Source organism: Manis javanica, chromosome 2 (genome assembly GCF_040802235.1).
Source record: "Manis javanica isolate MJ-LG chromosome 2, MJ_LKY, whole genome shotgun sequence".
NCBI classification, from domain to species: domain Eukaryota; kingdom Metazoa; phylum Chordata; class Mammalia; order Pholidota; family Manidae; genus Manis; species Manis javanica.
Genome location: NC_133157.1, coordinates 113,588,742 through 113,660,830, shown reverse-complemented (window position 1 = coordinate 113,660,830; position 72,089 = coordinate 113,588,742). Strand labels below are relative to the sequence as shown.

General features: G+C 38.8%; 2 protein-coding genes across 2 annotated transcripts in view; one reads left to right on the top strand and one right to left on the bottom strand.

The window, feature by feature from the left end:
* The window catches only part of LOC140847805 (neuroepithelial cell-transforming gene 1 protein-like), a 20,390-nt gene extending 15,504 nt beyond the window's left edge, over positions 1-4,886 (top strand). Inside the window, exons 4-10 of the mRNA XM_073229161.1 lie at positions 1-28; positions 357-453; positions 594-670; positions 1,376-1,633; positions 2,076-2,246; positions 3,193-3,379; positions 4,508-4,886. The exon at positions 1-28 is cut by the window's left edge and continues 35 nt beyond it. Of these exons, the coding sequence (XP_073085262.1) occupies positions 1-28; positions 357-453; positions 594-670; positions 1,376-1,633; positions 2,076-2,246; positions 3,193-3,379; positions 4,508-4,785 (1,096 nt within the window). The 3' untranslated portion in view covers positions 4,786-4,886. The remainder of the gene's footprint in view (positions 29-356; positions 454-593; positions 671-1,375; positions 1,634-2,075; positions 2,247-3,192; positions 3,380-4,507) is intronic.
* Positions 4,887-14,865: 9,979 nt separating this feature from the next.
* On the bottom strand, positions 14,866-69,976 carry LOC140845598 (protein TASOR 2-like; the record flags this gene model as incomplete). Its single annotated transcript, XM_073220187.1, is given in 32 exon segments — positions 14,866-15,200; positions 17,645-17,865; positions 17,868-18,895; positions 18,897-19,014; positions 19,017-19,589; positions 19,592-19,871; positions 19,873-20,454; positions 20,456-20,746; positions 20,748-20,938; positions 20,941-21,115; positions 21,117-21,226; positions 21,229-21,451; positions 24,617-24,972; positions 24,975-25,019; positions 25,022-25,038; positions 25,703-26,576; positions 39,124-39,658; positions 39,660-39,889; positions 42,485-42,547; positions 42,645-42,717; positions 45,763-45,868; positions 46,486-46,584; positions 47,801-47,897; positions 47,988-48,007; positions 48,088-48,214; positions 50,426-50,515; positions 61,662-61,734; positions 62,563-62,630; positions 62,633-62,657; positions 62,945-63,090; positions 69,846-69,948; positions 69,950-69,976. Coding segments are annotated over 32 exon segments (7,242 nt in total), but the record flags the coding sequence as incomplete, so codon positions are not given.
* Between the last annotated feature and the right edge of the window lie 2,113 nt (positions 69,977-72,089).

The window sequence follows — 72,089 nt, the reverse complement described above, 5'->3', positions numbered from 1 at the left end:
AATTGAAGATCTCAAACTTGCAAGAAAGGTCAGTGTATAACTTTTTATCATACACTCTGGTTTTTAGAAATCATATTTAACGAATTCTAACATAGTTTTCTTTTTAGAAGCAGAAAATATCTACTAGTGAATACTTTTTTTTTACATGAGCTTTGTTAGACACATCTTCAAATATGAATGTTAGTGAGAGAGTCTTTTAGGGGGATTAGCAAACATATACTTTAATTTCTTCTGTTTTACAGTAGAATCCACAGTAGCTTTTGAACAGTTACTCAAACTTGCATTCAAGTACAGATGTCTCATAATGTCTTCTTTGCTTGATCTCTCTTAATGATGCATTTCTCCCCCTCTGGTAGGCCTACCATGACCCCATGTTAAAGTTGTCTATCATATCAGAAGAGGAACTCACACATATATTTGGTGACGTGGATGCTCACATACCTTTGCATGAAGGTGAGATATGCTACTTAATTTTCTTTAGAATCTTGAACAGCAGGAATAGAAGTGTAAGTTTAAATCTAAACTTGTAATTTAGTGCTGCATTATATTAAAAATAAACCTCTTCTCGGTATTTCTGCTTTCTTATGCTTCAGATTTGTTGGCAAGAATAGGAGAAGCAACCAAGCCTGATGGGATAGTGGAGCAGATTGGTCACATTCTTGTGAACTGGGTATGTAGTATTTTACTCCAGATAGTTTTTCACAAGTACATGCCACACTTGTCATTGTGGTGAATATCAGAACCACTGGATCCAGGAACTGGATTATAGAAACAGATCAACAACACATTAGAATTGAACAAATTTTTGTAGCTATTAAGAACTTACAGTCTATGTTTAAAAACGTACTTGATGAATGATAGAGTTTTGTTTTAAAAATGTTCTTCCTTGCACAGAGTTTTTACATTATATGCCATTAATTTTCTGTTTCATTCTTTCAGTTAATATTTGAGTGCCTGCCAGATGCTTGGCACTGTTGTGGGAGGGATCACTGGGAATTGAGAGATAAAAGGCAGTCTCTCCATGACTAATCTAGTGAGGGATAGTCAACTTAAAAAACAATCTGAAGGTTGGTGATGAAGGTGATACAGGAAGGCTATGGTGTCCTGGGACTAGAGAAGACTAGCATCTAACTAGTTGGGGAAAGTAAAAGTCATGAGTGTTTGGTTGAATTAGGTAAATTAGGGAAACTAGAAAAGGGTGTTTGGTGTTGGCCCAGAATACTCTACTCCCCCTAATATCACCTGCAGGACAATGCTCACAGCTTGTCAGCTTTCCAGAACAGCTGTGAGCTTTACGTTTCACGTTCACAAGCTTACTAATGGACTGACCATAGCAGGAACTTACCGTACTTTGTTTTCTCGTGTCACTCTTCAGTTGCCAGGCTTGAATGCCTACGAAGGCTACTGTAGTAACCAGCTGGCAGCCAAAGCTCTTCTTGACCGAAAGAAACAGGATCCAGGAGTCCAGGACTTTCTCCAGCGATGTTTTGAGTCTCCCTTCAGCAGAAAACTAGATCTGTGGAGCTTCCTCGATAATCCCCGATGTCGCCTAGTCAAATACCCTTTACTGTTAAAAGAAATTCTTAGACATACTCCAGAGGACCACCCTGATGTTCAGCTTTTGCAGGAAGCTGTAAGTACTCCAACTAATGATTCTTGTGTTTTTCAAATTTGTACATTAGCTTGTCTTAGAAAGTTATGCAATGCTACTCCCAATTATGCATAGTGACTCAGCATCGGGAGGTGTTTGGTGGATGTTTTAAGCACCCCATATGCTCGTGCACCACACACTGAGTAATAAAGAGGCAGGACACAATCTGTATTTATATTCTAATCAAAAGACTGGATTCTGGTCTTACCACTTCCACTAGCTAACTGGAGAACTTTGGGCAAATTACCTATTTAGGCTGAAACTGTTTCTTCATCTGTAAAATGAAGGGACTGACTGAATTAACTAATTTCAAGAGTCCCTTCAAGCTTTAAAATTCTATCATTTTGATGTGGTGTTTTAGCCCTGTAGGGACACTGACTACATTACTCTGAAAAGACTCCATCAGTTTTTTGATAATTTTTAGATATTGATAATACAAGGAGTTCTCTCCGAAATCAACTTGAAGATAGGAGAGTCAGAATGTCAGTATTACATCGACAGACTGGAGTATCTGAATAAAAGGCAGAAGGATCCTCGAATTGAAGCAAGCAAAGTATTGCTTTGCCACGGGGAGCTGAAGAATAAAAATGGACGTGTAAGTGTATCTTAGAACTAATAGGAAATGAGCCATTGCTTCCCTTTCCCACCCAGTTTGTTTCCAAATAGATTATGAAGCAGGTTGTAAAATGGACTCATCAAATAGTGAAAGGTTACTGGTTTTTGTTTTTTGTTACCAGCTTTCATAACGCACACATTTGGTTTCTGTCTTTACAGAATAACTTAAACGTCTCTGGATAATCAATAATATTTTATTTTTTAGCTTTGCAGCATAAATCAATTAGGCTCACAGTTTTTCTGAATAAATTATTAGCTCCATGTTTCATAAAAAAATGATCTGTTAGAAGATTTTTCTGAAGAGTTGATAGTGATGGAAGTAGTTTTAGCATTACTAACCAGACTTCTGCAGCAGACTAACTGGAAGCAAACTTACTTTTAGAATTTTAATTGAAAAAGTACCTGCCAGACCTGAGTATAAGCATGAGTGGTATTTTTATTTTCATTATTTGCTTTTCAGAAGCATGATTAATAAGTTGAGGTTCTTTTTGGAAAAAGATGAAATCTGACGTCTCTGATTTATATTGTGAGTCCCTGCTGTTCTTTAAAAGAGTGAAATTTGTGTGGGATAAAGTAGAACCATTAACATTTTTAGCCGCTTGCATACTTTAAATCCTTACTTTGTTAGAAAACTTTGGTATACAATCCTGGTCTTTCCACGCATGTTCCTACTGATAGGTCTTTGTGGGGTGCAGTGATTACTCTGCTGCTACCTCATCTAATGTTATAAGCCAATTAAAAGTTTTTACACTCTGAGATTAGACAGGCTATCCAAGCAGAACATGCATAGCGTTAGAATCCTCTTTCTGAGGTCATCTATAAGGGGAATCTCAAATAAACGTGATGAAATCAGTCATGTCTAAATTCCAATCACTTAAAATCACAGGGTTACACACATAGGAAGTATTTGTTTCTCATTTCTGCAGAAATTTTACATTTTCCTCTTTCAAGAAATCTTGGTTTTGACTCGGCCTGTTACACAAAATGAGCGTCACTCTTACCAAGTTTACCGACGACCAATCCCCGTCCAAGAGCTGGTCTGGGAAGACCTGCAGGATGGAGATGTGAGAGTGGGAGGGTCCTTTCGAGGGGCTTTCAGGAGCTCACATAAAGGTAAAAATACAAATTGTAAAATCGTTTCAATTAACAAACTCAGAAACTAAGTGAATTTAGTTGTAATCTTTAAAATTCTGTCTCAGATTAATATATAAGAAACATTTAAATATTCAAACAATTAAACCCCCCCCAAAAAAAATCTGATTTAAGAAATGAGAACCTGAATGGAAATTTTCTGAAGATGTACAGATGGCCAACAGACACATGAAAAGATGTTCAGCATCATTAATCATCAGGATGTGCAACTCAGAACCGCAATGAGATATCACTTTACACAAGTCAGACTAGCTAGTATTAAAAAATGAGTAACAAATATGGGCAAGATTGTGGTGCACTGCTGGTGAGAGTGTAAATTGGTGCAGCCTCTGTGGAAACAGCGTGGAGGCTCCTCAAACAGTTAGAGAGGAATACCATATTACCCAGTAACTCCACCTCTGAATATTTACCTGAAGAAAACAAAAACACTAATTCAAAAAGATATGTGTACCCCTATGTTAACTGCAGCACTATTTACAATAGCCAAGATATGTGTCCATCAATAGATGAATGAATGAGGAAGATGTGGATACATGTGCAATAACTCAGCCATAGAAAAGAATTAAATCTTGCCATTTGTGACAGCATGGATGGACCCAGAGGATACTGTACTAAGTGAAAAAAGAGAAAAACAAATACCATATGATTTCACTTCCATCATACAGCGTCTGAAAAACCGACAAAACAGAAATAGGCTCATTCAGACAAAGAATAGGTGGTTGCCATGGGGGGGTGGGGTATTAGGCAAAATAGGTGAAGGGGATAAAGAGGTGCAAACTTCCAGTTACAAATTAGTCACAAACTGAAGGTACAGCATAGGGAAAATAAAAAAGAATTCTGTCTCCACACAAAAAATTACAAATGAAAGGATTCCATTGTCCTATAGCTGCTGCTGTCATCAAGTTGTGCTCTGACACCAGTAGGTGCATCTAATAAATAATGTCCCAAGGCTTTATTTAATGCATCCATCTAACAAGTGTACATGTATAGAAATTCCAGCACCCACGCCAAGATTATATGATCACTTTATCTACACAAACTGTTTTTAAGTCTGATTTCCTTTCTTTTTTCCAATTTTTCTTTTCCTAGCTAAAAATATCTTTAGAGTTGGCTTTCAAGACCCCTCTCCAGGCCAGTCTCACACTCTGCAAGCCAATAATGTGTTCCACAAGCAGCAGTGGATCAACTGTATTCGAGCCGCCATAGCCCCTTTCCAGCAGGCCACCAGTCCAGCCGAGCTGCAGGATTTGCCCGAGCTCCATGAGGAGTGCGAGGAGAACAACCCCTCTGCTGGGAATGTCGAAACCCATAGAAGGGCATCTACAGCATCCAGTGTGACCCAGGTCGAATTTGATGGGGACGCTTGAGCGTGTGTCTCCCCTGCGTGCACCACAGACGACATGAAGAGTGTCAGAGTGCACTGAGCACAGCCTGGCTTCCCAAAGCCAAGGGACAAATCTCCATTGGGTATTGAACGGAAAGAGACTTCAGTATAAAGGAAGTTCTGTGTATTACTGGCGCAGAGCCTGTTTATTTATAAATGTATACAGTTTGGGTTTTCTTGTAATGTGAGCATGGGAGTGTTGCAGGGTTACTTAATACTAGTCTTCACATTTTCTGTTTTTGGTTTTTTTTTTTTTAATGGCAGCTAAAGATATAGATACAGATTACTGTTAAAACTGCAACCTTCTTTTTTAAGATATATTCTCATAATTTACAGCATGCAAGCCTGGTGGGTTTTTTTTTCTCTCCTTTACTATTTTTTTTTAATCATCACACTTTTGTTTTCTTTGAGAGGGCATCTCTCATATTTATTGATCAAATGGTAGTTAACAACAATAAAATTCTGTATAGGGGACTCAATGCACAATTAATAATCAACCCCAAGCCTAATTCTCAACAGTCTCCAATCTTCTGAAGCATAACGAACAAGTTCTTACATGGTGAAGAAGTTCTTACATAGTGAATAAGTTCTTACATGGTGAACAGTGCAAGGGCAGTCATATCACAGAAACTTTCAGTTTTGATCACGCATCATGAACTATAAACAATCAAGTCAGATATGATTATTCATTTGATTTTTATACTTGATTTATATGTGAATCCCACATTTCTCCCTTATTATTATTATTTTTTTAAATAAAGTGCTGAAGTGGAAGGTAGATGCAAGATAAAGGTAGAAAACATAATTTAGTGCTGTAAGAGGGCAAATGTAGATGATCAAGTCTGTGCCTATAGACTAAGTATTAATCCAAGCTAGACAAGGGCAACAAAACATCCACGGATGCAGATTTCTCTCAAAATGGGGGGTGAGATTCTAAGCCTCACCTCTGTTGATCCCCAATTTCTCACCTGATGGCCCCCCTGCGACTGTGCCTGTCTTAGGTTGTTCCTCCCTTGAGGAATCTTACCCGTCTCTGGCTAACCAGTCATCTTCCGGGGGCATACAGGGAAATGTAAAGTTGGTAAGTGAGAGAGAACAATATTGCTTGAAAAGGTTAGCTTTTTACTTCTTTGCAGATTTATTCCCTGTGGCTTCTATGCCCAGCATTTGTCTTGAGGTATCTTTACCACTTGGAAGAATTATAATACTTGTTAATTTTCAATATGAGGGATGAATTCTACTAAAGGGTTGTAATTAGGAAGGAAGAAGAAAAGCTATAGAAGTAGCAGATGGAAGAAAACATGGGAAGATTGATTATTTCTTTGACATATCTTCTTGTAGAGTAACATAAGCATGTATAGGTTTTAACAAACTACTAATTAAATTGCGTACACACATTAACATAATAGGAATACGGCTACATAACAAAAGCAGACCTACAATTACCAGCAAGCCTGGTATTTTTAATCAAATGAAATATTTATGGAATGGGTTTCTTCTTCATTATAAATTCATTAGGACTTTCCAATACCTACCTACTGTGATATTTACAATATCTACCAAACCTTAAAATTTTCCAAATACTGGGATTTTACCAGTGTTTCTTTGATAAACTGCATGTGCAGAATTTGAAATTTTAACATTGGCTCCTAAATTATACAAAGAATACAGGTGTGTAGTACATTAGAATTTATACTGAAACATAAGTTCCTCTTGAAACAAGGTATAAAACTTTATACAGATTTTCCATTTTATGAACTGGAATACTTTATATTAGTTTTTCTCACTACACCTTCCTCATTTTCGTTCACTTAACCTGCCAACTATTTTATTTTTTCTTCTTATGAAGTAGTTTTTAGTATTTGCTTTATTTATTTTTTACTTTGACACCTTTACAGATTGGTAGCCTTTATTTTTCCACCTTGATAAAAATGTGTACATATGTGCATATATATATATATATATATTTTTTTAAATCATATTACCTTTATCAATGGAAACCAAGCTATACTGTTTTTGAGCCAATTAAAAAAACTGCGATTTTTCCAGTGTAGCTTTGCAAGGTGGTGAACACACATGAACTGATGCAGTGTATTCTGGACTACTGAAAGAAAACCACCATAAGGGTTTTGTTGAGAGCCTTAGTGTTGTCTGAAAAGCAAGAAGGGAGGCAGTTGGCTGCTAATACATAAAAAAGAGGGAAAAAGAGTAGTTTAGTCTTAAGGTAAAAATATCTGGTTGTCCTAGAACATGCAAGAACATAGTAAAAGCTAAACTTGAGGGTGTATAGTAAGGTATACAAGGCTTGGGGAAAGTGAATTTCATTTGTTGGTTTATAATACCTGCAAATAATGAGTTAGAAAAGAAGCAGGTGTGTTGAAATTCTGACCATATTTTATCACTTTTAGTGGATTTATTCATAAGAGGTAAAAAGTAATGAATCTTCTACTCTAAAATATTTCTGTTCAAATGCGATCAGTCTTTAAGTGGAGGACTAAATGCTCTGTCACAGCAGACTTATAATATTGATCATTCAAGGAAATGTTGACTATTCTGTGAACTATATTTGGCCAGCACAAGTGAAAATAGAGAAAGATTGTAAATAGATCAATCCAAATGACTTATTTTATTTTTTTATATTTTTGCTATCATTAATCTACAATTACATGAAGAACACTATGTTTACCAGGCTACCCCCTCAGCAAGTCCCCGACAGACCCCACTACAGTCACTGTCCATCAGCACAGCAAGTTGCTGTATAAACACCACCTGTCTTCTCTGTGTCGTATAGCCCTCCCTGTACCCCGGACAATACTGTACATGCTAATCGTAATGTCCCCTTTCTTTTTCCCTGCCCTTATCCCTCCCTTCCTATCCGCAGTCCCTTTCCCTTTGGAAACTGTTAGTCCATTCTTGGGTTCTGTCATTCTGCTGCTGTTTTGTTCCTTCAGTTTTTCTTTGTTCTTATACTCCACATATGAGTGAAATCATTTGGTACTTGTCTTTCCCTGCATGGCTTATTTCACTGAGCATAATAACATCTAGCTCCATCCATGTTGTTGCAAATGGTAGGATTTCTTTTCTTAGGGCTGAATAATATTCCATTGTGTATATGTACCACCTCTTCTTTACCCATTCATCTACTCATGGACACTTAGCCAACCTATTGTAAATAGTGCTGTGATAAACATAGGGGTGAATCTGTCTTTTTCAAACGTGGCTGCTGCATTCTTAGGGTAAATTCCTAGAAGTGGAAGAATTCTCTTCTTTTTTAAGGCTGAGTAATAGTTTCTTTCTCTGTCTCTATGTCTGTGTGTGTATGTGTGTATGTGTATATATAAAACATTTTCTTCATCCATTTGTCTGTCAGTGGACACACACAGAAGTTCCTTCCATGTCTTGACTCTTGTGAATAATGTTGCAATGCACATGGGATGCAAAGACCTCTTTGCATACTGATTTTACTTACTTTGGGTATATATCCATAGCAGAAATTGCTAGATCATATAGTAGCTCTATTTTTAATTTTTAAGGAACTTCTACACTTTTTCTTTTCTTTCTTTTTTTTCTTTTGCCACACTGTTTTTCTAATAGCTATACCATGCCAGTTAACTTTTTGTATCTTACTTTTTTTCCCTCGTAGGAATGTGTCGAGCTTGTTGTACTTCGTAGAATTCCACATTTTCCCTCTTAGCATCATGCACATAATAAACATCAGTTCCTATTTGTGGAAAGAATGGTATTTTACTCTATTAGACCTAGAGATTTACATCAAATGGTGAGCACTGGGTGGAAAAGTAGAAACCCTGAGCTTCTCCCCCAGAGCTCTAGATGTATCTCCTGGTCCTTATGAGTGACTGCTGCTCAGTCTTTTCTCCTATTGTCTGTGTGTTTGGTATGCAAAATGTTTCTTTGTTAAATGCATACAAAAAGTGACAAAGACCAAGGCTCTGAAATTTTACCTTTAAACCAATTTCCAGATATTTATCTTATATTAATATAGTCCAACATTTGTACACACAGCCATTACCATAGTTCTTTAGTGTGTGCAGTTGCCATCTCCTATATCTGGCCTTTGGGGTTACCTGGCAGCTACATTTCCATCAGTAACTATGAAAAACAATTTGTGTGTGTGGATAAAGTGAAGAATCCTATGGCCAGGTTTCTCACCTGCCCCCGGTTGGCTAGCTCACTACACATGTGTGGGCAATACATGGTTATTGAGTCTATATAAAAAGCCCAGCCCCGTGCTCTGCGCAACATGGTATTGCTGCAACGCTGCCGGTTAGCAGAGACGAGGGTGGGGGTGGTGGTACTACTGAGGACAAGAGACTGAGATGGCTGCATGGGTATAGACAGGCCCAGAGGCACAAACTAGCTTGCTGCATGCAGACTCACTCTGAGTGGATGGGATTCTAGTGATTGACCTGCCACTGTGAAAATAAAGTTGGGTATAACCCTTTCACCCCAAGAACATTCTACTGTAATTTCTTTGGTCACATGGAATCCATAGTGAACTTGCCCAAGGCTGAAACTCATTGGCAAGACACTAATTTGAGACAGTTTTCAGGTCAGGGACAGGCAGGCAGCATCCAGGTAAGGGCAGCAGATTTCCTGAGGTGCAGATGGAGCTGAGTGTCCAGGGAGACCGACACAGTCAGAGTTGGCCCAGAAGACAGAGTAAAGGCAACACCGAGAGATACTCCAGAGGTCTGAAGGTTGTGGAAAGACCACTTAAGGGTCCTTCATTTCTGCAGAATATTAGTCATCAAATGGGTGTGAAGAAACAGCTGAAGGCCAAGAAAACAGCCACTTTAAAGGATGAGAGAGAATAACACTCAGCTGGCAGGGACCAAGATTAATGCCTGTTCCCACCAGCCAGCCAGAAGCACCTTTAAGTCTGTGATTCATGGGGCATCAGGTAGGGTGCCCTGAAGAGCCATGCCTCACTGGTGGGAAATAATCATCCCTAGACTAAAAGCTGTTTGAATCCTGCCTAAGGCACCTTAAAAGCAAGACTCAAAAGCATCGAAGTGTACCCCAGTGATTAACTGCATCCCAAAACAAAGCCCCAGAACGTTTACAGGAATAGGAAACAATCCAGCAACCAACCAGGTAAAATTACAATCCATCAAGGTCATCCGTCATGCAAATAAGCAAGAAAATATGACTCAGAATGTGTACGAGTCAATCCATCGAAACTGAAGGAGAACTGACACAGATGTTAGAATTAGCAGGCAAGTACAGTAAAAGGGTAATGATGACTTTATTCCATTTATTTAAAAAGCAGAGGAAAGACTGTACATGTTAAGTAGAGATCCAAATCACACTTTTATACATGAAACTACGATGTCTCGGATTAAAAATACACTGGATGGCATTAATTACAGCTTAGATATTACCGAAGAAAAGATTAAACTTGAAGACATAGCAATAGAAACCACCCAAAATAAACAGAGAAAAACACTTAAAAATACTAAGATTGGTAAGCTATAAGAGAACTTCAAAAGAAACCTTTCAAAATTAAATGCAGAGGGAAAAAAGACTGAAAAACAAAAGCACAGCACAAGGTAATGGGTTCAATAACACTAATCCTTAGGGAAATGTAGTGCAATCAGCACTACAATAATGCATTACCTTCAGCAAAAAAGAAAGAGAAAAAAGAAAATAACAAGTGTTGGCAAAGATGTGGAGAAACTGGAACCCTTGAGCCCTATTGGAGGGAATGCGAAATGCTGCAGCCGCTATGGAAAACAGTATGGTGGTTCCTCAAATATCTAAAATAGAATTACCCAATTATTCAGCAATTCTACTTCTGGGTATGTACCCAAAAGAGCTGAAAGCAGGGTCTTGAAGAGATTGCTATAGCAGCATTATCCATCATAACTTAAATGTGGAAAAAACCTAAGTGTCCACCAACAAATAAACAGATAAGCAAGGTGTGGTCCATATAAACAATGGGATATTATTTATTCTTAAAAAGGAAGGAAATTCTGTAATATGTTACAACATAGAGGAACCTTGACATTATGCTAATGAAATAAGCCAGCCACAAAAAAACACAAATACCATGCGATTCCCTTACATGAGGTCCCTAAAGGATTAGCCTACCTTGGAAATCTATAAGAGAGAAACCTCCCCATCTGTAACTCATAAAACCCTTGCCATCAGAAACATGTACAAATCCTCAATCTCAAAATGAGCTGGATCTCCTTCCCCAAATCATTGACATGATTTGAAAAAAGCCAGGGAACCTTCCTCCTTGTCAGGCTGTGGTGCAACGTTAGGAGAGGTGACCGCAGCTATTACAGGGCACCTCTGGAAAACTAACAGGCAGAGACCTTCGGTGGGAAAGGGAAACTTCAGAGGAATATTCAAAAACTGGTAAAACAGCTCCTCTGATATGGATCTCTGCAAAAGTTATAAAGTGTTTTTTTAAATAATTTTTTGGTAAATTGGGAAATACCAGCAGATTGACCACTTGCAGAACTCGTCTTGGCAGACTGGCTTCCGAAGTGGCTTTCAGAGAAGTGAGTTTCCCTGGAGTGACCTCAAGCCAAGTTGGCTCCTGACACTGCTCACACACTGTCCAGTTCTCAGTGTCCTACGTTGAGGCCAGGCCACATTGGGACCCGGGGGGAATGTAACCTCAAAGGTCTGCAAGGAGTTGTGAGTCAACACGGAAGCCATCTCTCTATCTCCTGAAGAGGGTCAGGGGCAAGGAGGACTTCGTGACAACTCAGGGCTGCTGGCTTCCAGAAGACATTCCACCCTGTGGGTCCCGACCAACAGGCCCCCCAGGAGAGGTAGCCCAGCAACCTCCACCTGAAACCAGCCCCACACGTGACAGGAGGCACCACTGGAGCAGCAGCATCCTGAGCCCTCAAAGTCCATTCCAGGCCCTCTCTCCTCCCAGAGCCAAAGTGAGTCATTTTCTCTCCCAGACCCTCAGACTCATTTTTTGTTCTCCTGGGCCAATAAGTAGAGAACTTTCTGTGGCTTTCTTCTTGCCCTGTGGCCTCGGGAAGGACTCTTCAGTGATAGCCTCAAATGGCCCACCTCTAATAGCAGCCAGAACACCTGCCTCCCTGGGCTGTTCATGCCTACATTTCTCTGGCCCTCCGTGAGCTCTAATGGTCCACATATTGCATGCATAATTTTAAGTCTAACATATTTTAGACATACGAAGATATGGAGAATCAAATAGCTAGATCTGTGCAGCTCTTCAACAGATTAAGAAACCCGTTATGAAGGTGTCGGTTGAGAGCATCTTGTCCCTCCCCAATCCCTTCCTATCCTCCAGAGGAGACATCAGTCCTAAACTTGGAGTTTACTCTTCCCATTTATGAGCCACATATTTTTCCAGAGTCACCAAAAAAAAAAAAAGTATTTTTATAAAGAAAAGAAAATTGATTTTACACTCCACAGACAGGAGCAGTGGCTCTCAGACATTTGGGCCTCATGGGACAGTTAGCTGTCAAAATCAATTTAGGGCACTGGTAGGACTGTCCATTTTTCAGAGTAAGAACATGAAAAAAGGAAACCCAGAAAACTATCATCTGCCATCACAGTAGCTTCATGAAAGAAACGCCATTTGTCATAGAAAATATAGTAAGAACATTCTCTCAAAATTTAAAAAAGGGAATACATTTAGATAAAAAGTCTTAGTTTTTCTCATTTCCACACAAAGCCTAGAAAAACTTCATTTTGCGTCACCTCAGCATTTACAACTCACTAATTTAGAAACCCAGACTTCTGTGACCTGTGTCTCTAAGACGTGGGGACCTTCCAGAGGGAAACCCACCATCCTGGATGCAGAGGGAGCGTTTGTCACTCCATGCCCCTCAGATGCCCAACTCGGGGTCTGGTAGTTGCCTGGGTCCATTTTCTTATCTGATCCCACACCTCGCCAGCCCATCCCCATCTCAGCTCAGACCTGTAGGACTCACATGATACCTTCCCTTCTTCTCCAGTGTCCCCAGTACACTGGCCACCACCCAGGACCTCCCCTCAATGTGTCCGGCACTGCTTGTGCTCAGAGACACTTGGCCAGTCCCTGAGGCAGCAGTGTGCAAGGGTCACGGGGGACCAGAGTGACTTGCTGAAATGTCAAAGGGGAGAAAGGTAAGAAAATCCATCCATACAGCAGCCCCACCTCAGTGACCTAGCCCTGCTCCCCCCACTGGGCACAAACCAATGTGCTTTCTCACTCACCCACCACCCATGCTGGGATAAAGGGCAGGGAAGGAGCCGGTATTTTGCAATAACCCCCAGGTAAGCCAGCTCTGCCTCTCCACCCTGAGCTGAGAACCACTGACTTGGCACAAGCTAGTACAAGATACAAAAGCACCATCACCAAAAGCAAAAATATCCCTAAAAGCAAGAAAAACCCATTTCATGAAGGAGGAAGCAGAAGTCCACCATTAAGTGACACCCAGAGCATGGGGCTGGTTACAGACCATGCTGAAAAATGATGTGTTTCTGAATCCTGAGTCCAGGTGTCCCTTCAACTCCCCGGCTGCCCCCATGTCAGTCTGGCACCACTGACGAGTCAGCTTCTTATTCCAAGACCGACTGTTCCCTTACCCAGCCTGGGCCTCCATTTCCAGGGAGCTGCATGGGCCCGTGGAGCAGATGATCTCTCAGAATCAGGACAAGGGAGCCTGGAAACTCAGAGCTGAGACAGGGTGCCTCAAATGGGTCTAATGTTTTACAGGCACACAGCAGTGTCCCAAACTCAATTCAAAGGACAGCTCTGCTTGACCTCAGAATGGGTGGAGCAACCACTGACAGGTCCAGTCTCCTAGCTCCTCCAAGGTGGGGCACGCCCGCCCTCAGTCTGGGGAACAACTTCAGAGCCTCCAGCTCACAGAGGGGCCATGAGGGGCTGCAGCCAAGAAGGTCTGGGCAGCAGTAGGGGGCTGGCTCCTGGGGGCAGCAGGGGAGGAAACCTCTCACAGGTGACCTGCTATGCTCCTCAGCCTGTCCCCCAGGGTCTGGCTGCAGCCCCCACCTCAAGCCAGCCCACCTGCCCCCTCACCCACCATGCACTGCTCCTCATTCCATTCCCCAACTGTCCAGCGAGGCGGCCCCATCTTCAGTGCTCCCACCTCTGTGTGTTTGTTTCAGTCTTTAAGATCCTGTATCTCAAAGGCGAGATGAGTGTGCATGCACTCACATACATACACACACACACACACACACACACACACACACACACACACACACACACTTGTTTTTTAATTAGAGCCTGAAGAACAGTTAGCTATATGCAAGGATGATAAACCTTATTGTTTGTGGCATAGGCAGTGTTCTTGTCCTGTGGTCCAGGATCCGGGCCCTGGTCCTGACTCAGCTGAGGCAGACCCCTGAGCCTCTTCCATCCCCCTTCCAATTCCGATGATCCCACACACTCCTCTGTTACAAGTATCAGAGAAGCAAACTCACGTTGGTTCTCCAACCAGGGCTGAGGAAAAGAGACACTCAAAGGAACCCCAGACACCAGTGTTTGGGGGACCCGTGACCTAACACTCCCCAGTCAAACATTCAAACACCAGTGCACATGCCCCTGGAATTCACATTCCTTTTATTTTGACAACCACATGGCTTTGGGATTCCTCACAGCAACCCTGTGAGGTTGGGAGCACCCCCATTTCCCTGCAGGGTATAGCAGCAGGAACTGGCCTAGGGTTACAGGGCAGAGGGGCTCCCTCCCAAGGAGTGCCAGGGGCTCAGGACCCAGGTTCAAGTGTGGCAAGGCTTTCCCACCAGGTAGGCAATTCCCACCACCCAGAACCTCCCTTCATACCCCACCATAAAAACAGGGGCCCCAAAAAAAGCATGAGAACCAGCAACAGGTGGAAGGAGGTTAGTTTTGGAGGAAAAGACTGAAGGCCGTTTAATGCTCTCCCATTCAACAACACAGCTTACAGAGAGGGCATGGAAACTAGAACAAAGACAACTGGGGCTGGGGGTTGGGGAGACAAATCTGGCAACCATTTTGGAAGAACCTTGGAGAACCAAAAGGATCTTTGACAGGAAAAATAATCAGCTACACAAAAGATAAGATTGCTTAAGTTTGGAAAACTTTAATCATTTTTAAAAGATACAAAATAGGAGCCCTCAACCATCATGGACAGACTTGTTTCTTGACAGTAAATGCTGTGCCCCAGGCACACTGCCCTGCTCGGAAACCTCCGCAGACCCCTTCTGCTTCACTCGCAGCGCTGAGCTCCTGTCACGGCAGACTTGCAGCCAGCAGGGTGGCATCTGAGCAGTGTTCTGTCGGCTTCCCCAACTGAGAACTGCCTGCAAGCCAGCCTCCCAGTGGATCGGCATTCCGCAGAACCCAGTGCTCCTTGAGGCGCTCACAGCAGAGGCACAGGCATCTTCCACGGCCTTTGGGGATTACGGACATGTCAGTGACAGGCACTCTGGCCCTAACACTGGCCTTACGCAAGCATCAACTAAGTGTGTGGAGAGCAGCCACGTGACTCAAGAGCAAAGGCTTCTCAGGTAGCTGTCCACACCTCACGTATGAGATTGGTGTCACTTCATCAAAGAAAAGGTCCTTGGCCTCCCTTGAAGCCGTTTGGCCTATTGCCCTCGAACCAGTGTGGAAGCCCTGCACAATGAAACTAACGACAGCGTGAATCTCACATTTATTTGTGTACTTCTTTATCAGTGTTTTTCCTGTCCCATTAGAATGCAAGGACCAGGTCATAAAGGCCACATTTCTGCTGACCTGCGCATACTGGGGATGGAAAACAGGTACCAAAAAGAGGAGGAGGAAGAGGGCAGGTGTTGTGGGAGGGCTTCCCTCCCTGTGAGAGAGCGGGGCTGTGGGCTGCGCACTGTACCTAGAGTGGAGTTACACATGGGGTGGGGGAGCAAGCCAAGCAGCAGGCACATCTGGCGTCATGGTAGCCACTTTCTGACTGTTGGAGAAGGCAAAGTAGGCTATGACCTGATGGCGAAGGGCTGGAATTGGGGATGTGTGCACCTGCTTGTTTTTTAAACATAAACACAGATAGATACATATGCACGTGTGCACCCATACAGATATACAAACATTTCCTAGCTCTGCTTGCTGGGAGGACCTAGACCAGTGACAGAGAGTGGCACTGAGTTCACCCACTGCCCAGATCTCTATTCCAAGTGCTAGTCTTCTCTGAAAGGACCACGGCTCCCCAGTGAAACACTGCCTTTAAGACTGGGGCCAGGAGGGAGATGTACCTGTGGTACTGTGCTGCACCACAGAGGAAGGAGGCAGCCAAAGAACTCTGGGGACTTGTGGAAAGGACACAGAGCCAGCCGAAAGGGGCATCCCCTAGCTGGGTCTGGTACAATCTGAGCATTAAAATAGTAAAGGATCAGGTGGTAAGTGAGTAAAATAATATGGAACATGGGTTGTCACCGATGTAAGTAAGTAAATGGGAGGGAAGGGAAAGCTCTACCCTACCAGCTAATAAAATGCACAAGGAATGATGGAATTAGAATGTCATCGTTCGGCAATCATCACTGTCATAACTGACTCAGGCAAGAACAACCAATGGATGTTAAATCTGGTGGGTCAAAGTCTGATGAGGAACAGTATATTCACATGTCCTGTTGTACCTTCTTCCCACTTGTGGGTAACTAAACATGCTTACAAATTAACTTTACATTGGAGGAACTTGGCAGAAACAATCTTAACCAAGTGAAAAAGGCTAATAATACACCAGGATTGGGACAAATCAACATAGTGTGCCTCCCAATAGAATGCACCGAGCGAGATCATTCTATCTGGGTATTCTCACCTAAAATGCAGAAATCCCAAGGAAGTCACAGATGAACACAAACTGAAGGAAATCCTCTCAAATAATTAGCTTACAGTCTTCAAAACTGGCAAAGTCACAAATGATAAGAAATGACAGAAGAACCATCCCAAACTGATGGGAACTGAGAGACAATGGAAAGGACAAGCCAGGAGAATATGTGAAACGCAGAAAGACGGTGGTGCCTGGAACCTGATGAGCACCCTGCCTGCGTGCTCAGTCCTGGCTTCAGGAAAGCTAGCTCACAGGGCTGTGGCCATACAGAAGTGCCCCTTCCCCCTCAGGTAAGACACACATCACCACCTTGGCACAGTAGCCTCAGTCTCATAGCCTGAAGGTGACATGTTTTAAGGGGTGGTGGGATGCCATGAATACCACCATTTTCAAATGGCTCAGGAAAGTGAACAGTGGGGGTATATGGGCAAAGGGTGCCATTTCTGCAGCCTTTATATAAACCTGAAATTCTATCTTAAAAGTGCAAAGAGAGAGAGAATGCTGTCTTTCCCCAAAATAGAGGATAAAATAAGGAAGCTAATGAAGAAATGAAGACAGATTCTGACTCCCACCAAATTAGAATTTTACCATGGTTAAATCATTTATATATAACACTGTGTTCTCACCAGAACATCAGTGATCCTAATATTCAAATTAAAAAGTACATCCCAAACCAAAAGAGGCCCCTCTCAACTGTCCATACTAATGGGGGAACACAGGTAATAAATTTTTAAAAATCTGAATTTTACCTTTGGAAGGCTTTGTTCACATTTGAGTAAGAGTTTGTCTACACTGGTAACTTCATGAAAATTAGTCACCATAGTAACTCTGGAACACCATACACATCTTCAGATATAGTACAAATATAGCATAATATTTTGTATGCAGATAAAGACAGCTGTGAAATTCAAATGCCACTTGGTATCATGATTCTTTCTGAGGCCAAAAATGCCACAGTTATTACTTCTAAAGTAAACTAAAATTAGATGGCAATCAAAAGAATATGAAGTATAAGAAAATACGGCACTTTACCTTTGTTCTTACTAAGAATGACTTGTCTTCTGTCTCCACGAGGTAGAACAGGAAGGTCCGTTTACAAGCCTCTCTGACCACACTCTTCAGCTTGGCATGCAGACTGGTGCACAAGTCTGTAATCATGTCTTTATAGGAGGCTGGCCTTCTTGGCAAAGATGAATACATCTCTTGAGGCGTGGCTTCTCCAGAAAACATACTGGACTCTTTATCTTGGAAATGACTTGGCTGCGATTCATTACCACCTTATTAAGTTCAGCATATTTGCTGTGAATAAGTGAAATATTGCTCTGGGATTCTTTCAAAGGGCTCTTATATTTCACCTTGGGGAGACAGAATGAAACAGCCTGATTTCTTTCAGAATTTGAAAGATGCTGTGTACTGTGACCACACCTCTCTTTCCAAAAGGAAGGATTGTCCAAATTGCTGGATGTGAGGTCTCTCATGTGCTGACCCTGCTGTCCAGCATCTGAGTGTGTGACTGTTACTATAAGGGGACTCCAGTTCCGGGATGCAGGATGTAGAACAGGGGTCTCAGGTGGTTTTGTTAAAGGAAAAGCTCCAGCAGTGATCTGGAGGGGCGACTCTTCTGGAAAGACGTTACTGGAAAAGTCAGAATGCTGAGGATCTCCTCTCTTCACCATTTGTTTTAGTTTATGTGCAAAATGCAGATATTCCAGATCTAAAGTACTCTGGGTGAGGTTATCTGCCACCTGACAAGTATTTGTCCAGAACCTGAGCAACTCATACTTTGCAGTGAAACTGGAGTGCCTCCTCGAGCTGTGCAATGTTCTCGTGGTATCTTTGAGCTCTTTAGTTACTGTGAAGTTAGCGTAAGTCCTGTGGATGCCATGGAGATCTCGGATTTGGATGTAACATGGCACACATTAATCTTCTTTCTTTAATCCAATTGACCAGTTTCTGGGAGGAAGGCTTGTCTCTAACCCTGGAACTTGATTTGAGCAGCCCCAATCCTTGTTATCATTAGTGGTTAGGCTTGGAAAAGAGTCATAAGCATCTTCTGAAGCATCTTCTTTTTTCTTGGTGCGAATACATTGCAAAGTACAGGGGTTATCCTCGTCCACTTTGGGATTTCTGCGGTCACTGCAAGGGTCTTGATCAGAGTCTCCAGAAAGTGGTTCATAATGAATGTCAGGATTCACACTGACATCCATGTCTCCACTCAGGACTTCTGAGTGCTCCTTGGTCCTGAGCTGCTCACCAGTGCTTTTATTTCCCATCTGCTCTAAAAATTCCACAAACAAGAGAGGAACGAGGCCAGGGAACAAAAGGAGCAAGAGGCTCCATACTGGTATTGTCACTGGTGACTGCTGTATGTAGATAAGAATCAGCAGCTACACACATGGAAAAAGCCCACCATTTAACAGATTTATTGTGCCACATGGTGACAGATCCTGCAGCATTGTTTCTTGTTCCCCTTTTGGAGATGCAGTGTTTGACTGAGAGCCAGCACCTCCCAGATCTCTGTGTTTTTCATGTAACTCAGCTTTAGTTTCACTGTTCTTAAGCAAACTGCCCACTCTGCCTACTGGTATTTCCTGTGTTTGGAACCCTAGCTCTATGTTTATGGGTCTTGTAAAATGGGCTAACGGAGTGCTACCTGAGGACCAATCAAGTCTGGGGGTCTCTGAACACAAGTGTGCCTGTAGAACATCTGCTCCATCAACAGAGTCAAAGCTCAAGGACTGAGTTTGCATGTAACTGCCTTCATTTGTTTTCAAATCACTGCAAAGGAGTCTTTTCTTAATACTTTTAGGGCTAGTCTCCTGTTCGAAGGACACATTCTCTATATCATCTGGGACAGTTGTGGAACTAAATGTGTCAGCCACAGACTTATTTTCAATAATCTTTCTAGGACTCGATGGAGGCTCACTGGTCGCCAAGACAAGATGATTTAAGACCAAGTTTCTATTTTCTACACTGACTGCAGTGGATTTCCTGATGTTACCCATTTCTCTAGAGAAGGCCTGAACTCATGTGTGGAACTGGCTGCCAAGGCAGGCTGGTCGAACTCTCTATCACAGCATGGTGCCTTGTCTGAGGGGAAGAAGCCCTCGTCACACTCACTGGGGATAATGTCCTCAGTTACCTTACTAGGAGGGGTTGAGCATCTATCTTCCCTTCCATGATGACGATTCAGTATGAGAGGCATTTCAGCACAAAGTTGCATTTGCTGAATCCAAGGTAAGTGACCTTGGCCCCCCCCCCGGGTGGGGAGGACTCACAAAAGAATTATCTTCTTCTGTTATGGCCAAATCTCCTGCCTCTATCTGGGAGAATTTGTCCCAATTCTAATACTGTGTATCAGGAAGTTTTAAGCAAAATGGAGACACAGCCTGAGATGGTACTTGGCGTACTTCAACTGGTACCTGGGGGTCAGGACTAGAAGCTGGTGGCACTTCTTCAATTAAGGAGCCAAAGGGAAAATCTGAGGTAACATTAACTTCCTCTGTAATCTGAAGGGCAGAAGTGTCTTTAGAAAGTACTAGAGTAACAGTTTGTAAGTTACCACTTTCTCTCTCATTTTCTACTGCTTTCTCTGACACTGTAGGATGCACTGATGTATAACTAGTGGAATTCCCTTCTCTGTTTGCTCTTAAAGTCACCTCTTCTGACTCAATTATTTCTTCAGTCATTTCCTGAAGTTCTAAGTTTAAAAGTGGGGCCTCCTGATGTTGCTCTATTTCACCTGCTGGCATTTCTTCCCTGGGACTTGTCAGTGGTGATATTGTGAGAGTTAGATTGATGTCCGAATCTTCCTCTGACAGCTATAAAGCTGACCTCCTCTGTGTTCAAACACAGGCTGGTTTGTTTGCTAAATGAACTGCATGATTCAAAATTCCTCTTTTCACTGCTGAGGCCAACCTCATCCTTGAGTTCTGAAGCACCATGGGGTGTAGCACTTATTGGAGGAATGCGAGTAAGTGCGTAGTTTTTTTCCAAGGACACAGAGGCTGATGAGACTACCTCTTCAATTGGTGATGGCTCTGTAACCCCTTCTGGAGATACGCTGAAGAGACTCTGAGTCTGAAGGGAAAATTCCTGAGAAAGTTTCACTTCTTCTAGGGGTGATGAATAACTTAGAACTTTTGCCTAATGACAGTGCCTCATTCACCACTGAATTACCAGATGGCGATGATGAGCCTGGATCAGGAGTCTCCTTCTGTAAGGAACACAATTCCTCAGCAGGGGCCACTCTGCTCACTGAGGAGGAACAAAGGCACTTAGGGTCTTTCTGTCCTGACATCGCTAGAGACGGCATGTCCCTAAGGGTCTTGCCTTTTCAAAAGTGGATCCAGGATGTCAAAGACTCATAGCAGGGGCTACTTGCTTCATCAACTCTGTCGGTATTGGGACATAGGTATTTTTCCCAAAAGTCAGGGTAACTGGATCCAGATTAATCATTACATACCCTGTATCATCCTTTCCTTCGAGGGAAGGCTGGGACTCTGTTGTTTATGAGGCCGCTATGCTGGATTAGGCCTTGTGAAGCACCTGGTTTTGTTTGCATTGTTGCTTGGAAAACACCAACTTTGCTTTCAAGGGTGCTGTACACAGACTCTGACAAATCACTGGCTGACTGCTGATCCCATCATGAGTCTTGGTGAATGTGACTTGTGGGACACCATTGTAAGAAGTCACTCTTGTGCTATCAAGTGGCTCTAAGGCTGTATCTTCACCGGGAAGAGATGGTTCATTAGTTTGGGTACTTCCAATACCAAAAGGCACAAGGCTAGGAGTCTCCAGTTTATCTGATGATTCTTGTTTGGCTTTCCCCCCAATTACCTAAAATAACGAATGTGGAAAAAAAAAATCAAGAGTTATGTAAACTAACATTTACATATGTGAAGAACAGTTATAGCCAAGGGTTGATTTTAGTTTGTTCTTTTGAATCTTCTTATCTATAAGAATATCACAGGGTGGAGATCAAGCAGATCCTTTTGGATAGGCTAAGAATACCTCCCTAAATAATCTGTTTTCTTTAAATATACAAACGATGAAAGCTCCAAAACTCTCTTACTTGCACAGCTTTTTTTTTTTTTTAAATGGACCTTTGGGAAGAAAAGTGGCTAGACCACTGACAATTTAAAGACTTGAAAAAGGAGCCTGTTTGCTAAACAACACTGCTTAAGTCAGAAATGCTACACTGGAGGAAAAGTACTCATTTTTTATTGTTTTTAGTAAGATTAAAAGATGATTTTAAAAGCAAAGTGTAACTTATTTTAAACACCAGCTTTCATTTAGACTATACACACTGTCATCTAGAACTTTCCCATGAGAAAATAGTAAATTAATCACTATTTCTTGTACTCAGAAGACACAGATAAGCAGTTTCCCAGTGTTAATATCCACTCTGGTAAATAAAGGTTCCTCCCCCCTTAGCTATTTTCTTTGCTTATAAGTAGAGATAATCACTTTCTCTCATTATAATGCCTCCTATCAACAGGGCAATAGAAATAGTAGTGCAGTGCAGTCTTCATTAGAGACTAAACCAGAGGGGCTGATTTAACCACTAACAGGAAGGATTCAGTTTCAACGTTAACAAAAACACTCCTGACAATTTTGATAAGATGCTCTGGCATGGTCTCGTCCAGAGCATGGTGAAATGGACTGATCATACAATTAACCACACATCTGTAAGTTCTGGTTGGTTATTATGGGTAGTTATCATGCACGTTTTGGGGCAATCATATTAGAGGTTAGGACCTGTTTTTCAAATCTCATTAAAACATTTCTGTCTTAACCAAAGAAACACACCGACCCAAGGAACTGTCAGGGCAGAACTGAGACTCAGAGTTTTAAGAGGATATGACTGGCCAGACATAAAGCATAGCAAAGTCTTGATGGCAAGAGTCTTTGTGAAAACTTTCCTGTCACTCTCCTTACCACACTGTGGCTCCAATGTTTGGTCATAGTACTGAATCTCACCATGCTTGTGGTCTTTGGGAAATACAAATTGTGATCACATTGGTATGTTTATATTGATATGTTTTCGTATAGGTGAAGTGAAATGTTTCTAAAATAAAGTCTGATCATTTAAAAGAATTGCTAAAGTAAACATACAACTAAAGCAACCTGCCTTTGGTTTCTAGTGCCTATCATATGGCATTCTCTTCATATCTGAGTCTGCCCCTGGGAGGCAGGGGGTGGCACATGTGTGCACTCACCTTCAAAGTGCAGGCACAATATCCAAGACAACAGAAAGGTCTTTGTAAGTCTATGCTAAGATATCATTAGGGAGCATGGATTTTAATACTCTTTCTACTTTTTTTTTTTTAACTGTATTTTTTATTTTTTGTTTTGATATCATTAATGTACAACTACTTGAACAACATTATGGTTACTAGACTCCCCCTATTATCAAGTCCCCCTCACATACCCCTTTACACTCACCGTCCATCAGCGTAGTAAGATGCTACAGAATCATTACTTGTCTTCTCTGTGTTATACTGTGTTCCCCGTGCCCTCCCCACCACATTATGTGTGCTAATCATAATGCCCCTTTTTCCCCCTTATACCTCCTTTCCCACATCCTCCCCAACCCCTTGCCCTTTGGTAACTGTTAGTTCATTCTTGGGTTCTGTGAGTTTGCTGCTGTTTTGTTCCTTACTTTCTACTTCTTAATACTTTATTTCACATTTGCAAAAACTATTTCTGAAATTAGACTTGGTGATAGCTAATTATATATCACAAAAAAAATATAAGAAACTAGTATACATACAGATAGTAACTGAAGTCTGCCTAACTACTAAATATTTTCTTATTCTGAGGCAGTGATTCTTACCTAGGTTTTAATGTACCTTTTTTAAAATCAAAAGAAATTTATGAACACATCCTCACAAAAAATAACCACACGTACATATGTGTATACATATGTACACACAAACACTTACATGTGCATATACATACAGACACAGGATTTGATTCTAGATCTGAATCTTGGCTAGACAAGTTGACTGACTACACAACCTCAGGCAATTTTCATGCTTCTCTGTGCTGCAGTCACTCATCTAGGAGATGGACAAGAATGGCCCTTGCCTCCTTGAGTTGTGGGAACTGATGGAGCTGAGGTAAACGGAGGGTTCCAGCCACTCTCAGCTTGCAGCACTGTATTATCTGCTTCTGGAGGGGGTCAAAGACCCTCCCCACCCACCGGGGCTCACACAGACCTGCAAATCCCCATGTAACGCCAGGTATAGACACACTGTCTATTCAACATAAGAACACGCACTGTAGATGTCCAAACCCGTGGAAAATTATCGTGGAACAATGCTAGGCCAAATGCTTAACAAGGTGGCTATTCTGTCAATTCTTGTACTTAGAATTTTGATACAACTTTTTTATTTGCTCCAGCTAAAATCTGATTATCTGTCCTGGCTGAACATAAGCTGAGAACAACGGAAAGGAGCAAAGCATATTTTCCATATTTACAAATATTTAACTACAGATCTATAAGAGACCTGGCATTTTATTTACTGTTCCAGTATGTTTTCAAAAATAATTCTAACATATTCAATTTTAAGATCCATCAAAGATTTCTAATATATATTATTATCACAGTTGATTCTTAAAAACTACTCTAGGTAAGACATAACAGATATTATTCACTTCTTTTAAAAGATAAGAATATAAGCTCAGAGGAAACAAATAACTTGTCCCAAATTATACACTGAGTGACACTATGGTCGCCTCTCAGATTACCTGTCCCCCACAGTATTTTTCTACTTCTGCTTCTTCGATCAGGATGAAAGACAAGTTCCACCTGCAGACAATCCAGTGCAACACTTAAGGAAATTAAGTTTTTAGCATTATAATCCTTTACATTAATAGGGAATCCACTTTCCTAAAAGAAACCAATGTCTTGTTTTGAATGTGATTTTTATACACAAAAATCAAATGAAAATTTCTTCACAAATAACATCAGCATTTACAGTATTCAGATTTACTTACCTCGTTACTACAGGAATAGATGAAATTCTGGCTTTCCGGGGTATCTGAGTGACCCTCTCCTGCAAAACCTTCTTTTGGCTCATTGTGCACCCACAGTTCCAAGCCTCTCGCAGGTGGTGGTTTAATGAAAGGAAGCAAAGAGTGAGTGTCAGGGAAGGACACTATGGCAGTGTGACCTCTGGGAGTCTCGTCAGTCTCCAACAGTGGGTTACACCTCTCCGCACCAGGGAGTTCCTCCAACACACCGACTTCCAAAGAGTCTAATGTGCTATTTATAGAGACAAACTTCGTGGGGCTTCTGTGCTCCATCACTTTTCTAGATGACTCTATGAGTTTGCTCTGACTGCTGTAAAACGAGCCATCCACCTTTGAAGTATGAGCTTCACTTCTTCTACATTATCAGTAAATCAGTGTTCCAGGGCCTGTGGTTTTAAAGAAAGAACATACAATGATCACTGACAATGACTGGTTAGTCAAGTATCTTAAGCCAAGTCCCTTTTTTGTTAACCTTGATTTTAAATGTTTTTATTTTAAAAATAATACAACTATGCAACAATAAGGTAAAAAGAAGTTGACTTAACAGTTACAATAAACCAAATCCACCCATTTTTCAGAGACAGAAAAGAGCACTGAGAATCGGAGTTCTGACTCCTTTTTCATCACAGGACTTGTAAGTGGTAGAACTGTGACTGGTACAGATTGCAAAGGTTTACAGAGGGGCATCTCAAAATGGAAAGCCACTCACAAGGCTGAAGTTACCTTGCAGAAGTTCTCCATGCTATCACAGACGATGGCTGACGGTAAATCAAACAACTTGATATTAATACAAGTTACTGGACTTACACACGCTTTCTGCTTCTCCAAAGCTCAGCACAAGTAACCCCCAACACAACATTTACTCAGCACGGTTATATCCACTTGCACCTCTACTTAATGCATGTAATGCTCTACCGCCTCACCTGCACCACTGTCCACCCACGTGACACTCTGACTGCCGCCTCATTCACATCACCACTCACCCACGTGATGACTAGTCTTACCCGCACTACCACCCACCTACGTACCCATGTACGCACCACCACTTACCCATGTAATGCTCTGACCACCGCCTTCCCCAGTGGGTTGTTGGTGTACTTGCTGTCTAAACTGAATACATATTCTGCTTCACATGTAAAAGTGACCTTAAAGGAGCCATCACAGCTGAACACAGTATGACAGCAGTAAAAATCTCTCAGGCTGGAGGACAGCAATCTGCTCTTGCGCTGGAGTAATGGGTCCTCAGAAAGCTTTTGCAGAGTGGAGGTGTTCTGCTGGTGACGAAAGAGCATTACTTTTCCCACTGGGGTTCCTGCTTCAGGGCCTTTTGTGCCATTCTTAACAAAGGCAGGGCCTGCTACTCTCTGCTGTAGATGCTTCTTTGAATGTTTTGCAAGAAGTAGGGCATAGGAATGTTCCACAGCAACAAAAGAGCTCTGGCTTGCATCAGGCCTTTTCAGTGTTTCCTCAGGAAGAGCCACGTGGGTGCCAACAGGGGCCTGAGTGCTAGGAACCAAGCTCCCTTCTTCCTGGTCGACAGTGGAGTCCGACGGTGGATTACTCTTATCAGCAGAGGGCTTAGGTAACGGCCCACCTTTTTGACTTTTGGCTCCTCTGTGATATTCATGGTCAGATGTACCATGCGAAGAATATTCTTTAGAAGGCAAAACCTCACTTGGGGGCAGTCCAGAGGGGCAGGGAAGGTTTCTGGGCTCAGATGATGGTGTGGGGGAGGCAGCAGCACTCAATGCTAGATCAGCTAACATATTCAGGGCCTGGGAGTCACAGCTGACAAGGGAGTTTTTAGGTGGATCTCCGGGAGCCACTATAATGCTTTCTGGCTGAGCTGTATTTATGCTAATAGCATTTTCTTGACCATCTGATGAAATTTCTGACTGAAGCTGTGAAGAAGTTTCTCCTTTGGCTTCAGTGTAAAAGAAAAAGACATATAACATTTGATTTCATGAATTAATTCTCTGCCATATCACTATGGCTTAGTGAAAATCAATGGTTAAGTCAATATATTCAAGAAACACCCCTTGATATACTGCATAGATTGTATATTAAAATTTTACTATCAGATTGAGGTTTTTTTCAACTTTCAGATCTATTTATATTGTATTCACCAGAGGAATAATTCTTAAGGAATGTGCAACTAACTCAAAAAGAAATCTCCTTTCAAAAATACAAGTACTAAACTACATACAAGGCATACAGCTCAGCTAAACATACAGAGGAAAACAAAACCAGAGTCCTGCCCTCAGAGAGCTTAGAATCTAGTGGGAATTTAAGAATTTCTAAGTTTGAAGTGTACATTATAGTATATTAATGTATTTTCTTAAAAATTTCTCTTATCAAATGATTAGAGAACTCACCTAAGTTCAAAATTGATGATTTTAACCATATTGATGTTTAATTATATGTGATATGAGTAAAAAAATTAGAAAAGTTCTTAAAAGTATTCACAATCACATTAATTTCATCACCTTGTTAAACTTCAATTTCTGTACTGAAAACATTATTTTGGTACCCTATCCATAAAATAGCAGATCTCCCTATCTACTGGTAATTCTCTGTTCTGCAGATAATCAAATCAACCCATATGCCTTTTATCAGAAAATTGACATTCTGAAATGGCTTACTTGGATTCTCAGGACCTTAATTCAGCCTTCTTTAACTAAAGTTACCCTGAAGGACAAATTTTACAACAGTAAGCAACAATTTCCTATAGTGGGTAGATATTCAGAAAAGCCAACTGCACTCTTTGTAATAGCAGGAGGCCTGAAAGTAATAACTAACCTGCATAAAACCCAATGACTACCACATTTACAGAGAAAAAGAAAACTCTGGCCTACAAGGTCATCAAATAGAATAAGAAAGGTGTGTGTGAATGGTGAGAGGGTAAAATTTATCAACCACTGTCCAGTCTTGATTAAAATAACAAAACCTAAGGGGCCAAGTAGAAGAAACTGACCAAAAGCAGAGAATCGTTACATTAGCTCCATGGGTATATTGGAAACATGAAACTCATTTTATGATCTGATGTGTTTATTGATATTAATTTCACTCTGTCTTTGTTAATATTATGGCTCTTAAACAGAACATTACTCTTGAGTAAGGTCTAATATAAAGAATCCTCTATTGAAGTCACTCTATCTTTGTTAATATTATGGTTCTTAAACAGAACATCACTCTTGAGTAAGGTCTAATATAAAGAGTCCTCTATAATCAAGAAAAGTAGTTGAGTTTAATTAAGTATGTGCAGTCTCAAGCCCATCATTTAATGACTGTTATAAGCCCTCTGTCAAAAAAACACAGTATCAATAATCTAGCATTTTTTAAGTACAGATAAGACAATGCCAAGTGAATTATATATGAAAAAGAGTTCAGTACATAAAAGCCACATTAAAAACTTTCAGGATAGAAAATCATTTATTTCAGTAACAAAATGACCGAACCTTTGCTTCTTTAACTCTGATATCTCAAGTACAGAAAATGAAAGATTAGTATAGTTGATTAATAAAAGAAAAATTAAGAGATTATTTAAAAGGTGCTAATCTCAAAACTGTATGTGGCTGCACAATATATACAAACATTTGTAGTACAAATCAGCCAATTTCTGAATACACATTCTGAAAACTTTTCATTTTCTGGGATCACTTTTCTGCCAATACCCACCTCATACCTCCTCCCATTATTCAGTCTCTAAATATCTGCACGCCAATTCAGTACAAAGAATTCAGAATACACAGCAAAAATGCAAAGCATTATATGTTTATCTATGCTCATTAATATTTACATACTAACTGAATGACAGGACCGACACATCAAATGATTGTATGAATTTAATTCCATAATGTCCTCAAACACAAAAAAAAATAAAGAAAACTGACACCAGTGAAGGTGAGAACATCAGGAAATGCCTCCATGTGGAGGCAGGACTTAGCTGAGCAGACTCTGGAGGGAGGAGGTAAGTGCCCCAGAGTAAAACAGGTGTGATGAATGAGGAGAGGGTGCAGGGCAGGAGACAGAGGGAGGGAAGTTTGGACACGTGGGCAACAACCACATCATGAACCACCTTGAGAGAAAGCAGAAGAGCCTGCATTTGGCATGGATGCCAAATGTACAACACTATCAATTTTAGGGTGACATAATGTGCTTTAAAAAAATCTTATCATAAGAAATTAGAGAAACTTTTTAAAAAAAGGCTCATCCATAGCAACATCACCTCAACAATAGTTTCTTTCCCTGAATTTCCACTAAAAATTAGACTTTTTTCATAGCCCAGGGAGAAACAGAATCCAAGAGAGGAGACAGAAAATTGATAGAAATATAAAGGTATGAGACCATGAAGTCTTTGTTAAAACAAATGAAAAACAACGACACACGTATAACACAATAGTACTCAACACCGAAAAGAAAGTAAACTTTACAGACTGCAGACTGGAACAGCCGCTGTTGTCACAGGAGGGAGGTGTAAGTAAGGACGGACATGGACCTAGAAGAGCTGGAGGTGAAGCCCATGGTGGCGAAAGAACTTTCAAGAGAGTATGTCTAGCAATTGGAAATACAAGAACTAGAGCAGTTAGCTTTTTGTTCGGATAACTAAAGTTAATTGCTCACTTAAGCAAAATTAGAAAAGTAAAACTGTTTCTAAAATTAATTTAATGCCTTTTAAAATAAAATGCAGGATTCTGGAGTACTGACCACTTTGGACAATCTCTTTACAGTTCCCTTTGGACAAATAAACCTATAACCTTCTACTTTTTGTAACTATTTATGGTCCAGAAAAATATTGTCAGATAATAATATTTGGTTGTGCACTCAGTCACAAAAAAAAGGCCATTTATACCTTAACTCTTATAGACAGTTCAGGTTCAGGCCTAATGCAAACTAGAAAGTAGGGTCTATTTTATGAAGGTATGAATCTTTACACTTTTTAAATTTATGTGCAATAGGAAAACTATTTTCTTAGTCGTTAGTATCTTAACTAAAGAATATAGCAATATTTATTGCTACATTTCAACTGCTCTTATCCTATTTCAATACGCTATCTTGTGATCCCAATTAGTCTGTATCATGGTGTTGAAATTTACAGGAAGAGTATTTCTTACCAGGTGTGGCTGCTTTCTGATTCTGGGATTCTGATTGCCTTTTACTACATTTACCTTCTCTGTTTGTGGAGATTTCTTCACAGGTGGTTTAGCCCTTGGAACAGTTTTGATGGGAGATTTCTCTTGTCTCTTTGCCATTTAAGCACTCGTTGCCACTGGAACATCTTTAGAAATAGGAGCTTCTTGGTTTTTCCTATCCAATTTGGTTGTCTGTACAAACTGTGCAGTCAGCACTTCAGCACCTTATGTAAAAAAGACACCATTTTTAAGGGGTAGGGGGCTTGGATACTGATCAGCACAGCTCTTCCTTATATTTCTTTTGTTTTCTGGGGGGTAACTTTAGTAACGGGGAATAAAATATAAAATGTTGGGTATTTCATTAAGATTGTTTTAACAAAGCAGGAGTTAAAAGTTCTCACATAAATATAAAAATGTTAACTTATTAAGTGGCAGGTGAAGAAGAAAATTATCATTAGCTTTTATAAAACAAGGCATGACTTAATTTTTCAAAAATCTGCATAATCCTTCCGGACTGAAATGGCAGGTAGGACTGAATTTGCTAGTTCACAGCACTGGGAGATGGGTGATTCAATTCATGTCAGAGCAACACAGCTTCCAAAGCATGTGATGGTCAGAACGACAATCACAGGACAGAAAAGAGGTTGTGTAGTCACAGTCAAGTTACTAGTCCTAAATGCTGAAGACCTCCTGAGAAACCACCTTCTAAGAGAAGACAGAGGAAGGCACACTGAAGAAAGTCTTCAACTAATTTAATTTCTACAAATCTATTATAAGTGCCCATATATCTTACAAAATGCTCAGCTTTGCTTCTCACATGGAAGGAAGGATACAGCTAATGGAGGAGGCACATGAGAAGACAGTTGACTACTTGCTCATACAACCAAATAGGAAGTGTTTCAGTCCTAAGAAAATGATCAGAGTTTAAAGAAATGTTAATAAATGTTCCCGTTGAAAACTTTTCCCCCACTGCCTTCCATATTTTCAGTTTTACCCAACAAAAAATTACCCCTAAAGATATCATATAAAAAAATCACACGAGTATTGGCAAATATTTTATCTACATTATAAAGAAAACACTATTTCTAATTGAGCATGAGAAACAAGACACTATACAGTTTTAAGAATTTGTGGTGACTTATTGAAAGGTGGAAAAGAGGTCAACTGCATTTCATTCTTTTGTGGGTTAAGAGCAAAAAGTGGGTTTTTTAAATAAAAAGCTTTTAGAATCTCTTATTGTACATTTCCCTGGGTCTAATCATTTTCCTAGTAAACAATTACTGGAATAAATCAGCATTTTGTTTAAGAATATGACTTCTCATTCCAGCCCAGTCACATTTTCTAAAGTTTCTAGCATAAGAAAAGGCTAAATACAAATAAAACAGGAAAAGAATTAAGACTACATCAACAAAAGTGAGAAAATGAGAAGCCCAATACCTAGGGGAAGTTCCTAACATCTGCACAGGCACAGGAAGGGAAGACTGCTCCCACCCAAGTTCCTGGGAAGAAAAACGGGAACATAAAACAAGGGGATCCCACATGGTTCTTCTTGTGTCACTCAGTGCTATGTTCCTTGAGCCGCATGTAATAATCCACTGGTGGACTGTAAAATATAGTTAACAGACTGTAACCAGAATTCCATCTTTTTTTTTAAGCTTTTATTTAGAAATAAAGTGAGAGAATAGAGCTCCTGGCTGTTGCCAGGAGGGGACAAGACAGCCCCCAGAATTCTTTCTTAAATGAAACAGAATAGAATAGAAAATATCAGATTATATTGCACATTTAGGATAAATGCTCTTTAAAATTTTTGTTTCAGTCATGTGTGATTTTCTATGTAGTATTACTACAAAATAAGCTTTTTTTTTAAAGTGGATGAGGTAAAAAAAATTTGAGAAACTGGCAAAATCTATGTTGAATTACACATAAGTTATTTAATATTTTGAAGTATACTGGTTCATACAGAGCAGAAATTCAGTATGGCTGGCCTGGAATATTTGCCCTCCTTAACACCACACTCCCAAATGCACACACACATGCCATTTCTCAACTATATTACACTGGAAATAAATATTTGCTAAACCAAAGGATAAAACCTTCATTATCTGGAATCCAAGTGATCTGTATATCCCTAATGTTTCTTCTTAAGGCATCAAGAATTTCCAAATTAAAATGATAGGGTGGAAGATAAAAGATGGCGGTGTGAGAAGTGAGACAGAGGCTTCCCCCCAAAACCACATGTACTATATTATATGAAAATATAATTAATACAACTAATCCTGAAAGAGCAACAGAAAAGAAGACTGTGCCAAACTGCATACACCTGGAGAAGAGAACAGACCTCACGGAACGGGTAACGTACCAAAGCCCTGATCTGGCAGGACCCAAGCCCTTCCCCCACCCCAGCTCACCGGCGGGAGGAAGAGAAACACAGCGGGTAGGGTGTGGAGGCCTCAGACTGCTGAAAACCCAACCCTGGAGATCTGCCCTGGGAGCACAAACCTACGTTACATGATACTCTGGATGGGGTTGGACAGCTATGATGGGCAGAATACTGGAGAGACTGACATTCCAGCTGCTGGTAGGAAACAGGGATCTACATCCGGCTGCTCTGGGACAAAAGAAAGGTGGGCAGTCTAAGAGACATCCTAAAAGCAAAAGGGCTTCTAAAAGGGCAAGAATTGCAGAGAGCCTACTGTTCAGGAGAAAGGAAAAGTGGACAAAATTGTCTGGGTACACTCTGCCCAACAGGTTGAGACCTTTCACAAGTTTCAGGCACTCCATCCCTCTGGCTGGCTACACAGCTCCAAGGCACCCCACTGTGACACGCAGCCTGCTGCATCTTCCTCCCGGACAGCACACACGGACTTGCAAACTGGCAGCCCTGCCCTGGCATCAGACCAGCCAGAGGGAAGTCCTGCCTGTGGCAGCTACAAATGCAAAGCATAGAGGCTTACACCTGTGTACTCGGCCTACTGGTCTGGCAGTAGAGGCAGGCACAGAAGCCAAAAGGCAGGAACAGTTCTTTCATTCCCCCCCAGGCACCAGTGCCACACCCCCATGACCCCCAACATCACTCCAGGGGCTGAGCAGCTCCAGAGTAGAGCTTCTGGGCACTAGAGGGCACCACATACAAAAACAAAATGTCAAAGGAACCTGGTTCAAAACCAAAATCCCACAAACACCAGAAAAACGATCAAGTGAAACTGAACTCATCAATTTTCCTGAAAGAGATTTCAAAATAACAATCATAAACACACTCATGGTGGTATAGAAAAATATTCAAGAAATCAGGGAAAAATTCCGGATGGAGATCCAATCATTATGGAATGCACTATCAGAAATAAAACATACAATGGAGGGATTTAAAAACAGACTACATATAGTGGAGGAGACGGTAAATGGAATAGAAATTAGAGAACAGGAATATAAAGAAAGAAGCTGAGGTGCAGAGAGAAAAAAGGATCTATAGGAATGAAAGAATATTGAGAGAACTGTGCAACCAATACAAACGGAACAATATTCGAATTGTAAGAGTACCAGAAGAAGACAGAGAAAAAGGGATAGAAAGTGTCTTTGAAGAGGTAAGTTCTGAAAACTCCCTCAATCTGTGGACGGAGATAGTCTCTCAGGCCATGGAGGTGCACAGATCTCCCAACACAAGGGACCCAAGGAAGACAATACCAAGACATATAATAATTAAAAAGACAAAGATCAAGGATAAAGACTATTAAAAGCTGCCAGAGAGAGAAAAGATCACATACAAAGGAAAACCCATCAGGCTATCATCAGACTTCTCAACAGAAACCTTATAGGCCAGAAGGGAGTGGCAGGACATATTTAATGCAATGAAGCAGAAGGGCTTTGAACCAAGAATACTCTACTCAGAAAGATTATCATTTAAATCTGAAGCAGGGATTAAACAATTCCCAGAAAAACAAAAGCTGAGAGAAGTTACCTCCAAAAAACTGTTTCTAAAGTGTATTTTGTTGGGACTGCTACAGATGGAAGTGTTTCTAAGGCTAAATAGCTGTCACCACAGGACATAAAACCACAGGAAAGTAGAACAATTAATTACTATGCAAATGCAAAATTCAATCAATTACCCCCAAAGACAGTGATGAGAGAGACAAAGAGTACAGAATATGATATCTAATATATAAAGAATGGAGGAGGAAGAAAAAGAAAAAAAAAAAAGAACCTTTAAATTGTGTTTGTAATAGCATGCTGAGTTAAATTAGACTGTTAGATAGTAAGTAACTTATCCTTGAAACTTTGGTAACCATGAATCTAAAGCCTGCAGTGGCGATAAGTACATGCCTATAGATAATCACCCTAAATGTAAATGGTCTGAATATACCAATCAAAAGACACAGAGTCACTGAATGGATAAAAAAACAAGACCCATCTGATGCTGCCTACAAGAGACTCACTTCAAATCCAAAGACATACACAGACTTTTAAAAGTGAAGGTATGGGAAAAGATATGTCATACAACTCATAGGGAGAAAAAAGCAGGTGTTGTGGTACTTGTATCAGACAAAATAAACTTCAAAACAAAGACAGTTACAAGAGACAAAGAAGGAGATTACAAATGATAAAGGGGTTAGTCCAACAAGAGGATATAATAACCATTATAAATATCTATGCACCCAACACAGGAACACCTACATATGTGAAACAAATACTAACAGAATTAAAGGGGGAAATAGAATGCAATGTACTCATTTTAGGATACTTCAACATACCGCTAATGTCAAGGACAGATCAACCAGACAGAAAATAACTAAGGAGACAGAGACACTGAACAACACATTAGAACAGATGGACCTAACAGATATCTACAGAACACTCCAGCCAAAAGTAGCAGGGTACACATTTTTCTCAAATGCACATAGAACATTTTCAAGAACAGATCGTATACTAGGCCACAAAAAGAGCCTCTGTAAATTCAAAAGGGTTGAAACTGTACCAACTACGTTCTCAGACCACAAGGGTATGAAACTAGAAATAAATTACTCAAAGAAAACGAAATAGTCCACAAACACATGGAGGCTTAACAACATACTCCTAAATAACCAATGGTTCAGAGACCAAATAAAAACAGAGATCAAACAATATATGGAGACAAATGACAACAATAATTCAACACCAGAAAATCTGTGGGACACAACGAAGGCTGTGCTAAGAGGAAAGTATATTGTAAAACAAGCCTACCTCAGGAAAGAAGAACAATCCCATATGAACAGTCTAAACTCAAATTAACAAAACTAGAAAAAGAAGAACAAATGAGGCCCAAAGTCAGTAGAAGGAGGGACATAATAAAGATTAGAGCATAAATAAATAAAATCGAGAAGAATAAAACAACAGAAAGAATCAATGAAAGAGATAATTCTTCAAGAAAATAAACAAAATAGATAAACCCCTAGCCAGAGTTATCAAAAAAGGGGAGGGGAGAGTCTACACACATAAACAGAATCAGAGATGAAAATGGAAAAATCACTACGGACACCACAGAAATATAAAGAATTATTAGAGAATACTATGAGAAGTCATATGAAAACAATTGGATAACCTAGAAGAAATGGACAACTTTCTAGAAAAATACAACCTTCCAAGGCTGACCTAGGAAGAAACAGAAACCTGAACAGACCAATTACCAGCAACAAAATTGAATTGGCAATCAAAAAACTACATAAGAATAAAATACCTGGACCAGAAGACTTCACTGCTGAATTTTATCAAACATTTAGTAAAGACCTAATACCCATCCTCCATAAAGTTTTCCAAAAAGTAGAAGAGGAGGGATTGCTTACAAACTCATTCTATAAGGCCAGCATTACTCTATACCAAAACCAGGCAAAGATACCACAAAAAAAGAAATTTACAGACCAATATCCCTCATGAACATAGATGCAAAAACACTCAACAAAACATTAGCAAACTGAATGCAAAAATACATCAAGAAGATCACCCATCACGACCAAGTAGGATTTATTCCAGGGATGCAAGGATGGTACAACATTTGAAAATCCATCAACATTATTCACCACATCAATAAAAAGGAGGACAAAAACCACACAATCATCTTCATAGATGTTGAAAAAGCATTCAACAAAACTGAACATCCATTCATGATAAAAATTCCAACAAAATGGGTATAGAGGGCAAGTACCTCAACATAATAAAAGCCATATATGACAAACTGACAGCCAACATCATACTGAACAGCGAGAAGCTGAAAGCTTTTACTTTAAGATCAGGAACAAGACAAGGATGCCCACTCTCCCTACTTTTATTCAACATAGTTTTGGAGGTCCTAGCCACGGGAATCAGACAACACAAATAAATAAAAGGCATCCAGATTGGTAAAGAAGACATTAAACTGTCACTGTTTGCAGATGACATGATATTGTACATAAAAAACCCTAAAGAATAGACTCCAAAACTACTAGATCTAGTATCTGAATTCAGAAAAGTTGCAGGACACAAAATTAATACACAGAAATCTGTTGCATTCCTATACACTAACAATGAACTAGCAGAAAATCAGGAAAACAATTCCATTCACAATTGCATCAAAAAGAATAAAATAACTAGGAATAAACCTAACCAAGGAGGTGAAAGACCTATACCCTGAAAACTACAAGACACTCATTAGCAAAATTAAAGAAGATACCAAAACATGGAAATACATCCTGTGCTTATGGATAGGAAGAATTAGTATTGCCAAAATGGACATCCTGCCTAAAACCATCTACAGGTTCAATCCAATTCCTATCAAAATACCAACATCATTCTTCAACAAACTAGAGAAAATTGTTCTAAAATTCATATGGAACCACAGAAGACCCTGAAGAGCCAAAGCAATCCTGAGAAGGAAGAATAAAGTGGGGGGGTTATGCTCTCTGACTTCAAGCTCTACTACAAAGCCACAGTAATCAAGACAATTTGGTACTGGCACAGAAGAACAGACCCATAGACCAATGGACAGACTAGAGAGCCCAGATATAAACCCAAGCATATATGGTCAATTAATATATGAAAAGGAGCCATGGATATACAATGGGGAAACTACAGCCTCTTCAACAACTCGTGTTGGCAAAACTGGACAGCTACATGCGAGAGAATGAAACTGGATTATTGTTTAAACCCATACACAAAAGTAAACTCAAAATGGATCAAAGACCTAAATGTAAGTCATGAAATCATAAAACTGTTAGAAGAAAACATAAGCATAAATTTCTTGAATATAAACATGAGAAACTTTTTTCTGAAAGCATCTCCTTGGGCAAGGGAAACAAAATCAGTAATGAACAAATGGGATCATGCTAAAAAGCTTCTGTATAGCAAAGAACACCATCAGCAGAACAAAAAGGCAGCCTACAGTATGGGAGAATATATTTGTAAATGACATTTCCAGCAAGGGGTTAACATCCAAAATATATAAAGAACTCACCTCAACACCCAAAAAGCAAATAGCCCTATTAAAAAATGGGCAGAAGATATGAACGGACACTTCTCCAAAGAAGAAATTCAGATGGCCAACAGGCACATGAAAAGATGCTCCACATAGCTAATCATCAGAGAAATGAAAATTAAAACCACGAGATACCACCTCACACCAGTTAGGATGGCCAGCATGGAAAAAACTAAGACCAGCAAATGCTGGCAAGGATGTGGAGAAAGGGTAACCCTCCTACACTGCTCGTGGGAATGCAAACTAGTTTTAACCACTGTGGAAAGCAATATGGAGGTTCCCCAAGAAACTAAAAATAGAAATACCATTTGACCCGGGAATTCCACTGCTAGGAATTTACCCAAAGGAATACAAGTTCTCAGATTCAAAGAGACATATGCACCCCTATGTTTATTGCAGCACTATTTACAATAGCCAAGAAATGGAAGCAACCTAAGTGTCCATCAGTAGGTGAATTGATAAAGAAGATGTGGTACATATACACATGGAACACTATTCAGCCATAAGAAAGAAATCCAACCATTTCCAACAACATGGATGGAGCTTGAGGGTATTATGCTTAGTGAAATATGTTAGGCAGAGAAAGACAAATACCAAATGATTTCCCTCATTTGTGGAGTATAACAATGAAGTAAAACTGAAGGAACAAAACAGCGTAGACTCACAAACTCTAAGAAGGGACTAGTGGTTACCAAAGGGGAGGGGTGGTGGAGGGTGGGTGGGGGAGAGAGTTTGAGGGAGATTTTGATTAGTATACATGGTGTGGGGGGGATCATGAAGACAGTGTGACAGAGAATAGAAGTAGTGATTCTGTGGCATCCTACTACACTGAAGGACACTGACTGCAATGGGATACAGGAGGGGACTCGATAATATGGGTGAATGTAGTAACCACATTGTTTTTCATGTGAAACCTTCATAATAGTGTATATCAAGAATACCTTAATTTAAAAAATTGTAAAAACTACAGGGTCAGAAACCTTTTTCTGTATAGGGACAGTCAGGACACATTTTCAGTTTTGAAGGTCTTATGGACTCAGTCACGGCAGTTCACCTCTATCAGCATAGTGTTAAGTAGCCAGGGACAGCAGATGACAGGTCTGTGCGGTCCTTTTAGCCACTCTTTGCTGACCCCTTCTCTTAAGAGGTCATACATGAGGTAGTTCCCTACCTTCAAACAAAATGTACTACACAGAATCTGAGAGGACTATAAGCCAAAATCATGTTGTTTGTTGGGCTGTATTCACTGAAGGTTATTTGATTATACACTCAATGGCTCTAGACTCTGGGTCTCACTCAATTTTTAGGGAGCAACAATGCCAGTGTGGAACTATTTCAACATACATGTCTCCAGGCTACTAGACACCTGTTTCAATAGTAGCTCTGTGGTCAGGTTCATGTGACTATTTTTTAGACTCTGAGACATACAGAGGATTAGAAATTATCTCCCCTGCTGTAGTTTTGGAGGTTGCAGGCATTCTTCCCCTTTTCATGCATGCTCGGGGTATCAGTTACCACCTTTTACTGTTACTGGTAAGCCTGATTTTAGAAGACCCTCTTCTTCCACTCTTAATTTGTCTGCAGATAGCTTAGAAAGTGGGTAACCAAATTTTTTAAATAATGTGTAAATAACTGAGTGACAGTTTCAGCAGTTTTAGAAGAGAAACATAAGCTTTTGGTGTGTGGCTTTTTTTTGCGACATCTCACAGGTTTTCCTATTTATTTTTAGCTGTTATCTAGATCAGCACTTCTCAAACTTTAAGCACACTGACAAATCAACTGGAGGGGAATGTTGGCATACCTAAGGAATTTCTGATACTGCCAAGCTGTTCAGTCCACTACGATCAGACAGCAACAGCATTAGAAAACAACAGTTTTTACTAACTGCTCATTTACTAATCTACATAAATTGCGCTGACCTCTTTTTCTTTTCTGAGGAAAGTGTCCTTTGACTAAACTGAGAGTGCCTGGGGAGTCCACACGCTTGCTTGCTCCAGCAGTTCTCTTGGGGAAGTTCACCCTTTAGCTCTGCTCCATGGGTAGCATGCTTGCCTTTCTCTTAGGCTGAACTCTCAGATTTGAGGCAGGACTTACTTGGACCAATGTTCCCTGCCTTGCTTTCAACATTTCTCCAGAATTCTTTTCTCTTTCAGTTTCTTTTCTTACTTCTGCCTCCGAGTCAAGAAATTCAGAATCAGGAATCATAACTAAAGAGAATCCAGCATCACAAATTTCAACTGAAATAAAAGGAGACTGAGGACACTCTGCCAATAAATCTAACACAGTTGATACTTCCAAAATGTACCCACTAGGATCTGAAAAATAAGATTTCAACTGAGTTAAAGCATGTAAGGGGCACTTTTCAGCTGGAGAAGCCAACTCAAAACCACTGGACACTTATTTGGCCAGAGGAAGCAGTTTCTTTTAGTCCATCCTGAGAAGCAGCAGTCAATGAAGGACTTTGGTCTACTTTATACAATTCTTGGAAATTATGCTTTACTAATGTGTTTGGACAGATTCCTTCTTCAGGAAATGATTTCTGTGCTTCTAGCAGGGCACAGTTAAGGGCAGGTAAAACAGGCATCACCTTCAATGAGATGTCATCTTCAACTTTCAACTCTTTCAACTCTAAAACATATATATATATACATATATGTCAAAAACCTGAAATGTTTTTGTCTTTTTTTTTTTACAAACACATGCAAGAAAAAAATGCTTTAGATCACAGCATTATAGGATGGTTAAATATTATACACTTTCAAATGGTAATCTAAACATCAATTAAAAGACTTATGGGTAAGTTTAATGAATATGTATGTTATATGCATGAAACCACTTAAACACACACACACACACACACACACAGAACTGAGACTCATTCAAATGTTATCACTAGGTTGGAATGAAGAGGGCAGACCTGCTTCCAGCTCCACCCCAAATGACAAGGAGCCCAGCGTGAGCTCAGGGTGCCACCAGAGCAGTAGCACCAGCTTTTAGAGTTGGCATACTTGCTTTTCTTTTTAATTCTTATTTTCTGTTTTTAAAATCTGTCTTTTATCTGTACTTATACAACATACTTGAAATTATTTTAAGTCATAATGCAAACTACCTGAAATGGAAAAAAGTAAAACACTTAAGTAGCCCCCAAATCTCATGGTTAACTATTGTTGTGAATTTCCTCACCCCCTCTATTAATTGAACATATACAATTTTAAAAAATTAAGTAACAAAACCAACTAGAGTTTGTGTTTCACTTCCTTCCCCTGGCTCACTCTTTGACTGACATGCTAATTTTTCAGCAAATCAATAACCTAAATGAAAACAGTGAGAAGGGGAAAAAAGAGAAAACGTCAGGTCACTAAGTGGGTAATAAAATCCTAAGAAGTTTAAGAGTTATCGGTAATAAAAACCCACAAGTAAGAAAGGCCTCTGGTTAAACTGACGTATGAATTGTATCATTCTTCTTAAAGAAAAAGTAAATGAAAATTAAGAAACACTGTATTAGTCCTAGCTGAATTCCTCTGCACTCCAGCAGGTATCATTAGGAAAAGAATGGCAAATATGAATAAACAGGAAAATGGAGTTAGACATTAAAAATTCCTTTACTTGAAGTTCATCATTTCAAAAGGAACAAGTGAAGAAAAAAATATTGAAAAACCTTTATGTACTACTAATAGTTCGCAATAACATAGTCTTTTTTAGGCAACTGCATTATTTCAAGAATTTGGAAAGGCAGAACCCAGAAAGACTTGTTATGAAGTCTATGAAAAAGAACTTTTTAAGTCTGCTAAGCAAGGTATCACTCAGTTTAAAACAAATTACCACAGCTCTGGGCAACCATAAATAGAAAATGTCTTAATGAACCAGAGAAGGAATGAATACTGTAACACAGCACTCCACTATTCATTCAAACAGAAAGGCTGTGTTGTTCAGCACCCAATGGTACAGGCACTAATATTCCTTTCTCAAGAAGTAGTTTACATTTAAAAGTAAAAATGGAGTCAGAGCTCTTAAAGAGGAAGGAGGCAGTATGAAACAGGAGTTGAAAGCCAGCGTAAAAGTCAGTTGTTTGACCTCAGGCAAGTATACATTTCAGTTTCATCATCTTTGATATGGTTACCCTAAGAATACTTATTTTAACGGCTGCTAAATCAATTATACCTACCATAATCAAATACACCCACCTGACATTGCAAATGTTTGAAAAATGCAAACGGGCATGGCCATTATGATTGGTAATGTTTTGCTTAGTCTAAAGAAGTGATGCCCAAGAAAGTACAGTTCTCTTCTTTGAGTGACTGACTTCAAGTTTTAAAAATCAACTTTAGAAACATTTTTGTATTGGTTGCAGGTTTATAAACACTGTATACAGTTTTATGTTTAAACACACACAACAGAATAATAAAGACTCTTAACTCATGACAAAAAGAAATGACTTGTTTACTTTCATTTATTTGTTCAGCAAACTATTATTTTTAAGGCATCTGGCATTGAGAGGCAGTAGGGGTACAGAAGAATACAAGGTAGGCAGGAATGAAATAATTACAGTAACTATTTAAATGATATTGATGATCGGCCTAGGGGTCCTCATGGAAGGAAGAGTGGTGAAGAGAATCAGTAAGTGATATCTGAACTGACTCCTGACACAGAAGAGTCACAGGCCAGATCAGTGCTTCTCCTCTGATTTTATTCATTACTCAAACCCTGACCGCACCAAGAGTCTTTTTAGACTTTGTTTCCTAACTGCCCTCTGAAACCTTAATACCACAGATATGCTGTATATCTATTTCCATACTGTATAATAATTTTTTGCCCTCAAGAACAAATTCTTGGTCCGATGGGTGCCAACATCACTCAGTGGAGGGCAGGAGACAAGCAGTCCCCCAGATGGAGGGACTGTGTGTATGAAACCTTGAGTCCAATTATTTGAGAGGCTATGACCCCAGTATCTCCTAGCCATTGTTGTTCAATAACGAATGAATTCAGTTTTGGATATACTAAATTTGAGGAATATCTGAGACATCCAAGTGGAAGTGTCAAAAGACAGGTGGATACCTGCCTGTGAAGGTTAGAGGGAAGGATAAGCCTAAAAAAATGATAATGGATGAGAGGTATTGAAGAGAAGACACAGTTACCAGGGTCAGGTTCTGATGAGAGGTTAAGGAAGATGACAACTGAGGGATACCTGACAGATTCAGTGAATTGGAAGTCACCGTGTCTCACCTGTTGAGGGGGATGAGTGGAACAAATGTAGTCCATGCAGAGCCATCTGGTCATCTCCAAAATCTACACAGAATGAAAATCAGAGGTGAGTTAGGTTGCTGATCTTATAAAACCAAAGTAAACACATTGCAAAATATTTTTTCAAAAAAGTTGTCCTTACTTGTTTCTGATGTTAAGGCTGATGATGTAAGTAAAATGAAAAAGCCCCGATCCTCTATGCATTTGATGATTGCCTTAAACATAAAAAAAAAAGTAAAAGAAGATTCATTTCCTCTTCTCCCTCTACCACAGTAAAAATGAACCGTGAAATGTTAGTGCGTATGGGAATCAGGAGAATTTTGTCTCCAGTATCAGAAACTGCTCAAATAATCATGGCCTTGTTAGGGGTTCATATATTAACTAGATATCTCAAGGGTTAGTTTTAGGGTAGCGTTCAAATACATAACCAATCAAAAAAGTCTTGGCATCATTTGTTCACTGAGATGCTGAGCATTTCATACTGCTGCCTGAGTAGCTGACCTGCTACCATTTACCACTACAAACTCCAGATGAACCAGACCTATGATAAGTATTTTTAAGTTCATCTTTACATAAAACATGCCAGAATCCTGGAAGTAGAAAGACTGGAAGATACTATTCAATAAAAGAACCCTTTCTGTAAATCATAGAGATGAAAAACAGAAAATAACATAATTAGGTCCCTTGGCAATAAGAAACGCAGATGAAAATAAATCCTTCCTCTCTTTTTTCCCCTCTACCACAGTCTTCAGTGGAATCTTGAGCTCAAGAAAAAAAAAATCTTGAAATTTTGATGTTTACAGTGACTTGGGGAATTTTATCCCCAAGGAGCAGGAGATACCATCTTAAAGTTGTCATTCTACTAAGTCATTATTTCAAAAGCATAATACCCATATGTACCCATAACTATGACATCCAATATGCTTGCAGTTTTTTCAGTTCAAAAAAACTAAACATACAGAATTTCATAGAATAAAGTGGTAAAACAGTCTACAGCAAAAACTGATGGATTATAAGGCTACAAATACAGTAAATCTGCAAATTATTCAGTAACAATCAAGTATGAAAAAAAGCCTTCTGTTCTAAGTCTTGTCTGAGAACTAACTTATGACACATAAGCTGCTGACACAGGAACAGTCACTGTGTAAGCCTCCATCTGCTGCACTCACAGCCCCAAGGCATTTGACAGTTCCTGTCTTTGTCTCCTCCACAGTTTCCTAAGCTCCTCAACAGCACGGGACTATGTTGTATTTTTGCTTCTAGTACATAGTAAGCACTCAAGACAGAATGACTGAATATATATCATGATAGTTTCATATACCTTAGCTTTTATAACTATGAAACTGCAAACAGGTCTAATCGTTTCATTTTCTATTGGCATAAAAAGTGAAAGTGACAATAGTTAGTCTCTACATTGTTTTGCATTTTAGTTTTGTGATATAGTTGAAAGCAAAACCCCTCTACTTAAAACCATACATTTTTATCTTGCAAAAAAATGTAGAAATAAAACAGAAATATGTAGCACATGCTATTAGTCTCCCAATTATGTACTCAAAAGGTTAAAGTTCCTATTTTAACCTTTATGGGGAGAAATCATAGAATGCTTTAAATACTTACTTCTAGCCTCTTCCATTTACACACAGAAAAATATAGGCATGCATGTCCTCAACACCCTTTTAAAAAGAGACTTTGCTCTGTACTGTTCTTAAAGTTCAGTTTTCCAGGTACAAACTCACATACGTTTTGTTCAAGGGATATTTACTGCTTGTCCACATAAACCAGGCACTGAGTTGTCAAAGATGCTTAAAGCATGGTATCTGCCTCCACAAAACCCAATGTCTCTTTGTGCGGACTGATATGTAAAATTTATTCAATATATAATGACGCAAGAAAAGCAGCATGAAGCACGGAGGAGGAAGGACCTTGTGCAACATGTCATTTCCTAAGTAATTATTAGTAGTAAATAGGTTTCAGAGCAAAGTTCTGCACCATGTCTACTGCTTTCCATAGCATCCACAAGTAGTCCATTAATGCATTTTCTGAAAGTATCTTTGGACTTCCTTCTTTTTGTTTTCCAAATATAAAAGGGACTATGCTTCTTCAAGAAAACAGACTACAATCCTAGCAGATATTTAATGGTAATTTACCCAACCTCTAAAGTTGCTGACTCCACCTCTTGGTAGAAAGGTCTTCTTCTCTGCTGGGGAGCACTACTGCAGACTGGTGGGACTGACCGTGTACGCAGATCTGGAAGGTGGGATCTGACTGCTGGAGCTAACAAGCGCAGTCCATTTCCTTTCAGTTACTGGGTGAGGGATATGCAGGTGACATAAACTGTGATAATGAAACTGACAGATGGTTTGGTGGAGGGGTTCTATCTAGATACAAAAAGGAAACAGGAAACATGTAGTTCTGACGGGCAGCCTTGGGACAAAACGATCATGCAGAAGGGGTGAACTGAAAAAGTCCTAAGCAAATAGTGTTTGGACTGGCCTTATCACCTAGAATTGAAAAGTAAGCCTTTAAATCCCTTTACTGTTCAAACTAGTTTGGGTTTTCTGTTAAACGCAACTCAAAATATGACACCATCTCTAAGACAGCTTACCCTCACAGACTATATACATGTTACATTTTAATTTATCAGTCTCTTCTCTCTACTATGGGGGCAGTCCGTCATGCCTTGGTCACTGCCCCACACTTACACCATTTCCTGTGGGACACTTATTAAGTAATCACTCACTAGAAAGTCAGCATCTGCTCCTGTCCTCACACTGAGGAGCCCTGGTTAACATAATGGGGAGAAATCTTTGGACTGTTACATATTTCTCGGTAGAGATTTACTTTTTAGATTGTGGCAACAGTAGAAGCACCAACTTTTTGATTTCCTTATAAACCTATGGATTGACAGAGGTCACTTTTAAAGAAGTATTTCACAAGTGGTCCTTTAATTAACACAGAAACACTAGTGATCTACTAAATTCTTCTATCATAAAAGAAAAACAGCAACAACGGATTTGAGAAAACTACACTCTTATTCTTAAAATCAGGAGTATAAAGTGACTAGTGAGACAAAAACTCAGATACAAAAGGGATGAAAATGTTAGCTAATAAAATATTAGGCCAAAAATATGTCAATAAATATTAAATGATGAAACTCCTTTCAACAAGCTAAAGTAATTCAATCCAGGCACAGCCAACTAATAATCAGATACCAATTTCAGGAAAAACTAATAATTGTATTTTAAATTGATGATCCTTACCAATTGCATATTTTGAATGTATTCTGTTAGTTTATCTATTTTATCCCCTTGTTTGTTTGATAGTTCCACCTCATACATGTTGAAGTATAAATCTTGGGAACAGACTGGAGAAAAGCAGAAAAACAGAACATTTCTTACTTTAAATCCAAATTTTTTATAGCCATTTTACCCATTTTATGTTAAAAAGATGAAAGAAAAAATTGGACTACTATTCAGAAGACAGTTATCATTCATTGTTCTTGGCTCTAAAATTTAATAAAGTTACTGCATAGAGCATTTAAAAACAATGCTTTCATTTATACTGACACTACAATAGGATTCACAAGGCAAATACATACTATATAAATAATATAAACATCAGTGTCCCATGAATTAGTCATTTAAATGACAAAAAAATTTCTTTCTCATGTTTTCTGGTTTCTTCTTCCTTCCACCATGAAAACTGTTCTCCTTGAAAGGCAAGGTTATGAGTTTCCAACTATTTGTAAGCATATGCTGCTAGTCCTGTCCTCTTAGATGAATCTACCTTTCAGTTTCTAGTTAGCCTCTGAAGAACTGAATCACCTAACAGCTCTGCAACTTTCCAAAATGCCCTTTTAAGAATCACTTAAGGCAAAGCAGAAGAGTATGTGTGTGTTTATGTGTGCATGTATGCAAGAGAGAGTGGAAAATAATTGGAACCAAACCCAGGACATGCAGTGTATCATTACATTTAACAGATCTTTCTCCTCCAAGTAATTCTGTTTTCTAAAGGCAGCTTCTGGTAATCTTTTTCTCAAAGACGACACTTTCATTATATACTTAAAATCTAGTTCATATGGTCTAAAAAACAAAACAATACCATGCATTGTAATAAACACTGAATCATCGATAGCTTCATAATTGTTGGTTTTCTAATATAAATACAAACAAAAGTATCATAACCACAAGTCCTTAAATTAATACTCCATATCAAATAATGTTCATATTTAAAAATATTAACAGATTTTTAAATATATCGCCCCATAGACCATGGCCTGCAAATACGTTCACATTTTCTGAATGTATTTTTGGTGTAAGCAAAATATCCAGATGTATGGAAGAACTACGCACACTGGAATGAAAATTTTCTGAAAATTAAGCTATATAAGAGTTGGAAACTTCTGACGATACTGGGTTGCAGTGCCAGAGAAGGAACTGCATCCAGACTTTTGCATCATTTCTCCTGACTACTTTTTCGCTCTTCAAAACTTATTTTGAAATACTTGTAGACTTTATAGATGCCCTTTCTTCCCTTAAACACTTCTGTGTGTATCCTTAAAATAGGGCATTTTCCTTATACAACCACAAAACAATCAGCAATTAAGTTAACAAAGATAAAGTACAATTGTTTACTGTACAGACCTTATTCCATTTTGTCAACTGTCTCATGAAGGTCCTTTATGAAAAAAGAAAACAATTTTGGAGGAGACGGTCCAGGATTCAATCCAGGATGACACAGTGTGTTTAGTTATGTCTCTTGAATCTCCTCTAATCTGGTATAGTCTCTGAAGTCTTTATCTTTAGTGACCTTGACATTTTTGAAGAACATGGACCATTTACTTTCCAGAATATCCCTCACTTTAGGTATGTCTAATGTTTCCTCCTAATTAGTTTGGCAGGAATGCCACTGATATGTCATTCTCTGTGCTTCGTGATAGAGCACATGATATTTTGTCCATTCCTGGCCATGCTAACTTAGTCACTTATTTAAGATGGTAGCTATAGTTCTTTTTTTTTCATTGTAAAGTCTGTACTTTCCCCTTTGTGATTACTAAGTCATGAGTAAATATTGTGAGATGTGTATAAAACTTATTTCAAGACCAAGATCTGAATTTAGACCTGAGTTTAGGCCACCTGTGTCACAGCCCTGTGCTCGACACATCTACCCCAAAGTATTTTAATCCAAAACCAAGTACAAGTGCTCTGCCTCACACCAGAGCTGATTAAGCAAGACCCCAAAATGAGAATTAGAAACAAGTATAGAAGCATTAGTAGAGAACACAAACTCAACACTTACACTTATGCTGGAACCACTGAACCGTAAGAGGACCAAAGAGTGATGTCACACAGCAGACAGCCGTGAATAATTAACTTCCCTTTCCATGGAGAAAGAACTTTAAGAAATGAGGGAAGAAAAAACTGATTATTTTATTTATGAACAAAATATTGGCTTAAAAAAAATCCTAAAATAATTAATTTTTTACCATTTTCCCTGAGTTCAAATCTAGAGACAAAAATAAAAAGTATTTTTATAAGAGCAAAGGAAACAAATTCACTGAAACAAAGACACACATAATTACTTACACACTTTTCTGAGCTGCCACAGCCATCCTTTTCGGTTCTCTGTACTGAAAAGCTACAACTGCGTATGGACAGAGCTGCCCGGGTTGCTCAGTAACAGTGCTGCCTGAGAGTTCATAGAGATAATACTGGAAGAGGAAAGTAAGAGTTATAAAGGTAGTGCTATGGAATTCCACACACACCAAGTTTATCTCAATCCCACCCAGTTCTGAAATTTAACATATTAGATTCAGAAATGCACATCAGGAATGATTTATTCCCAGGTGACTATACCTGAGTCAGTTCAAATGCATGAAAATGACTCATCTTATGAGAGACTTCATTAGTATTTGCAGCCACGTGGCAATCACAGCCAGAAGATGGGCTAGTATAGTTAGCTGTATAATTCTCAGACACAAACTTGACTTTTCCCTAGAATGAAAATACTGAGACTAATCAGATGCCTTCAAAAAGCAGTAATCTCACTTGACGATTCACTTAAAAACAGCTTAGTAAGGATGGCGATGTGATTCAACGAACAGTTAACTACAATTCTTAGAAAACTATCTTAGGACCAACAACACTTTTATTTTCCATGAATCCCTTAAAATTGTATTTCAAAATCTAGTGTGGGCATCTTTCTGGGGCAAAAGCCCACAACTTTTATCACAACATCAAAGGGGTACATGGGCGTCCCCCCTCCTCCTTCTTTTGCCCCCTCCCATCCCAGTTCACAAAGTCTCAAATCAAATCACCTTTCATCTAAACAAAAGAAAATTAAGATTTGAAAAGAACCATTCCTTTAAAAGAAAATGTATATAGCCAATCAAATTGGCTATTCAATGACTATAACATAAAGAATGACAAATCAAATTTAAAGTTTCAAAAGGTGAGTATCCAAACTGAAGTATTAAGCTATCAATTATAAGTGACAGACCAAGATACTTCTACTATGCCATGTCCCAGTAAGTCAGCATGGAATAAGTAACACAGTAAAAAGCCACAGGCCACTGGCCCTGATTACGGAACAGTCAATAGTATTTCCAATTACAAATTTCTCTTCATCAAGGGTTATATGTCTCCAAAGAAAAGAAAAAGTGGCCAAGTTTTCATACAATGAAAGTCATACAATGATTTAAAAGCTGTTTTGAATAATATAATGACATACAAAACATGTACCAAAATAAGGTGTGGGATTAGAGGCAACTTTCATTTTTATCTTACAAGAATTTATTTATTTATTTCCCGTTAGGGTCCTGCTTCTTCATTTATAGGACCACCAAAGGAAACTCTAAGAAGCCGAAGACTACAAATAGTACTTCTCGGTGAGCAACCACAACCTGTATCTTCTCCACAAATATTCTTATGACACAGGATATGCTGGCTCTTCACAGTAAAGTAAGGAGGGCTGGAAGCACATGGGCAGCCATGAAAACAGCCACATCCACCAAACAGGGTGGGATCCAGGGGCAGGAGACCACAGTGAAGTACAATGTGACATGAATAAAAACCAAGCGTTTGGTATCTGAGCTAACAGGTGCTCTGTAGTAGAGCCACACCACACCTGTCATGGGGTAGCAGAGGAACACTAAGGCAAGAATAGCCCTGACTGTGCAACAAGGCAATGCTACTTTCCCTTCAGATCCTGGGGACAAATTTTGGAATATAAAGACTTCACAGTCTTAAAAAAAGAACACTGGTATTGTTGGGTTTATAGCCAAAGAAGTTCAGAGAGCATAAAAGCTAAAACAGAAGCAAAAACAAGACTACAGAATAGGTCCTTAAAAAGTCCACAAACCGTTAAAATCAGTTTTCCTACTATTTGAGTGAAAATTCTAATTGCATGATTCTCTTATCTGGGACTATTTAAGAGTATTTAAGAATTCCTAAGGTCACCAGTTACAGGAGCCACACTACAACTATGAACAAGGTTTGGATATTTAGGGATAAAAAAGAAAGGTTTTCTTATTTTGACAGTTTAAAACAGTGAATGTTGCTTCCTCAATTCATTTATCATAACTGTAATCTCATTGTTTTATAAGCGGCTACTTGTTTCCTGTTATCTAATGTTTAAAAAGTGGCACTGTGGGACAGGAGAGAGGGGAAGACTTTTCACTGATAATATTACCTTTGCATTATTTTCAAGTTTTTAAAAAAACATACTCATAGGTAAGCTATTAAATGAACAAAAAAGCTCTGTCTTAAAAGGAAAGCAAAATTTGCAATTACTTTTCCTCAATTTTGACAGCTGTTTCTAATGAGGACTATGTTTAGTAATGGATCTGCAGAAAACTTTATCACAGATTGATAACCCATGGTTTTTAAAAAGGAAAATTACATAGAAGCATATTTGGACTTTACATAATTAGATTAAAAATCACAACATAACCGGGCTTCCCAGGATGCCATGGTCTTGCCTGAAGATAGTCCGAGTATTTGGAAATGTACACACCTGCAAAACACAAACTGCATGTCACTGTTACGTATACAAGGACCCTACCTGGAGTGATCTGAACTGAATGAGACAAAAGTCAATGTGAAGCTTTGGGAACTGCTTACCTTTTAATATTATTGGAGATATTCTAAAAGGATGGAAAGAGCTAAGGCACAGAATATAGCTGCTTGACAACTGAATGTCTAGTTGGACACAATAACTAAAAAGGGATAAAAGTATCACATTCTTGGAAAACTCTAAGTTAGTCTGTTTTGTCTCCAGGCAATCATTCCATGAAAAGGCCTGTGGTATAGGTCTTGATTCTCAAGTTATTTTTTGCAGAAAATCTAAGTATTCTGACTTAATAATATGTGAGGTTTACTAGATGGCAAGTCTGTGCTAGGCAGCAGTGATGCAAAGGGAAGTAAAACAAGGCCCCTGCCTTCAAGCAGGTTATTCTCCAGATCGGAAGGTCTTGGAAGGCAGGGGTTTATGTCTTTGTTCACTCTGTAGCCACATCACAGCCCAACATAAAGCACGTATGTGAGCATTTGTCAGGTGTATGTTGTATTTACGGCAAAAAGAAATGGAAATAAGTAAGTAAGTAAATTTGTCTGGGAAAGGAGTGCTCTAGAGAGAGAAACAAGCTTCTCAGTTGAGAACAGAGTGAAAAAAAGTATGGCCGTGTAAAACAGCACAAATTACTTAGGATGGTGGGCCACAGTGTGAGACTGGAATACAAAGTGGGGTAAGCTGAGGTTGAAAAGGAAGCTTGGAACTGAACAGTAAGATTCTTGTAGGACTTGTCATCAGCTTGGACTTTGTTCTGTGCAGCAGACAACAGCGGGGTTAGCAGTGGCAGTGGGCTGCTGCTTACAAGAGAGGTAAGTCCAATGGGGCCACTCTAGAAACAAGACCGACTAGACAGCTGCTGTGAGAGCTGAGACCAGAGACAAGCATCCCCAAACAGCAGCAGCAGGGAGCGCAAGCTGGAAAGTACAGATTTCAGAGACTGCTGAACAGAGGCATGTCTTTGGCAAAACAGAAGACAACGGTGAGAGCACTTGCACACCATAGGAAGAGCAGTGAGCTTCTGCTCGGAAACTTGGGTCCCACTTGCAAGTGTTCACTGATGACTAATAACAACCACGTGACTGAGGGATATGTCACTTCATCAGGGATGGTTGGCTTGGATCACAGACACACAAACCACAGGGTTCTCAGGAAGCTCTAAAAAGATCAATAAGGGGGGGCGGAGCCAGGATGGCGGCGTGCGTAGAGCAGTGGAAATCTCCTCCCAAAAACACATAGAGCTATGAAAATATAACAAAGAAAAATCTTCCTAAAATAGAGACCACAGGACACAGGACAACATCCAGACCACATCCACACCTGCAAGAACCCAGCGCCTTGTGAAGGGGAGTGCTTTTTGGAAATCTTAAAGGGGCAGGACAGGTCACTTAGACCAGAGGCAGGGAATCTGGGGATCTCTGGGCACTCTAACCCCCTGGGCAGCAGGGAGCACAGAGGCCCCTTACGGAGATAAATAGCCTCCTGGCCGCTCCCCCTCCAACGGGGCTCCACCATTTTGGAGGAACAGCCCCAGCCAGGCCAAGCCCACAGCAACAGCGGAGATAAACCCCAAAGCAACTGGGCAGGAAGCAGAAGCCCTGTCTGCGCACAGCTGCCCAGCACAAGCAACTAGAGGTCGCTATTCTCCCAGGAAAAGGCTACAAACCAACAAGAAGGGAAGCTCTTCCAGCGGTCACTTGTACCAGCTCTGCAAACTATCTCTATCACCATGAAAAGGCAAAACTACAGGCAGACAAAGATCACAGAGACAACACCTGAGAAGGAGACAGACCTAACTAGTCCTCCTGAAAAAGAATTCAAAATAAAAATCATGAACATGCTGACAGAGATGCAGAGAAAAATGCAAGAGCAATGGGATGAGATGCAGAGAAAAATGCAAGAGCAGTGGGATGAGATGCAGAGAAAAATGCAAGAGCAGTGGGATGAAGTCCAGAAGGAGATCACAGATGTCAGGAAAGAGATCACAGAAGTGAAACAATCCCTGGAAGGATTTATAAGCAGAATGGATAAGATGCAAGAGGCCATTGAAGGAATAGAAGCCAGAGAACAGGAACGTATAGAAGCTGACAGAGAGAGAGATAAAAGGATCTCCAGGAATGAAACAACACTAAGAGAAATATGTGACCAATACAAAAGGAAAAACATTCGTATTATAGGGATACCAGAAGAGGAAGAAAGAGGAAAAGGGATAGAAAGTGTCTTTGAAGAAATAATTTCTGAAAACTTCCCCAAACTGGGGGAGGAAATAATCGAACAGACCATGGAATTACACAGAACCCCCAACAGAAAGGATCCAAGGAGGACAACACCAAGACACATAATAATTAAAATGGCAAGGATCAAGGACAAGGAAAGAGTTTTAAAGGCAGCTAGAGAGAAAAAGGTCACCTATAAAGGAAAACCAATCAGGCTAACATCAGACTTCTCAACAGAAACCCTACAGGCCAGAAGAGAATGGCATGATATACTTAATGCAATGAAACAGAAGGGCCTTGAACCAAGGATACTGTATCCAGCACGACTATCATTGAAATATGATGGTGGGATCAAACAATTCCCAGACAAGCAAAAGCTGAGGGAATTTGCTTCCCACAAACCACCTCTACAGGGCATCCTACAGGGACTGCTCTAGATGGGAGCACCCCTAAAAAGAGCACAGAACAAAACACACAACATATGAAGAATGGAGGAGGAGGAATAAGAAGGGAGAGAAGAAAAGAATCTCCAGACAGTGTATATAACAGCTCAATAAGCGAGCTAAGTTAGGCAGTAAGATACTAAAGAAGCTAACCTTGAACCTTTGGTAACCACGAATCTAAAGCCTGCAATGGCAATAAGTACATATCTCTCAATAGTCACCCTAAATGTAAATGGACTTAATGCACCAATAAAAAGACATAGAGTAATAGAATGGATAAAAAAGCAAGACCCATCTATATGCTGCTTACAAGAAACTCACCTTAAACCCAAAGATAAGCATAGACTAAAAGTCAAGGGATGGAAAAACATATTTCAGGCAAACAACAGTGAGAAGAAAGCAGGGGTTGCAGTACTAATATCAGACAAAATAGACTTCAAAACAAAGAAAGTAACAAGAGATAAAGAAGGCCACTACATAATGATAAAGGGCTCAGTCCAACAAGAGCATATAACCATTCTAAATATATATGCACCCAATACAGGAGCACCAGCATATGTGAAGCAAATACTAACAGAACTAAAGAGGGAAATAGACTGCAATGCATTCATTGTAGGAGACTTCAACACACCACTCACCCCAAAGGATAGATCCACCGGGCAGAAAATAAGTAAAGACACACAGGCACTGAACAACACACTAGAACAGATGGACCTAATAGACATCTATAGAACTCTACATCCAAAAGCAACAGGATATACATTCTTCTCAAGTGCACATGGAACATTCTCCAGAATAGACCACATACTAGCTCACAAAAAGAGCCTCAGTAAATTCCAAAATATTGAAATTCTACCAACCAATTTTTCAGACCACAAAGGTATGAAAGTAGAAATAAATTCTACAAAGAAAACAAAAAGGCTCACAAACACATGGAGGCTTAACAACATGCTACTAAATAATCAATGGATCAATGAACAAATCAAAATAGAGATCAAGGAATATATAGAAACAAACGACAACAACAACACTAAGCCCCAACTTCTGTGGGATGCAGCGAAAGCAGTCTTAAGAGGAAAGTATATAGCAATCCAGGCACACTTGAAGAAGGAAGAACAATCCCAAATGAATAGTCTAACATCACAATTATTAAAACTGGAAAAAGAAGAACAAAGGAGGCCTAAAGTCAGCAGAAGGAGGGACATAATAAAGATCAGAGAAGAAATAAACAAAATTGAGAAGAATAAAACAATAGCAAAAATCAACGAAACCAAGAGCTGGTTCTTTGAGAAAATAAACAAAATAGATAAGCCTCTAGCCCAACTTATTAAGAGAAAAAGAGAGTCAACACAAATCAACATAATCAGAAATGAGAATAGAAAAATCACGACAGACTCCACAGAAATACAAAGAATTATTAAAGACTACTATGAAAACCTATATGCCAACAAGCTGGAAAACCTAGAAGAAATGGAAAACTTCCTAGAAAAATACAACCTCCCAAGACTGACCAAGGAAGAAACACAAAAGTTAAACAAACCAATTACAAGCAAAGAAATTGAAACAGTAATCAAAAAACTACCCAAGAACAAAACCCCGGGGCCGGACGGATTTACCTCGGAATTTTATCAGACACACAGAGAAGACATAATACCCATTCTCCTTAAAGTGTTCCACAAAATAGAAGAAGAGGGAATACTCCCAAACTCATTCTATGAAGCCAACATCACCCTAATACCAAAACCAGGAAAAGACCCCACCAAAAAAGAAAATTACAGACCAATATCCCTGATGAATGTAGATGCAAAAATACTCAATAAAATATTAGCAAACAGAATTCAACAGTATATCAAAAGGATCATACACCATGACCAAGTGGGGTTCATCCCAGGGATGCAAGGATGGTACAACATTCGAAAATCCATCAACATCATCCACCACATCAACAAAAAGAAAGACAAAAACCACATGATCATCTCCATAGATGCTGAAAAAGCATTTGACAAAATTCAACATCCATTCATGATAAAAACTCTCAGCAAAATGGGAATAGAGGGCAAGTACCTCAACATAATAAAGGCCATATATGATAAACCCACAGCCAGCATTATATTGAACAGCGAAAAGCTGAAAGCATTTCCACTGAGATCGGGAACCAGACAGGGATGCCCACTCTCCCCACTGTTATTTAACGTAGTACTGGAGGTCCTAGCCACGGCAATCAGACAAAACAAAGAAATACAAGGAATCCAGATTGGTAAAGAAGAAGTTAAACTGTCACTATTTGCAGATGATATGATACTGTACATAAAAAACCCTAAAGACTCCACTCCAAAACTACTAGAACTGATATCGGAATACAGCAAAGTTGCAGGATACAAAATTAACACACAGAAATCTGTAGCTTTCCTATACACTAACAATGAATCAATAGAAAGAGAAATCAGGAAAACAATTCCATTCACCATTGCATCAAAAAGAATAAAATACCTAGGAATAAACCTAACCAAAGAAGTGAAAGACTTATACTCTGAAAACTACAAGTCACTCTTAAGAGAAATTAAAGGGGACACTAACAAATGGAAACTCATCCCATGCTCATGGCTAGGAAGAATTAATATCGTCAAAATGGCCATCCTGCCCAAAGCAATATACAGATTTGATGCAATCCCTCTCAAATTACCAGCAACATTCTTCAATGAATTGGAACAAATAATTCAAAAATTCATATGGAAACACCAAAGACCACGAATAGCCAAAGCAATCCTGAAAAAGAAGAATAAAGTAGGGGGGATCTCACTCCCCAACTTCAAGCTCTACTACAAAGCCATAGTAATCAAGACAATTTGGTACTGGCACAAGAACAGAGCCACAGACCAGTGGAACAGATTAGAGACCCCAGAAATTTACCCAAACATATATGGTCAATTAATATTTGATAAAGGAGCCATGGACATACAATGGCAAAATGACAGTCTCTTCAACAGATGGTGCTGGCAAAACTGGACAGCTACATGTAGGAGAATGAAACTGGACCATTGTCTAACCCCATATACAAAGGTAAACTCAAAATGGATCAAAGACCTGAATGTAAGGCATGAAACCATTAAACTCTTGGAAAAAAACATAGGCAAAAACCTCTTAGACATAAACATGAGTGATCTCTTCTTGAACATATCTCCCTGGGCAAGGAAAACAACAGCAAAAATGAGCAAGTGGGACTACATTAAGCTGAAAAGCTTCTGTACAGCGAAAGACACCATCAATAGAACAAAAAGGAACCCTACAATATGGGAGAATATATTTGAAAATGACAGATCCGATAAAGGCTTGACGTCCAGAATATATAAAGAGCTCACACGCCTCAACAAACAAAAAACAAATAATCCAATTAAAAAATGGGCAGAGGAACTGAACAGACAGTTCTCCAAAAAAGAAATACAGATGGCCAAGAGACACATGAAAAGATGCTCCACATCGCTAATTATCAGAGAAATGCAAATTAAAACTACAATGAGGTATCACCTCACACCAGTAAGGATAGCTGCCATCCAAAAGACAAACAACAACAAATGTTGGCGAGGCTGCGGAGAAAGGGGAACCCTCCTACACTGCTGGTGGGAATGTAAATTAGTTCAACCATTGTGGAAAACAGTATGGAGGTGCATCAAAATGCTCAAAACAGACCTACCATTTGACCCAGGAATTCCACTCCTAGGAATTTACCCTAAGAACGCAGCGATCAAGTTTGAGAAAGACAGATGTACTCCTATGTTTATCGCAGCACTATTTACAATAGCCAAGAATTGGAAGCAACCTAAATGTCCATCGGTAGATGAATGGATAAAGAAGATGTGGTACATATACACAATGGAATACTACTCAGCCATAAGAAGTGGAAAAATCCAACCATTTGCAGCAACATGGATGGAGCTGGAGAGTATTATGCTCAGTGAAATAAGCCAAGCGGAGAAAGAGAAATACCAAATGATTTCACTCATCTGAGGAGTATAGGAACAAAGGAAAAGCTGAAGGAACAAAACAGCAGTGGAATTACAGAACCCAAAAATGGACTAACAGGTACCAAAGGGAAAGGAACTGGGGAGGATGGGTGGGCAGGGAGGGATAAGGGGGGGGAAGAAGAAGGGTGGTAATAAGATTAGCATGCATGTGTGGGGAGGGAGCAAGGGGAGGGTGGGCTGCACAACACAGAGAGGACAAGTAGCGACTCTACAACATTTTGCTAAGCTGATGGACAGTAACCGTAATGTGGTTGTTAGGGGGGACCTGATATAGGGGAGAGCATAGTAAACATAGTATTCTTCATGTAAGTGTAGATTAAAAATTAAAAAAAAAAAAAAAGAAAGAAAGAAAGAAAGAAAGAAAGAAAAGGGGGATTACTCCTTAACAGGATAAAACTATTGGTAAATCCAAGATCAACACATGCTTTAAATATACTTAATGTTGATCACTTAAAGGGTGTCAGATGATCAGCTATGGAGGTACTCTTTTCTGATAATATTCCTTTCTCTTAATATAAAAAAAAAAAAAAAAAAAAAGCAGTTACTGTGTGCTGACCTCCAATGAGTTCTGCACAGTGGTATAGAGGGCATGTCAAAGTGTGGGCAAAGGGTCTGTTTGTTTCTATGCAGAAGATCAAGGCCTAGCTTGGATACCCAGAAAATGAACTAAGATACGATATGAGGAGGAGCTTCCGGCATCAGCACTCTCTGGAGGACTCGTGCCGGGGGATGATCATCAAAAAGCTTCCACAGGGATCCGGACCATGCTGCGGTTGTGGCTGCATCCAGCCCACCGTCTCCTGGACTTGCCATAAGAAGGAGGAGGGAGATGTCTAGGCTGGCATGTGCATACAGTGAGACAACGAATTTGACCGTATCTGTACTGTTGGAACTCAACCAGGAGTTGGGAGGGGTGCAAGGTGTAGCACTCCAAAATCTCATGACTATAGACTATCTATGGTTAAAAGAACATATGGGATGTGAACAGATCCCAGAAATGGGCTGCTTTAATTTGTCTGATGGTTCAAGTACAGTTGGACAATATCCATCATATCATAGATAAATTTTCACAAATGCCTAGGGTGCCTAAATGGTTTTCTTGGATTCACTGGAGATGGATGGTAATTATAGATTTGCTTTGTTTATGTCACCGTATTCCTATTATGTTAATATGTGAGTGCAAATTAGTTAGTAGTTTAAAATCTATACATGCTTAAGGTACTCTACAAGAAGATATGTCAAAGAAATAATCAATCCTCCCATGTTTTCTTCCATATGCTACCTCTATAGCTTTCCTTCTTCCTTCCTAATTACAACCCTTCAATAGAATTTGTGCCTCATATCGAATTTACCGAGTATCATAATTCCTCCAGGTGGTAAAGATACCTCGAGACAAGTGCTGGGCATAGAAGCCACAGGGCATAAATCTGCAAAGAAGTAAAAAGCTAACCTTTGCAAACAATATGGCTTCTCTCTCACTTACCAACTTTACATTTCCCTGTATGGCCCCAGAAGATGACTGGTTAGCCAGAGACGGGTAAGATTCCTCAAGGGAGGAACAACCTAAGACAGGCACAGTCGCAGGGGGGCCATCAGGTGAGAATTTGGGGATCAACAGAGGTGAGGCTCAGAACCTCACCCCCCCTGCTTTGAGAGAAATCTTCTGCATCCGTGGATGTCTTGCTGCCCTTGTCTAGCCTGGATTAATACTTAGTCCATAGGCACACACCTGATCATCTGATCATCTACATTTGCCTTCTTACAGCACTAAACTATGTTTTCTACCTTTATCTTGCATCTACCTACCACTTCAGCATTTTATTAAAAATAAAAATAATAATAATAATAGGAGAAATGTGGGATCAACATATAAATCAAGTACAAAAATCAAACGAATATTCATATTTGACCTGATTGTTTATAGGTCATATTGCATGATCAAAACCGAAAGTTTCTGTGATGACTGCCCTTGTACTGTTCACCATGTAAGAATTTATTCACTATGTAAGAATTCGTTCACCATGTAAGAACTTGTTCGTTATGCTTCAGAAGATTGGAGACTGACGAGAATTAGGCTTGAGATGGATTAATGATTGTACATTGAGCGTTGACCCCCCTATACTGAATTTTATTGTTGTTAACAACCATTTGATCAATAAATATGAGAGATGCCCTCTCAAAAAAAAAAAAAAAAAGATCAATAAGCTTTTAAAATTATAGAACACTACATGAACATAAAGCATCACTATTAGACACACAGAACTATCTGTTTCTATTTAAGCCAAATTATAAAATACACACAGGCAGTAGTGCTACCTTGTTAACAGTCCCAGGCTAGTGTTTAAGAAGCATGTGTGTATGTGTGTTCATCAGGAACAGTCCAGCTTCTACTTCACCACCCTATTCAAGTCAGCCTCTCAAACATCAACAATAAAATCACGGGACTGTAGTACTGTAGAAAAATGGTCTTGTTTTTTTAGAGATATAAGCTGAGGTGTCTCCTTGTAATTTACTTATGAATTTGTCGGTGAAAACAAAATAATAATGATCTAAACAAATGAAGAGAATAATGCAAACAATTACCTGGTAGACCCAGGTGATAAGTGATTATACCCTGCTCTCTGCTTTTTCTATGTTACCACTTATCATAATGAAATGGGGGGGAGGAAAAGAAAAGGGGAGAGGAAAAAAAGATTTTATGTGAAAGTGTTATCGGGGTTATGAATTTATCCCCTTGCCATGTCCTTTAAAGGAGCTGAAAGTAAGTTTTAAGAAACTTTTGTTTTAACAGAGAGCTACTGTAAGACCCAGCAATTCTACTCCTAGGTATGCATCCAAAAGAAATAAAAACACTAGTCTACACAAAAATTTGTACATGAATGTACATTGCAGCATTTTCATAATTCAAAAGTAGAAACAACCAAATGCCCACCAGCTGCTGAATGGATAAAGAAAATGCAGTATAAACATACAATGATATATCATTCAGCCCAAAAGGGAATAAGTACTGGTACATACTACAACATGGATGAACCTCAAAAACACTAAGTATAAGACATAAGTCACAAAAAATTACAGATGATTTCAACCACAGGCAAATCCATACAGGCAAAAAGTAGATTAGCGGCTGCCTAGGTTGGTGGTTGTGAGGCATGAGGAGTCACTGCTGACATACGGTGTTTCTTTGGGTGATGAAAAGAGTTTAAAATTGACAGTGGTGATGCTTGCACAACCTTGTGAATACACTAAAAAACACTGAAATTGTACACTGTAAATGGGTGAATTGTATGGTATGTGAATTTTGTCTCTACAAAGCTGTAGTTGAAAAAAAAAAGTCAGCAGGAATCTAGCAATAAAGCCCAGTCTCGCAGTCCTCTTCTCCAAATTCTGCATCTGCCACTAATACCCTTCCTTTGGTTCTTCTGCTTTCTGTAAAATCACGTCCTGATTCTTCATCAGCGGGACTGTTCTCAACTCTTTCTCCCTCTATCCATCTCCCCATCTCCCCACCCTTTACTCCCATAATGATCCCAAAGCTCTATTCTTTGCCATCTTTTCCTTTTACACTGTTTCAAGTAACAGAATTTTTGGCTTCACTAACACACACCCCACTGCCACCACCTTTGAGCCTCAAATCTCCAGTCCTAATCCCTTTTCCTACTATTTTTTACCACCACCAGGTTATCTTTCAGAAACACTTAAGAAAAACTCACAATTTTTCAAATTTAACTCATGAAGGTAGTAGTGCCCATTTACTGAGGGTTTAATAGGTTTACATTCTGGGCTAATGTAATATAGTATTACATGTTAGTGTTAGTGTATTACTGAGGCTAATATATAGTCTCATGTAATCCACACAACAAACCTAGATAACAGTTCATTTTACAGTGGAGGAAACTGAAGCTTAAAGACATGCAGTGCTAATCCACATTCTTAACCACAAGATCACCTTTCTCTTTTAGCTTATTAGCCCTCCTACCATTCTCCTCTGGTTGTCTCTACTCTACTAATAATATCATTGGTGTGTAAGTTTAAAACCTTTTGATTACTTCCTTTCTCTTCCTCCTCACATTCCATAGTTGCCAAGTTTGGTCAGTTTTATTCTCTATTCCTCCTGCCATTAGGTAGTCTGGAAGAGATCACTTGCTAGCCGCAATGACTATACTAATCTCCTGGCACTTGAAAGGCATCTTCTGTATCTTTTCTAGTCCAAACAACCTTTAAAAAAAGTTCTGATCATTTAAGTCCTACTAGGAAACCTGAAGTCTTAGACTCAAACCTCATTTATATCTTTAAATTGTGATTCTAATGACTAGTCATCATTACTATATTGCTTTTAATATACTTATCTTATGAAATTAACTAAAACCGACCTCATCTTGTAAAGAAGAGATGCTTATTTCAGACTTACCTTTTGCTGGGTCACCCAATGTGGTAACAGCACTGCTGCCAACATGGAGTCCACGCTGACATACCAACTTCGCCTTTAAACAGAAGAGAGCACTTTGCTTATCAGTTTTGGGAGAGGCAATAAAATAACACTTTCAAATAAATACAGGATCTCTACACTGTATGTATTCATGGCACAAAACCAAGCTTAAGTCAGGTTATTGTGTTTTGGTTAATAGTTAAAAGTTTTTCATCAAGTTTCACCATTTCTGTTAGCAAAAATGTCACCATGAAAACCAAATTAAGCAAACCTATAGGTAAGTCTTCTCTTGAAGATTTCTTTTCAATTACAGTTTTAGAAGTACTAAATTTGAAAATGTCTCATCCTCAAATGCCTTTTTTAGTATAAATCCATAGCATATCTTATTTGGAAGTAGTTGATTAAGTAAATAAACTCTTCCGGTCTTATTATGTAATTGTTAATTACTATATAAATGTTAATTATTCTTAAAATTAATCTACCCTTGTTCCTTAAAAGTCATGGACTCAACCAAAATACACTCTCTGAATTTGAGTCAGATTATAGATTACTATATTGTTAAAATTGTACCTAGGAAGCCATACACATCTTTGGAAACATGCCCTATACACAGCAGTCTCCTCTCACATTTTAGGTACGAGCAACAGTATGGCTGCTCAATCTTCAAAGACAAGCATGAACAACTCCAAGGAAATAAAATGCTGGGAGAGTTCTCCTAATTCACAAAACCATGTAACTTAAACCTGAAAAACCTCCATAAGAAACACAAAGTATCTATGTAAACCATGATCCAGAATGGAGAAATATCCATTCACCCCATTAATGACATCAGTTTTGTTCACTAATACCACAAAATTAATTTCCTACAGTCTAATTCCCTCACCTGGTTTTCCGTTTCAGACAGAAGAAATCCGTAAGTTTCTTTAAGGTCTTCCTCAGTATAGTTATTTGTTTTTTTTCTTGGTAAAAAGTTTTGTACTATGTAAAAGAGAAAATAACCAAATGCTATAAACATGTTATTCTGCTTTGCAAATCAATTTTTAAAAACACATCATCTGAATCCCTCCTGCTAAAAGACTAATGAAATAAGACTCTTTTTCTATTCCCTGAATATATTGCCTTTCAAGTGACTATTTCCAAGGATCTTTTATCTCATCTGAAAAGTGATAGCTAAAAAGAACTAGGCTTACATACCAAAAACGATGGGTCTACTTCTTTAAAACTAAAATAAAACTAACACACAGAGTGTGTACCAAGCACCTCACCTCATTTAAGAAAATGTCATTTTTCACCAAAGTCACTTGACTGTACTGAAAACCATGCTCAGATGCAGAGTCCAAGTAAGAAGTATGGAGAATTGAAACTGCCCTCTGGAAGAGAGAGTCTGAACTCAAGGATACCGTCTCAAAAACTGTAAAACACAAACAAAAATAACACAACTGTTTAAGATAACCAAAGGATGAGGTTCAAAGTGGCACACTAAAAATCACTGAATACTTCATCTGTACTGCTCTTTCCTGTATACCTCAGACTTCTACAATGCGTTTGGGCTACCATATCTGTATATCCTAACAGACCTCTCATGTGAAGAAAATAATCTGAATGGATTGCAAAAGGGTAAATTACTTTAAATATTAAGAGCAAAATAAACCCTGCCAGACCCCACAGGCCTTTTGGTTTAAGCTGCGTGCATGGCTGATAAAAACAGATGCAACCATAGTATCAAGTTGTTGGTCAGTAATCACTGAGACCAGTGTTTTTCATCCAAGTCTTTTGCTGTTGTTTTTGTTAAAGTATCACTGATACACAATCTTATGATGGTTTCAAATAAACAACACAGTGGTTTCAACATTCACCCATACTATCAAGTCCTCACCCTCTCCATTGCAGTCACTGTCTATCAAGGCAGTGAGATGTTACAGTCATTAATTGTCTTCTCTAATGCTGTACTGCCTTCCCCATGACCTACCTATACCTATATTGTGATTGAAAATTATAGTGCCCCTTAATCCCCTTCTCCCTTCCCACCCATCCCTTTGGTAACCACTAGTCCCTTTCTCAGTGTCTGTGAGTCTACTGCTATTTTCTCTTTCTGTTTTCCTTTTTTTTATACTCCATAAATGAGTGAGATCATTTGTTATTTGTTTTTCTATGCCTGGCTTATTTCACTGAGCATAATACCCTCTAGATCCATCCATGTTACTACAAATGGAAGTAGTCTTCTTTTCTTTTTGTGGCTGAATAATATTCCATTGCATATATATACCATATCTTCTTTATCCATTCACTTTTCATGGACACTTAGGTTGCTTTCATATCTTGGCTATTGTAAATAGTGCTGCAATAAACATTGCGGTGTGTACATCTCTTCAAATCAAGGATCTTGTTTTCTTCAGGTAAATTCATAGGAGAGGAATCACTGGGTCAAATGGTGTTTCTGTTTTTAGTTTTTTGAGGAACCTCCATATTGCTTTCCACAATGGCTGAACCAATTTACATTCCCACCAACGGTGTAGGAGGGTTTCCCCTTCTGTGCATCCTCACCAGCATTTGTTGCTTATCTTTTGGATGTTGGCCATCCTAACTGGGGTGAGGTGATATTTTATTGTGGTTTTTACTTGCATTTCCCTGATGATTAGTGATGTGGGGCATATTTTCATGTGCCTGTTGGTCTTCCATATTTCTTCTTTGGAGAAGTGTCTGTTCAGATCCTCTACCCATTTTTTAATTGGGTATTTGCTTTTTGGGTGTTCAGGTGTGTGAGTTCTTTATATATTTTGGATGTTAACCCTTCATTGGATAAATTGTTGATGAATATATTCTCCCACACAATAGGAGGCCTTTTTGTTCTGCTGATGGTGTCCTTTGTTATATAGAAGCTTTTTAATTTGATGTAGTCCCACTTGTTCTTGTTTGTTTGTTTCCCTTGCCCAAGGAGATATGTTCAGGAAAAGTTGCTCATGTTTATATGCAAGAGATTTTTGCCTATGTTTTCTTCTAAGAATTTTATGGTTTCACAACTCACTTTCAGGTTTTTGATCCATTTCGAGTTTGCTTTTGTGTATGGAGTTAGACAGTAACCCAGTCCCATTCTGTTAGATGTAGCTGTCCAGTTTTCCCAGCACCAGCTGCTGAAGAGGTTGTCTTTTCTCCATTATATATTCATGGTTCCCTTATCATATATTAATTGACCATACATGTGTGAGTTTATATCTGGGTTTTCTATTCTGTTACATTCATCAATCTATGGGCCTGTTCTTATGCCAGTACCAAATTGTTTTGATTACTGTGGCTTTGTAGTAGAGCTTGAAGTTAGGGAGCATAATCCCCCCAGCTTTGTTCTTCTTTCTCAGGATTGCTTTGGCTATATGGGGTCTTTTGTGGTTCCATATGAATTTTAGAACTATTTGTTCTAATTTGTTTAAGAATGCTGTTGGTATTTTGATAGGAATTGCATTGAATCTGTAGATTGCTTTAGACAGGATGGCCATTTTGACAATATTAATTCTTCCTATTCATGAGCATGGGATGTGTTTCCATTTATTGGTGTCTTCTTTAATTTCTCTCATGCGTGTCTTTACTTTTCAGAGTATAGGTTTTTCACCTCCTTTGTTAGGTTTATTCCTAGGTATTTTATTCTTTTGGATGCAATTATAAATGGCATTGTTTTCCTGATTTCTCTTTCTGCTAATTTACTGTTTGTATATAGGAATGTAATAGATTTGTGTATATTAGTTTTGTATCCTGCAACTTTGCTGAATTCAGGTATTAGTTCTAATCATTTTTTGGTGGAGTTTGTAGGGTTTTCTCTGTATGATATCATATCATCTGCAAACAGTGAAAGTTCAACTTCTTCCTTACCAATCTGGATGCCCCTTTTATTTCTTTGTGTTGTCTGATTGCCATGGCTAGGACCTCCAGTATTATGTTGAATAAAAGTGGTGAGAGTGGGCATCCTTGTCTTGTTCCTGACCTTAAGAGGAAAAGCTTTCAGTTTTTCACTGTTAAGTATGACATTGGCTGTGGGTTTATAGTATATGGCCTTTCTTATGCTGAGGTACTTGCCCTCTATACCCATTTTGTTGAGAGTGTTTATCATGAATGGATGTTGAATTCTGTCAAATGTTTTTTCAGCATCTATTGACATGATGTGATTTTGTCCTTTTTGTTGATGTGGTTTATGATGTTGATTGATTTTTGAATATTGTACCATCCTTGCATCCGTGGAATAAATCCCACTTGGTCATGATGGATGATCTTTTTGATGTATTTTTGAATTCAGTTTGCTAATATTTTGTTGAGGATTTTTGCAACTATGTTCATCGGGGATATTGGTCTGTATATTTTTTTTGTGGTATCTTTGGTTTGGTATTAGAGTGATGCCAGCTGGCCTCACAGAATGAGTTGGAAGTATTCCCTCCTCTTCTACTTTTTTGAATACTTTAAGAAGGATGGGTATTAGCTCTTCTTTAAATGCTTGATAAAATTCAATCATGAAGCCATCTCATCCAGAAATTTTTTTAATCTATGCCACATTTTGATAAAGTACCCTTCCCATCTTCTCACCAAATCCCCAAGTCTGTTAGGTCCTTAGAGGCCTACTATAGCACACTCAGCAGACACATTAGAAGTTATTGTATCTTTGGGGTTTCCTCACCAGCCCAAGCACACCTATTAAACTTTACGTTTAGGGGTTCTATTATTAAATCATTTTTTTTTCATTTTACAAAAATAAAACTTCCCTTTTTTTTTTTAAAGTGCTTTTTTCAAACCATACCATGTGCTATCCCAGAGATTCTGCCATGGCCCTCCCACAAGGGGCGTGTTTCCTCATTGAGAATTACCAACTCTATCCAATCTTCTCTTGATTGAGACTTTGTACCTTTTCATTTCACAAGTCTTCACTTTGGCAAGAACTGAGCTTAATGAATTCACATAACATTTAACCATTTAATTTGTTCATTCCATTCAATTTGTATCCTCTCTATTCTATTTAACAAGGTTGAGGCAGGAAGGTACAAACTATAAATAATAAAAAGAATGAATAATATATATAGCACCGGAAGTTTTGGTCATATAGTATAAATAAGTATATTAACATGGATTCCTGCTTTTCCCAGAACTCTGTCAATTACACTAAGGTTAAAGAAAAAAAGAACATTTTATTTAAAATGAGAAGGAAAAAAAACTAGATTGTTAGAGAAATGAAAAAAAACATTTCAGTGAAATCAATCTGAACTGTCCTAACACGTCCATTTATCAAGGTAATTTAAAAATACTGTAATACATAGCATCAGAAATGAAAGATTATAAATAGCAAGGAAGAAAACACAAGAGGATGAAACACTTAAGAATATTTTGAAGTTCGTATGTCTGAACTAAATCAATTGTTTTACTTTTTGTCAGTTTCACTTCCTCTTTTTGTATCAGTATACCAGTGGTGTAAAAAATATGGATATTCTAAAGAGATTCAAAGAGCAAAAGACCAGTGATAATAACCACGGTTTTCTTTAGCGGCACTTCTCAAACTGGGAAGCCTATGCTTTTGCAAATTCATCTCATAAATAACTTATACAGCTAGCTGAAATGCAAAGCTGGATTCCTTTAAAAATTATAATTTTGGAAATCTTGTATTTAATTATTTTTTAAAAGGTGATATAATACTTAAAAATCTAAGTATATATACTCTTAAGCTAAATATTTAAGAAATACATTGCTTACAGTGAAAAAAATAAAAGTTGTTGCAGCTTTGGAAATGAATATCCTATGATTATTAACTTCTCTAAATTCTACAAGATGGTAATAGATAGGCTCAGATTTTAAGTTTTGTAAATACTGAATACTATATATACACCCATTTTTTAGTGTTACTGCACAGTGAACAAAATTGTGAGAAATTGTGTAATTAAAAAAACCGCAATCAATGAAGCTACCTACCTAACACAGAGGTTCCCAAATAACATATAGGTGGTCAGAGAAGGCTTCATTTACACCAATGTGGGCAGTACTTACTGTTCCCAATAAAGGAATGAATAAAGGTAAAGATTTACAATAAACAAAGAGGAACAAGTAGGAAATGAATTCTTCTGTGCTTATTATTATTTCTTTTTCCCTAAAACTACTCATGGTTAAAATGCTTCCACCTTTAGGTTAGCATTCTCCAGATAGCAATATATTTATAAAAGCAATAATTTTATGGCTCACAGAAGGAAAAGCATATTAAAAGCAAAGTTGTTGGAAAACCACAATAAATCTTGATTCTTTCATGACTTCATAATAAATAACCTGAATTAATACTTTCAAGAAAGCACAAGTTGCCTGGCTTATCAATAAGGAGATGAAAATCTTATTGAGAATTATTTGGCATTCTCTTTTCTTACACCATGCACTTTCTTTTTTTTTTCCTTATCAGCAGTAAGCATTTATTAAGCAGTTACTACACACTGCTATTTTTTTCTGCACCATGCACTTCGATTTAAGACTCTAACTCTTGTAAAAAACAGTAAGAGCACTAAATGAATGGTCTCATTTTTGCCGAGGAAAACACATGCTTTATTTAAACATTAAAGGTTATCAGAGTATTATGAAAATCGAGAGGGGGCTATTTCACAAAGAAACCTAGAACAATATCTAAGAAGGTAACTGGAAAAGTGTCTGTGAAGTGTGGAGAGCATCCCTTAGGGCTCAAGTGGCCAACAGAGAGTATGTGGAGGAATGTAAATGGCTCTGGAGAATGAGTTAAAACTCTTTCCGTAGCATCTGTCTTTGGGCACATTTCTCTGCTATTTGTGGATTCAATGCTAAAAGTTAAGACAAGCTTGACGCTAGCTGGACTCTGCTCAAATCTGCCTTTTTCTCAAATTCCATCAGAGACACTGAGTGTCTGAGTTTGGACATTTTTTTCTCTCTTTAATTACTAGTAAGAGGAATTAGAAAATTATAAACCAATTTCTGATGTTATACCACAGGTACCTATTTCCCATTCTAGAAGCATGTGGTCTAAAAGCAAATAATGAGATGAACTAATGCTACCATCCTTCCTAGGTATCAGAATAATTCTTACAAAGATCAGCCACTTCTCCATCTTTCCAGGACTTTCATGACCACATCTCCTGTTTGTTCAGTAAGCAAGAGCACTCATCAGAGACAGAAACACTCAGAACCCAACAATATCTGCCATTAAAGGCTCTTTTTAGTATTTCCTATAGATGGGCTACAATCTACATATGTTCAAGTATAGAGGCATTGCTATTATAGTATAATCTATGCATTACCATAGTATTATTTATGTCTAAGTAGGCCATCTGACAGTAGTTGATGGAAGAGCCCATTTCCTTAGCTAACCCTAAAATTTATTACCCTTTACTTTTAAGATATTAAAGGATTGCCAGTTTAAGATAGATGCAAATTTTTTAGAACATGATTTGTCAGGACCTAACAAAAACTTCAAGTGCATACCAAATAACCATTCCATTTCTGGAATACTAGCATGAGTACACGGATGCATCTACAAGGGTGTCCTATACACCAGCATCTGTAATAGTAAAAATACTCGAGATCATCTAAATTGCCATAAACAGAGGAACACCTGGCAACCACTAAATAAAAACCAAGTAAATCTGTACATATTGACATATAAAGATATCTACCATATACCCTTGAGTAACATGCATTATTACATAATGCTATTTTGGTTAAAAAAAAGACACATTAAAAATTATGTGTTTGAAAATATACAGAAAAAGATCTAGAAAGATAGGGAACCAAACTGTTGACAGTTCAAACCAATGATTACTGAGATTGGGAAGTGGATAAAAGGGGAACTTAAAATTTCACCTTACATACACTGCTACAATTCAGGTTTTTCTTACATAAGCATGTATTATTTCTACTATTTAAAATATCTCAGTTCAAAAATTAGGTGAAATGAGCCATAATTTCAATGAAATACAAATAGAGAAGAACATTTACCTTTTCTGAAGCAATCTGGTAACTTAATCACCTATCAATTTTGAACTAATGATTTTAAGAAATTTGTTTCCATTGGAAATTATAAGTTTTTAAGAAGTCCTTTCATTTTACATGATCTAAGTTAAAATTTTAAAAATTGTACTGCTCTACTTTGATTCATTAGTAATAACTTATGGCATTAAGTTTAATACCCACTCTCTTCTGATATGAACCCTGTCTCGGTCTTCTCTAAAAAAGAATGTAGCTGGGAGGGTGGTCTTAATTCATTTTCATCAAGTATACCCCCAGAATTCTTGACAATAGTTCTGTTCTCTGTTAATGTCATAAATGCTAAAATGAAAGAAGAAAAAAATTAAGCCATTAAGTGAAAAGTCCTACTTATGACATATTTACTATTTTAAGAAATGTTACTGAGCATCTAATTTGCATTATGTACAATTCTGTTATGTTTACCCCCTTTTTAAGTCTTCAGAGCTATATGCTAAATTTTCACTGCATAAAATGAAGCGCTTCTCATCCAACATAATTTAAGTTTTAAAGAAAATTTTGTTCACAGAAATGAATTATGTTATATAGGAATCATTTCTGCCTCACTGAAAATCTTTCAAAAGCAACAGTAGACTGTAAAACTACATCCATATTCTACTGGTTGGTGGTAATAAAATCAAATAGAAAACAATTAGGTAAATCTCTCCCCACCCCCAAATTAGTAGTATATGATCATCCAGGCATTAAATAAAACTATTAGTGGTACCTATTACATATCCAGTACTGTGCTATACCCTGAATTAAAAAAGACAAGAGAAACAGTCTCAACAAAGAAAGTTCTTAGACTAGAAGACAAAATCTATAAAGAAACCAGCACTATAAATGTGTAGAAGAATCTAGAACATGATATAGTGGGTGGACTATGGTACAAACAACCAGTTTCACTGAGATAAACATATGTCAAGGTTGCAAAGGCACTGATACTTGAAGAGTAGGTATTCAAGAGATAAGGAAGCAAAACAGGCACTAACGTGTGAGTTTTCTAGGCAGTAGAAATAGGAGCAGATGCAGAAGTACAAACAACCACACATAAAGAACTGCAGGTAGTTTATTATTTGACGAATTAAATATGCTTAAAAAATGGCAGGTATAGTTTTGTAATAGTACATCCTTTGTCAGAAAGGATTTGCGACAGAATTGTGTGGATATATTCAAGACCCCTCAGAAAAAGTAGCAATATTGATATTTATTCATTATGCAAATAAGTTATTTATGTCAAAAGGTGAGAATTAAATGGAGAATCAGGAGACAGGGCTTTGGTGCAGGCCTACTTAGAACTTGTTCTGAGACCTTAGTGTGATGATGATGTTGACTGCCTCCCCATCACACCCCTTTTTCTTCCCCTCCCCAAACCACAACTTTTCTTTTCCTGGTATTAGGTGATCCCAAGCTTCAGGAGAGCTTTGGGAGCAGGTGTGTATGTGAATCTTAATTACTCTAAGCTCATTATGGTAATTTCACTCTTTGGCTAGTGATTACTTCAGGAATAAACATGTGACTCAATTCTGGCCAGTGAGATCTGGATGGATGTCTACAGAGAGAATTCTAAGAAAGCTTTCTTACAAAAGGACAGGACAAAAAGATACACTCTTCCTGCCTCCCACCTTTTTCTAGCTTAGGGCCTTGTCTGACAAAGCGTGTGTTGCCTGGAACTCCCTGCAACCAAGATGGGACTGGTCGGCCAACACACCGAAGATGGAACAAAATCTAGATGCAACATACAGAATCTAGATGAACCTCAATGAACTAGCCTGGAGTGACCCCACCTCTGAATCTTTTGATACATGAAACAATAAGTGTTCCTTATTGTTTAAACTGCTTTCATTGGCAGCTGAAAATATACTATTTATTCTCTCTAAAGCCTCATTTAATTGTAATTATCTTTTGAAGGTTCCTTTCAGTTCTAACACTGTCTGTACAAACTACCTTACTGAAGACCTGTTAGGTTATGAAACACTGCACCACACTAGGTAATTTATCAAATCCCTCTTCTATTTCTTGCCATCCACAGAGACATTTATCCTACCAGGTATTTTATTGGCAAGGAATCACAAAAGTTAACATCCATGAAAACTTGAAACTTAAAATGTAAGGTATTTAAAGCCTCTGACTGCTTGATTCCCACCTACTCAATACATCTTATCTCCCTCCCCTGCACAAGGGCAAAATACTCTTGACTCAGATCCCTCTTCATGGAAATTTTCCTCATTAGTTATATACAGTCTAATTTTCACACCCCTCACCTGCTTCATGTCTAAGTTTTCCTCATATTTGAAGCCTAGCCCAAGAAGCAGCTTCTCTGATGTCTTAAGATTTTCTGGCTTGCATGAATTACTCTTCACAAGTGTTCCACAGATACTTGCCATCATCTTTCTATATGCATAGCTCTGC